The sequence below is a fragment of the Pseudonaja textilis genome, chromosome 2 (assembly GCF_049901715.1).
Source record: "Pseudonaja textilis isolate UNSWEBS1 chromosome 2, rPseTex1.2, whole genome shotgun sequence".
Taxonomy (NCBI): Eukaryota; Metazoa; Chordata; class Lepidosauria; order Squamata; family Elapidae; genus Pseudonaja; species Pseudonaja textilis.
Genome location: NC_141991.1, coordinates 156,883,430 through 156,955,518, shown reverse-complemented (window position 1 = coordinate 156,955,518; position 72,089 = coordinate 156,883,430). Strand labels below are relative to the sequence as shown.

At 40.1% G+C, this 72,089-nt stretch overlaps 1 protein-coding gene and 1 long non-coding RNA gene across 2 annotated transcripts; one reads left to right on the top strand and one right to left on the bottom strand.

Moving 5' to 3' along the window:
* Positions 1 to 38,408: 38,408 nt before the first annotated feature.
* On the bottom strand, positions 38,409 to 64,617 carry ATP1A1 (ATPase Na+/K+ transporting subunit alpha 1). The gene is made up of 23 exons (XM_026713319.2): positions 64,272 to 64,617; positions 52,504 to 52,611; positions 52,047 to 52,106; positions 51,166 to 51,369; positions 50,172 to 50,285; positions 49,912 to 50,046; positions 49,670 to 49,787; positions 48,466 to 48,734; positions 48,158 to 48,356; positions 46,644 to 46,753; positions 45,544 to 45,678; positions 45,094 to 45,286; positions 44,378 to 44,553; positions 43,920 to 44,056; positions 42,770 to 42,920; positions 42,073 to 42,241; positions 41,569 to 41,723; positions 41,247 to 41,370; positions 39,906 to 40,051; positions 39,643 to 39,773; positions 39,384 to 39,485; positions 39,052 to 39,143; positions 38,409 to 38,703 (listed from the first exon to the last, which is right to left on the bottom strand). The coding sequence occupies exons 1-23, from the start codon at positions 64,281 to 64,283 to the stop codon at positions 38,675 to 38,677; spliced, it is 3,069 nt and encodes a 1,022-aa protein (XP_026569104.1). The 5' UTR covers positions 64,284 to 64,617; the 3' UTR covers positions 38,409 to 38,674.
* LOC148127199 (uncharacterized) lies at positions 63,379 to 64,464 on the top strand. Its single transcript, XR_015742059.1, has 2 exons — positions 63,379 to 63,507; positions 63,609 to 64,464. It is a non-coding gene; the product is annotated as an uncharacterized LOC148127199 (long non-coding RNA).
* Positions 64,618 to 72,089: the final 7,472 nt, after the last annotated feature.

Below are 72,089 nucleotides of genomic sequence, written 5' to 3'. Positions count from 1 at the left end.
CATTAATAGGGAGAATATCAACAATCAAGATGAATATATTACCCAGAATTTTATATTTGTTTCAAACAATTCCAATTAGGCTTGGAAAAGACTACTTTGAAGATTTAAATAAAATTGTGTTGAAATATATATTGTTACGTCGGTTGATCGGTCCCAAGAAGAGACGCAAGGCAGTGACTGTTTAAAGCTCTTTTTATTTCAAGTTAGATCTGGCTGCTGGCTTGGAGCGGCGGCGGCTTATATTGAACTTGCACAGGGTGCTGTAGCCAATGACAGCCGTTCGAATCACCCGCAATCGGCTCGGCCAATCGTGGTTGCTTCGTAACGGCCAATCAGTGCTGCACACTCGACCAATCGAGCGCTGTACGTTTTAGCCAATCAGAACATAGGGTTACAAGAATGCAAATACAAATACAGAACACCCCTCCCCTCTTGGTTCGGTCCTACGTGACGTAGTCCTGTAAGTAGGCGGGGCTCCGTACTTGTCTACTGGACCTGCGCAGGTTAGTTGTCTCTTGGTCTCCGGCCAGTTCGGTCAGGGTCTGTGTTGCTCTCTACCTCATCGATGGAACCGCCTGGAAGGGTGAGTCAGGCCTTCCACCGCAGCTCCCTCCTGGTCTACCTGGGCTGGTCGAGCTGCTGGCTTCGCTGCTCCCGCCTGGTCTCCCCGGGCTGGTTGAGCTGGCTTGGCTGCTTCTTCCCGGAGAGGCTTTGAGTGGGTCGTCTCCTGGTCCTTCAGCTGGTGAGTATTCTTGGTTTCTTTTTTGTTGGAGTTGTCTGTTTTGTTTTTTGGGGTTTTCCCTTCCCTCTTGGTTGGTGTTTTGGTGTTCCCCCTCTCCTCCTGGTTCTTTATTTCTGTGTATTTGCGTGTCAGTTGTATTTCCCGTGGTAGTTCTCGATCTTAGTTGATCGATGTGCCGTTTCCATGCTTGCCCATCATTTGTTTGTGTTGTGATTGGAAGGACCAATCCTGTTAGGAACTTTGAATCTGATGACTGTTAGATCGTGGATTGACGTCAGAACCAGGAAACGTTAATCTGATGGGCAAGCCAGTTAATTAGCACGTTACTACAAAGAGCTCTGTCTGTTTGAATTTCAAAGGGGAGTCCTAACAGTTTTGCTTGCAGTTTTGAATGAGGACGTTACTGCAAAGAGCTCTGTCTGTTTGAATTTCAAAGGGAGTCCTAACAGTTTTGCCTGCAGTTTTGAATGAGGACGTTACTGCAAAGAGCTCTGTCTGTTTGAATTTCAAAGGGAGTCCTAACAGTTTTGCCTGCAGTTTTGAATGAGGACGTTACTGCAAAGAGCTCTGTCTGTTTGAATTTCGAAGAGGAGTCCTAACAGTTCCTGTCAGCAGTGATAATAAATATTTTGAATGAGGACACATTTGATTTGCAGGACCGGCCTGGACCTTCAACCTCCTCTGCTTCTCAATCAGGTTATCAGCCGGGAACGGCTGACAATGAGGAACTTATGGAGACTTCAGGTGAAGGTAATAATTTAGATGATTGCTGGGTGGATGTCAGAAGCAGGCGTCTCCTTACGAGAAGAAACCAACAGGAGCACAGGAGGAGGGCAGATCAGTAATTAGACTAATTATAGGCTGCTCTATAAAGGGAGAGAGATGACTTTGCACATTGTCCGGAACAAAGTGTTTGTTTGCAAGGAGAATCGAAGATTTTGGCTTGGAGGATTTAAACCTGAAATATCTTGTTGGGACTTGGATTTATTTCGTTGGAACTATTAACTTGGACTATTTTGTGGAGGCTATCTACAGCTGTTATCAGTGAAGATTCCTGTTTGCTGCCTTTATTTGCGAGGACTGCTGCTTTCAGCCTTATCTGTTTATTTTGGAAGGTGGGACATAACATGTTTGTAACCGGTACGAGCGGGGACCTGTTACCTGGGTTATCGTTGCTGGTACCCAGAGTGGATCCCCATGAAATTCTTTGTGTATACTGTGTCTCCTGGTGTGAACATTCGGTGCTTGCTGGAGGAGCCGGGGGGGGTTTCCGGGTTGTATGCGGGGTGCAGCCGGTCTAGTGGGGATCTTAATTTTCTCCCCATTAACAGTTCTTCTGGGCTCTTGTTCGTTGTTGTGTTCAGGGTTATGTGTTGTATGAATAGCATCCTGTTGATTTTGTCCTGTATTTCCCCGGTTTTGATTTTTTGAATTGTCTTCTTTGTAAATTGGACCATTCGTTCTGCCCTCCCATTTGCCGCCGGATGTACTGGCGCTGTCAGCACGTGCCGTATCCCCTGTTCCACTAGGAATCTTTTGAACGGTAGCGCAGTAAATTGGGGCCCGTTGTCCAATACAATTACATCTGGGAGGCCGTGGGTTGAGAATAGCTTGTTGAGTTCTTTGATGACGGCTTCTGTAGTAGTCATCTTCATGTTGCTTACCTCCAACCAGTTGGAGTAAGTGTCTACCATCACCAGGAACGTGTGTCCTTTTGTCAGCCCCGTGAAGTCTATGTGAATCCTGGACCATGGCCCTCTGGGGGTTTCCCATTCCAGGATTGGGGCGGCAGGAGGGCTCGGCCTGGATTCTTGGCATTGCTTGCATGATGCCACCCAGGCTTCAATTTCCTTGTCCATCCCTGGCCACCAAGAGTAACTTCTGGCCAGGGCTTTTGTTCTGACGATGCCCGGGTGCCCTTCATGAAGCATGTCCAAAACCCTTTTCTGTAATTTTTCTGGGATAACGACCCTGTCTCCCCACAGCACGCAACCCTTTTGTGTAAAGAATTCCGTTTGTCAGCTCTGGAAAGTCTTGAACTGTTCATCGTCGTCTTTTTCTGGCCACCCTTTCTCCACCCAGTTTAAAACCCACGCCAGACATTTGTCTTTATTGGTTTCCTGGGCAATGTCTGACGCGGTTAGGGGGAGATTGGGTAAGGTCTCTATGCTGAGGATGGAAATGGCGGGTGCTGGGTCAGCATCCAGGTCGGGCAGCGGAGTGTGGCTCAAGGTGTCTGCGTGTGAGATTGACTTACCGGGGCGATGGATTAGCCGGTAATTGTAGGCGGCAAGGAATTCAGACCACCTTGTCATTCTCGGGGATAGGATGTTCAGGGTGGCCCTGTCCCCTGCCAGGATCCCGAGCAATGGTTTGTGGTCAGTGATGATGGTGAAGGTTCTGCCGTAAAGGTACTTGTGGAACTTTTTACGGCAGCGACGATTGCCAGGGCCTCCTTGTCTAGCTGGCTGTAATTCCTTTCCAGTTTTGAGTGGGTTCTTGAAAAGAAGGCGATGGGTGCTTCTTTCCCGTTGGAGAGAGTGCGGCTGAGGATGGCCCCGACTCCGAATGGTGATGCGTCACATGTTACTGCTAGTGGCAGTGTCTCGCTGTACTGGATGAGGACAGCGTCCGATGTCAGTAGGTCTTTTGTTCGGTTGAATGCGTTTTCCTCTCACCTTCCCCAGTTCCAGGTGGCTGTCTTGTCCAGCAGCCTATGCAACGGTTCCACCGCAGTCGCCTTTTGGGGCAGGAAAACATTATAGAAATTAATCAGTCCCAGAAATGCCTGCAGTTCGGTTTTATTCCTTGGTCTAAGAGCTTCCTTGATGGCCCTGATTTTTTTTTTCTGTTGGGTGGATCCCATGCTGGTCTAGGAGGTACCCTAGAAATTCGACTCTTTCAGTGCGCAGCTGGCATTTCTCTTTCTTGACTTTTAACCCCGTGTCTTTGAACCTTTGAAGCACCTCCCTCAGACGGCTCTCCAATTGTTTTTGGTTGGCTGCTGACACCAGCACGTCATCAAAGTAGGGCACTACCCCCTTGATGCCTTGGAGTAGCCTCTCCATTAAACTTTGGAAGACCCCCCGGGCTATGCTGACTCTGAACTGGAGCCTCTTGCAGCAGAAAGCCCCGCAGTGGGTGACTATGGTTTGCGCCTCTGCGGTTTCTGCGTCAACCGGTAATTGCTGGTAAGCCTCTGCCAGGTCGAGTTTGGCGAAAATCTTGCCTCCCCCCAGTGAGTGCAGAAGATGCTGTACCACTGGGACGGGGTAAGCACTCTGTTGTAGCACGCGGTTGAGGGTGGCCTTATAGTCACTGACCCATCTGGTTTTACCGGGGTGACTATAGGGGTCTCCCACCTGGCATGGTCCGTTGGCTCGAGTACTCCTTGCTCGATGAGCTTGTTTAGCTGCTCATCGATCTTGGGCCTGAGTGCGAAGGGTACTCGCCAGGGTTTGAGGCAGATTGGGGCAATGTTAGGGTCTAGGTTGAAGGCTATTGGGGCCCCTCGGTACTTGCCTAGGCTGCTGTCGAAGACCTCCTGGAAGTCCTTTGCGAGCTGCTCCTCCCAGTCTGCCTTGGCGACGTGGTTGGTGCCCGTCACCTCTATTCCCAATGGCATGAACCACTGTAGTCCCAAAAGGCTAGGGCGATCCTGCTCCATGATGGTTAAGGGAAATATCTCGGCGTGCCCCTTGAATGTGATTTTAAAGTGTCCAATTCCTATCACGGGAATGCGGTTCCCCTGGTAGTCTTTGAGGATGAGTTTCTGGCTCTCTAGTTCGCGCCTGCGGATGGCAGGCACCAGATGCTTGATTTCCCACCAAATGACCATGGAGAGGTAGGATCCGGAATCCACCTCCATTTTGCATGGTCGGTCTTCAATTCCCACCTCCACGTGTACCTTCTGGCCATCCCAGTTTGAAGAATGGCCGATAACAACTGTTTGGTGGGTTTCTTCTCGATGCTGAGCCTCGTTAAAATGCCTGTTTCTTCCCTCCTGGCTCCATCGTCTCTCGGCGTGTCAGTCTCTGTTCCTCCGGGGGGTGCCGTCTCATCTCCGGGGGCTGCTGCCTCGACGCAGGGGGCTGTGGTTCCGTTTGAACTGGCATACTTTGGCGATGTGGCCCCGTTTGTCGCAGGGTCAGCAGGTTGCATCAAAGAACCGGCATTCTGACCATGGATGGTCACCCCCGCACCCGGCGCACTGGAACCCCAACTTACAACCTCACCACTCGCGCCGGTCTCGTTCCGTCTGGAGCCGGTGGATGACTTCCTCTTCATCTTTAGTGTTGGTGAGGGAGTCAAGATCGCCATGATGTGTGGAGGTGGTTGCCCAGTGGGTGGTCTTGGCCTGCTTCTCAAAGGTCGGGGTCACCTCGGTTGTTGCAGATCGGTCCGCAGTGCTCATCTGTCTCATGCGGGCCGCCGACTTCCTAGTTGCCTCTGCTGCGGTTGCCTCGGCGAGAGCATCGGTAAGGGATATGTCACCCTTCGCCATTAGCCGGCTTTGCAGGATGGGGTCTTTGAGTCCGAGGATGACACAGTCTCGCAGGGCTTCATCCATGTCAGTGAACCCGCACAGGCCCCCAAGGTCCCGTAGATCAGCCACAAAGTCGCTGATGCTCTCACCCTCCTTCTGATCCCGCCGGTAGAAGTCGTGCCGGCGGATGAGGGTTGGTACAGTGGGTGCGTAGTGGCTTCGCAACAAAGGTTCGAGGTCAGCCCAGTCCATCGCCTTTACAGCGAGGGGTTTGGCGAGGGCCTTCGCCATCTTGAACACTGCGGGCCCGCAGTGGGTCAGGAACACGGCCCTTTTCTTCTGCCCATTTGCGTCCTTCAGGTTGCTGCTTTCTAAGAACATGAGAAATCTATCGATGTAAGATTCCCAGTCCTTGGCAGCTTGGTTGAAAGGTGCGGGGGGCGCGGTGCTGCTGGCCATGTTGCCGGTTGCTTTTCCATGGTGCCATGTGCGAGGTGGATCTTGCTTCACAATCCCACCCTCATCGCCAGTGTTACGTCGGTCGATCGGTCCCAAGAAGAGACGCAAGGCAGTGACTGTTTAAAGCTCTTTTTATTTCAAGTTAGATCTGGCTGCTGGCTTGGAGCGGCGACTTATATTGAACTTGCACAGGTGCTGTAGCCAATGACAGCCATTCGAATCACCCGCGATCGGCTCGGCCAATCGCGGTTGCTTCGTAACGGCCAATCAGTGCTGCACACTCGATCAATCCGAGCGCTGTGTGTTTTAGCCAATCAGAACACAGGGTTACAAGAATGCAAATACAAATACAGAACATATATGGCAAGGTAAGAAAGCAAGAATAAAGTTAAAACTTTTGCAAGATGCTAGAATAAGAGGAGGATTTGATTTGCCAAATTGGGAGTTGTTTTACCAAGCTACAAATTTGATGTGGGTTAAGGAATGGATAACATTAAGAAATGGAATGGAATGGAAACATTAAGATTTTTGACATTAGAAGGACATGATCTGTTGTTAGGGTGGCATGCTTTTCTATGGTATAAAGGAACTCAAACACAGGGGTATTTTAGAAGACATTATATATGGGAGTCTCTGTGGTTAAACTGGGAGAAGATTAAAAAACAATGTTATTTGAAAATTCCAGTCTGGCTATCGACTATTGAAGCATTTTCTTATCCTATAATATACAAAAAGGAACAAACAGTTAGATATGGTGAAATATTGAATGAAAAGGGTGAACTTAAATCTATACAAAAATTAGAGGAACAAGCTATAAAGATGAATTGGTTTTCATATGCGCAAATACACATTCAAGGTATGATAAAGATTCTAAAACAGAAGGTTTCTATGATAAACTGACTGACTTAGATAAGATTTTGACAGGTACTGATGAAAAGGTGATTAAAAAATTGTATGGATATTTATTAGAAATTAAACTAGAAGAAGAACAAGTTAAAGAAACAATGATTGCTTGGGGGAAGAATTTTGGATATGGAATTGATTTAGAGAAATGGCAAAAATTATGGTCTCAAAATTATAAAATGACAATGTCAACAGCATATAAAGAAAATTTGTATAAGATGTTTTACAGGTGGCATTTTTCCCCAACAAGAATAGCAAGAATGTTCAAGAATAAATCTGAAAAATGTTGGAAATGTCATCAGATACCTGGCTCATATTACCATATGTGGTGGACTTGTGCGGATGCTAAAAAATACTGGACAAAAATCCACACATGGTTGGAAAAAATGACAAAAAAACATATAGATTTGAAACCAGAGATATTTCTACTGGGAATATTACCTAAAATATATAGTAAAGACTTGAAATACCTGATTGTAATGTATTAACAGCGGCTAGGATTGTATTTGCTAAAAACTGGAAAAATGAGAAAATACCATCACAGGAGGAAGTCATTAAGAAAATATTGGAATGTGCTGAAATGAGTAGATTGACATTTGAAATTAGAGAACAAGATGATAAACTATTTTATAAAATTTGGAATCTATTCTATCAATGGTTAGACAATAAAATATAGTAATGAAATATGTAGACTTTTAGAAAATAATAAATATATAAAGATGTATTCTTTCTTATTATATCTACAAAATGATTTTAGGATAGATTTGGGATGATAATATGAATTGTCATAAAACAAATTAAGTAAAATATGATCATTTTGTAAAACATGAATGAATAAAAGTATAGTCAAATGATTAATGATATTAATGTATTTAATATTTGATTGAAAATACGAGATTATATACAATGTAATTATAATTGAAGACTATGAAATGTAAGCACAAAACAATCTGTAAACCAACCAGCACACTGTATGTATATATATGGAAGATGGCTTGATGTTTTTATGTTTTGTTTGTTTATGTTTTAAAAACCAATAAAAATTAAAAATAATAAAATAAAAAACTTTATTCTTCTTATGACCTGAATAGGGATACTCACAGGTTTAATTCTTCAAGCTTTTCTTTCAAAAACCACTGCAAGCTTATACTTGCAAGAAATATATACCAGACTATTTTCAGGCAGGAATGCAGGCATGCTAAAACCCCTGTAGATCATTGCTGTTAGGTCAAGCAAACTATTCACATTTCTGCTTTTAAGGCACCACTAATAAATAGCCTTTGATTTTTTTCTTCTTCTCAAAAGGAAGGATAGTCCAATATCCCTTGCTCATTTATATTAATCATGAGGATCAGTAGAATGAGATGGGCTGTGCTAAAGTCAAGAACTGTGATGATCTTTACCCTTGAGGATTATTATCAGGTGGGTTAGGATCCATGGACATCAAAATTTCAGAGTCTGGTGAAGTAATGGCTCTCCATTACTTGTTCATTCTACCTGGTTCTCAACTCTATTTGCAACTACTACATCTAACAGTGACAGCATAGGAGATTTAGGCAATCTGCCCAGATTTAATGCCCTTTAATGTCAGACTACCCCAGGCAGGTCCATTAGGAAAGAAAGACCCTCGACTCCATTCAGTTGAAATGAAAGATTCTTTTACTAAAGGAAGTTGGTTGCAATAAAGTCAATCTAGAATTAAGCTTCCCATGTGAAAAGATACAAAATGTTTCCCCTCATTCCAGCCTTCTCCACTTCTGTGGCCAGTTTGTCTTCAATCAATAAGTATTCACCTAGGTATTTTGAGAATGCCGAGATGTTTGGGGTAATACACATTCTTTCTCAGGGTGCATGGCCTTGAGTGCTGGCACAAACTGGTTCCGAGCTTCCCTGCTCTTCATTTTCCCCTCCCCTTTTCCCATCACATACACATACAGGTTTATTGCCAGTTAAAGTATTGAGCTCAACAAACTTATTTGGGAGACAATGACTAGGGTGGGTAGGTAGGCTCAGGGCTTCTTATGGTCAGTCCACAATTCAAAAGGGCTTTTCCCACCTTCTAAGTAGTGCCTCCGGGTTAGGAGCTCACAGTGTAATTAAAAGCCATTTCCCACTCACTGCCTTCCTTGATCCTAACCCAATAATATGCCTCTCGTAAGTCGAGCTTGGTGAAAATCCTCCCTTTGGCTAAATGGGATAGCACATCCTTCATTAAGGGCAGTGGGTAGATATTGTCAACAGAAACAGCAATTAGTTCACAATAGTCAAGACATAGATGAATCCTTCTTTTCTCTGAACAGCACCAAAATAGCTACTCTCAGTCTGGCAGGCTGTATGAAGCCATGCTTCAGGTTTTTGTCTATAAAAGGCAACTTTGGGCAACTTAGCCCCCAGCAGGATCTTTATGGAGCAGTCAGTTGGCCAGTGGGGTACAAGCATGTCTGAGCCCTTTTCACTAAAAACATACTGCAGGTCCCAATATTCTTTGGGGATTCAGGGGTTGCCCTTGGGACACACTTTTGTTGTGACTCCAACCTCCCTTCTTGGCTCCCCCCTTAGTGGCTTAGGGATAGGGACTTTCATTTCTATTTTAGTCCCTCCTTTTTGCTGTTCCACCAAATCTTTAACAGCATCCTACTCCAGTTTTCCTAGGGATTCCACTTCAGTAGCCATGCCAAAATCAGCAGAAGGGGTCTCTCCATGCCAGGTGTCACAATAAAGATCAAAGTCTCTGGGTTCACCCCCATTCTCATTTCTATTGGTTTGGTGTTCCCACCCTACTACCCCACCCTACTACCGAGCCCTCCAGCTGGCAAAAAGCCATGGCACTTTAACCTGCTTGAGTCTCAAGCCCAGCTTCTCAACTAGGGCAGGGTTTACCAGGCATCTGGTGCAGCCTGAGTCCAGGAGAGCTACCAGGTTCTCCTTGCACCCCAAGGAGAAGATCACCAGCTCTATGGGGATGGTTATTGGGGTCACTGGGCAACTTACCAAGAGGTCATTGTCAGAGTTGGTATCACTCTCCATCAGCCTATCAATTGGGACAGTCAGAGTTTTGTCACCATCCTTGGGGAATAGGATGAACTCAATGACTTCCAAGGCTGTCTTTTGGGTTCTTTGAAGTGGCTTTTTGGTCTTTTTTTAAAAAACAATTTTATTTGGGTTTTCACAAAACAAAAGAACAATAAAACATCTTTTTTTAGGGAACAGCATGGTTCCGGGTTTTCGCATTACATATTCATATTTCATATTTCATATTCAATTTCATATCTTATCACTACTTTATACATTTATTATTAATTCTTCCCTCAAATACTTCCCTCAGGCTAATTTTATAGCTTTCTCGTTCATTTCTAAATCTATTACATATCCTTTTTAAAATTTTCATATCTTCATAATAATTATACTTGTACTTTTATCTGTCCTGTTTACAATTTCATTACATATCCACATTTCAAACATTACAAAACAAGGTTTCCCCTATGATTGCCAATTAGAGTGTGTCACTTTTATATTTTATAGTTAGTTCCCTTTCAAATCCCATTAAACATTCTACTTTTAAATTATCCCATTAAACAATTACAACATTCATCACCTAATAGCTATATTATAACATAAATCCCTTTTAAATCAGATTCCACATGGTACTTTCCCTTTAGATTACCTCTAAACAATTTTAAATTTCAATGAAAAAAAGAAAAGAAAATAATTAATCAATTCAAATTCATCCTAGAAACTGGTATTAATTAATTATTAATTACAATCCTTCTCATAATTCATGTCAATTGTATTATGTTTTATATATTTTCATATTTTATTTAATCTAACTGTTATCCAACATTCCATTGAATAACAATACCAGTTTCATCTTCCATTTTGATTACATATATTTTCCTGTTTTCTACATAATTTATTATTTCTAATATATTTAAAATCCCTTGTCACCATGCAGAATCCTCTATCTTAATTATATTTTCAACCATTGTCTCTGTGTCTATCAAACAATTTCCTTTAATTGTTGTTTGTTTCCCATATTTCTTTATTTCCTGATTCTGTTTCTTGTAACTTCTTTTCCCCTTTATTTTTCCCCTCTTTTTTTCACTCCAATTTTTGTCCCCCTCTCTCTTTAATGCTTCTTTCTGTAATCCTCCCTTCCACTCTTTCCTTGTATTTTGTTGATTTTTCACACTGTTCCCTTTTCTAATTACCTTCTCTAATCTCCAATTTTTAAGTCCCTTTTCCCCCTCTTTGAATTTCAAACCTCGTTGTCCCAATTTTTTGTTAAAGATGGTCTCTCCTTTATTCAAGTCTTCTTCCTCTGAAACTTTTTGCTGATCTTCATACTCCAAGACCGCCATTTCTAGAGATTGCAGAACAAAGCCAAATGATTCTCCTTTCTCTTGCAGCTATTCTTTCATGTTTCTAATTCCAGTTTCAGTTCCAGATAAAGTTCTGCCATCTTTCAACAACTTCCCAGTATTTTTAGACAACTAAATTCTATAAAATTACTTCCTAGAGTTAATTTCAATTATATCCTCTAATAATCCAATGTCCAGTTTCCAAAATCATCAAACAGTTCCAGAATAGTTTCTTCTTACTTCTTTCTTTGTTACTAAGTTCCAAGCTCCACTTTCACTTTCTGGGGGCTCTATTTTGATTTTAGCAAAGTTTCATTTACTTCATTATTCTTTAAAAATCTTTTAAAAGTTCACATTAATTTCTTTTAACATCAGGTGGCACTCTTTAATATGTCCAAGTTCCACCCCCTTTTTCCCTTCCTCCGCTTTTTCTCCTTTTCTGGCTTTTAAGTTTCAAAAGCTCCTTATTTTCCCTTTGACACTTTCAATTTCAGCTTTAAATGCCTATTGGTGTCAAGATCCTTTTCACTAATTTCTTCTTCTAACTTTTCTCTCAAAGTTCAAAGTCACTTCCAGCTGTCAAATCTTTTTCCCCCTTCTTCTTGAGTGCCACTTTAAAAATATTTTTCAAAAGTTCTTAAGTATTTTAGTTCCAGGGTACCTTGTATTCAGATGTTAATTCTGCTTAGCCCAGTCACCCAAGCTGTCCTCTTCTTCTCAGCTCCTGCACAATCTTGTCTGGTCAAATCTTCCTCTTTGGGGTGGCCATTTTGACCACTGCTGCAACCGCCTTCAGAGAGGAGCTTTATGCCTAGCCAAGGAGGGGAGAGGTGGCTCCTCTCAACCCAACTGGCAGTCTCCCCCTTCTTCGCCACCTCTACAGGGTGGCTTTGGCCCCAAAACAAGTAAATCGGGACCCTCCAGTGGCGAGTACAAACTGAAACCGTGAACAATCGTGGATTTTGGTCCGTCGCCGAGGGAGCCTAACCAGAACACTTTTCTGGTCTTTTGATGGGCTCCAGGATTGTTTTCTGAGTTGGACAAGTGGCTCAGCACTTGGCAGCTTGGTGCCACTCTTTCCTACCCTTAAAACAGTCGGTATGGGCTCTGTTCATAGGCTGGTGACTTCGGGGCTTCTTTTTTCTCTGGAGGGGATCTCCACTACATCTGCTCAGGCTGGTTCCTTGAACAAGCCATGTCAGTTTCAACCTCCTCAGCCAGAATGTAATGGAGAGTGGGAGGGCACACCTCTGGAGATGCAAGTGTTGTAAACATCATTGTTCAGCCCATCCTGGAAGCACTCTATCAGCATGTCTTGTGGCCTGTCAGCCAGTATGTCAGTGTAGGCAGCTATGGGCTGGTGGCCCTGGTTTATGGTCTTGATTTGGGTTCTGGCTTTGCATCAGTGAAGCAGTCGAAATTCCAGAGTTCTGGGGCATCATCATTGTGGAGGGTGACTATCCACTTGGCTGCAGTTCCCTCCAATGCCATGGTTATGCACCACACCTTCACCCCCTTGGTGGTTATATCTGGCACATACTCCTGCATGTAGGTCCAGACCTGGGCCTGGAAGAACTCCAGTTGCTTAGAGTTTCCATTGTACTTCACCCTGAGAGTTGGTGATTGGTGACCTCTCCTTCTCAGTGGCACAGCTCAAACTAGGGCTCCTGGGGTGGAAGCAAGTTGTGGAACTGGACTCTGCCTTTGAGCTACTGGGGTTGTGTCACTGCAACTGCAGTGCTGGGCATAGACGTGCCATCATCAGTGGGGGCTTGCACTGGTTGGGCAGTTGGCAGTGCCCTCCATGCCCGGACTTTTTACATCTTGAGGTTTCCAAAAGCTCCCTGTAGATACTCAGTGGTGTAGTCCAGCATCTTGTCTTCCCAATCTGCATTGCCCTGGGTCATCCCCTCCTCTACCTCCACATGAGGTTCACTCTGGCAGCTCCCCCAGCTACTGTGTGTGAACATTATTCTGAATGGCTTCTCTTCCCAGTCTTCTTTCTTTCTTACCCCCAGTGACCATCAGGGGCTCGGCTGGTCACTGCAGGCTTCCACCTCGCTCAGCCACTCAAGCAGGTCTATTCTACCACATAGTCCCAAAGACATTGCATCCCACCCAGACTTCAACATCCTCTTGGTCATTCTCACGAGCTGACATACTTTGTACAAGTGTCTCTCTGAGTTGGTTGCTAGTGCAGTTCTAGCCAAATGTCAGCCTGCCCCAGGTAGGTCCCTTAGGAAAGAAAAACCCTCAACTCCTTTGAGTGATAGGTTCTTTTACTAAAGGATACTTGTTGCAGCAGAGTCAGGCTAGAATTAAGTTTCCCACACAAAAAAAGTTACTAAATGTTTTCCCTCATCCCAGCCTCCCCCATGACCAGTCTTTCTTCACTGAGAAGTTTGGCATAATCCACATTCTTTCTCAGGGTGCATAGCCTTGAGTACTGTCACAAACTGGTTCCGAGCTTCCCTGCTCTTCATTTTTCCCTCCCCTTTTCCCACCACATACATATACAGGTTTATTGCCCATTTGTCTCCACCCCCATGTCCCCCCTCTCTCCGAGTCTTTGATGGCAGGATGCCAGCAAGGTGCCAAATAAATGATAGCAGACCTGACATTTAAAATCGCATCAATTTTTAAGTCATATATTGCAGGCAATTTTCATGTTTCTTTTATTGATGACCACTAAGTACAAATCAGATGTTGTCTCCCTCCCTCCCCCCATCTAATCTATTGTCACAGATTTGACATCAGGAGTCAAAACAAGGATAGAGCACTCCTCCTGACATTCTGTTGCAGATCTCAGAGTGACTACTTTGGGAAACAGGAATGACTTCAATATTGATTAACAGGTGCTGAACTCAAATGTTTCAGGCAATCCTAGATGATCTCAAAAACACAACTATTTTTTAAACTTAATGCAAATTGTAATTAATAAAGTACTTGTAATCTATCTCATATTAACCCTGCATAACCAACTTGTCTTCCCCTCCTTCTCCTTGCCCACTACCTCATTCAAAAATAATCCTGGCACAGAATTATTCTGAGTTTCTTTCTCAATTTTTGCTCTTTCACAGAACAGAGTAATCTTTTCTGAAGCTCCTCCATTAATGGTTCAGTTATTCCTTCTCTAATCCCAGTCAAGTCTCTATTCCTTCACAGTTTGTGCCCAATTTGATCAGCAGAAAGGGATATTTTAAAGAATTGGAAGGGACCCTTAACTTCTTCTAGTCCATCCGCCTACCCTGAGCAGGAATCTCAGACAAAGCGCTGTCCAATCTTTGCCTAAAAACCTCTGGTTATTGAGCACTTACATCTCCAGGAGGAAGGCTACTTAATAGCTGTCACTGTCAAGGAATTCCTCTATCTGAGTTTTAATTTCTCTCTGTAAACTTGTCAATCACTGACCCTATGACACAATATACATTCACACCTTCTTCCCTGGGATAGCTTTCAAGTATTGCTATTATATTTCACCTTAGCCTCCTCTTTTTAGGTGAAATATACTAAAACCGCTAAATAACTTTGTTGTTCTTCTCTGCATTATTTCCAGTTCTTCAGTATTGTACTTGTATTGTATCTAGTATTGTGACTGAAACTAGACACCAGATGTAGCAGAAAGTGGAATTATTATTTCCTGTGATCTCAACATTATACTTTGATGCAGCTTAAAATTTTATTGGCTATTTGGCAGTTTCAGCATATTGGCTGATTCTTAAATTGTGCTCAGATTCTTCTCACAAATTCTACTTCTGAACCAGTTATGTTATACCTGTATATTTGATTTTGCCTAATTAAAAGCTATACCATATATTTCTCAGCGGTGAACTGCATTTTGTTGGGAAAGGCCCATGCTAAAAAGCTTTTGAACCTTGAGCCTGTCTTCTGGTATATTAGCAACACACCCTGATAATACATAATTTGCAAATTTACTCCACATCCCTTATATCCCTTTTTCTAAGTCAGTGATAAAAATGGTGAAGTGCACTGGGACAAGGCAAGAAACCTGAGATACCCAATTGCGTAACTCTTTCTGTGAAGACCTAGATTAAAAACCACACACTGGGTACAATAATTCATCTTTTGCAAAGCCATCTGGCAATGAGATCATTGGTCTCAGATAGTTTCACTTTATCAAGAAGAAAACTGTGGTCATCATTATCAAATGCCTTACTGAAATCTAGATATCTAAAATTAACAAGATAGCTCTGGAATGTATTTGGAGATGCCTTGGCAGATTTGATTTTTTTGTGTCAGGATCCTCTATCTCTTACCACCTTTGCCTAATTTATTTCTACCTTCTGCGAGGCTTCCTGTTGTCCCTGCACAAGCACCTCCTCTGTCTCATCCAGAATTCCTCATCAGGCTAGATAGATTTGCCTCTAACACTTCACCTGCAGCATGTAGTTCTTGCCAACTTCAGGGAAGAAAAAGCATGGCACACTACTTTCACATTACTCTTTGTCTCCAGAATCATGGAAGATGTCCCTGTCAGAAGAATAATTTGGGGTTCCAATCCAAGAATAAATAAAAACGAGATTCAGATAGCTGTGAGGAAAGAATATTTATTCCTAAAAGCAAAACAGTTTGCATTTAGAAGCAGGCTGCAGAGAAATTTGGTTCAGCAGCAGTTTTTTATAGGGGGAGCTTGTGGCAGGGGGGTGTCAATCTACATGCTGATTCTGAGGTGACACTTGAGGGGTATGTGTGTGCATGTGTAGGTATGTATTCTTATGATCATGCAGTTCCTTTCAGAAACCTAATTTAATTAAATCTGTATTTGCAGACCTTGTCCTTTGATGTGTGGATCAGGTCTGGGTAACTTATTTGGAGGTTTGAGGAAATTTGACTAAAGGATTTTCTTCCATTTGCTATTTTTATTTGATTAACTTAATTTCAATTTCACTGTCAGTTATCTAGTGGAGACACTGATTTTCAGACCATTGTGAGTTCTGTTAATATTTTAAGGGAAGATGGAAACGATATAAAGAATAAAATATATTTGGACATAAAACTTCTCACAGCCCTATGCCTCTGATGAAACTGAGTTCTTAGAAGATGACTTTCTGAGTTGTAGATTTTATAGAGAATTCCATCCCAACTAATTCGTAACTCCAAACTAAAAAATAAACTACCTGGCCTTTTAGATCAAAGCATTTATACCTTTTCCTAAAAGTTAAACATTCTGAAATCATTTAGCCAGTAGATAAATTGTGAGCCCAAGCCATAAAATAAATAGATGACTGACAACTAATGAGATTTTATTGTATTTTAAAATTGTATTTGGTTGTTTTAACTCAATCTGTTCTAGTTTCAACTGAGACCTGGTCCTGGATTGTAATAAAATGTTCATTAACTCATTCTGTCCATAGTCAGAAAAAAAAGCACCCTTAATCCCATTCTCCAAATTCCTATTCACCTGCTCAGGGAAAGTATTTATTGCCTTCTGCTGGCCCCAGGTGAAGGTAGTGATTTTTCTGGAGGCAAAAGAAGAATCCACATTTGGTCTATTCAGTGTTATTGTACTTTGCCACATTTGGTCTACTCAGTACAACTTGTACTTTGCCACTCCTTTAGCACAATTAATCAGATTAGACTCCCATAAATGCAATGAATGGGGAAATAAAATGAATACGATTCTGGGTAGATAGCAATTTTCTTATCATAAGATACATTACTGAATGTTTGTAAGGAACAAGGGCCAAAGTTGTCTTTCCAAAGCTAACTTACAGTATCCTCCCTGCTCCTTGCATCCAAATATCCATTTGGCCCATGGATATCTTATGCCTTGTACAAATGTGCAAGAAAAACAAGGTTGGGAGGTGAGAAAATTTCTGTATAGAAAGGAATTTGGGAAGGGTAAAACGTTTAATTACACTGAATGTACTGAAAGTTTAAAATCAACTAGAGAAACATTATAACTTCAGTTTATTTCATTTCTACATCAAAATACTAAAATAGCTGAGAGTGATTGACTTTAAAGTTTAAACAGTCTTATTATTTCATTAAAACTAAACTGAATAGATTAATATTGATGAGGAACAAATGTTAAAGTCATTTATTTGTTTTTAAAGCCAGGAAAAAAAAAGATGGGACTTATATGCCAATTTCAAGGTCCGTATTTCACAATTCCCTAACCATTTAAAAGAAAATTAAGGATCTTTATTTCAATTAAAATTATATGAAACCCTAATCCTTTCATTTGTATCTAAATGGGCATGGCATGAATCAAATTGTTCCAGATGCTGTTTTGACTTTTTTGATCCTCCCTCCTTTGGTTATTATATAGCTATCACATCATCTGATCCTTAGAGCAATGCACAGGGAAGGAATAGGTGCCAACTATTCCTTCCAACGCACATTCCCTTGCCTTGCTAATTGTTACAGTTCACATGGAGGTGAAGTCATTTTTTTTATAAGACATACATAATTTTTCAAATTTTTTATTAAAAGAACTGTGTGCAGTTAGGCTGAAAGATAGTGTGGATGGCAAAGGTCAACCATTAAGCTTCATGGCTGAGTCAATTTGAACCTGAGTCTCCTTGGGCTGAGTCCAAAATTCTTAATTACTAAACTGCAGTACATTTTTAAAGTTGATCTTTAACAAAACTTTCACATAAGTGTAAGATTGATGTTAAGTAGCTAAAGCCTACTTTGTAGTTTGAATAGCAATGCTTTGCCACCCTTGCTTGCCATTCTTTATGTAATAGCAGCTGATGTAACAAATAACTTCCTAACTTTGCTGACTAAGATTGTTCAAATCTTCTGACTTATTGGACGTAACTTGTTCTTTATGAGATACTATGCAATTGTATGGCTATTAAGTAATACTGACATCATGGCCTCGCTGGATACTGCCAGTTCCTGTGTTTTTGCAGCCAACTGATAATATTTTATAGAACAAAACTACCCTCTGAATTGCTCTAGTGATCAGTAACAGAAATGTTGTTCACATAATCTTTGGAGGAGGCCCACATCTGAGGAGATCCAATTGTCAGCCATTACCTATCTCTTTTTTCTTTGGGGGGGGGGGGAGATTTATTGAGACAATGATCAGAGACAGCATGAGTTGCTCTTGACAGGAGCTGGGCCTGATCCTGGTTCCTCCTCTTTACACCATTTGATGGCCTGTGATACCACTGGTATCTGTTTATCAGGATCCTCAGACAGTTTGGGTATTGCCAGGGGGACAGTACTACCTCAAGAGAGCAGGCCAGAACTATAGCTGGATAACCAGGTAGAGGCCATGGGCAGGGAGGATTTATCATTGAATGTTTGACTGGTAGATACAAATTAAATAAACGATGAATGGATGAGGCCCAAATACCTTTTTACAGCACACATGACAGATAAAAAGAGTGAGTGTTGGGCTTGTGCTACATCTTGAACAGCTGCCGGCCTTGTTTTCTGCTGACTTTTCTTGCTGTCAGAGAAGAATTTTGCTCTTATAAGGCAGGAGGATAACACAACAGAGTTGAAAGAAGGCCCTCAAAACTGTCACTTTGATGTCAGCAACAGCAGCTTGAATCATGCAGCCTGCAAAAAAGTATCAGAAAATGTATAGTATGGTTCTTTATAATCCTACATTTCATGACAGAAACACTTTTTTAATAAAAACTTTTATTGAAGTTGTAAAGTGAAAACATAAAAAATTAACACAAAGTAAGAAAAATACAAAACAGAAAAAACTGCAGAGAGAAAAAAGGGATATGACTTCCCCCTTCAGCAAGCAAAGTACAATTTTGATATGCTTCTTATGGGCTTGATGTGCCTCGTCCCGTTACATATGACTGGCCAAGTGCATTGCAATTGTTCAATCCACTCCACTAAGGAGAGGATCAGAGACTAGTTGTGAGGCAGTTCTGATATGGAGGTGAAGCCCTGACCAGAAGCAAGAAGGAGTGGTAAAAATTGAGCAATTCCAGGAATGCTTGAAGCTCCCCCTTGGATTTTGGTGTGGGGGTTTGCTGAATTGTCTTTAGCTTTGCTTCAGATGGGTGGATTCCAGCAGTGTTGATGTGGAAACCCAGGAATTCTGTGGATTCCACGTCGATCTGGCACTTTTCCTTCTTGAGTTTTAGGCCTGCCTCGCAGAAACGTTGGAGTACTGTGCGGAGATGTTCTGTCAGGACTGCTGCTCATTCCCCCATGATCAGGATGTCATCAAAGTACAGGCAGATGCCAGGAATGTTCTTTAGTGTTCGGTCCATAATGCTTTGGAACAATCCTGGTGCTTACCCCAAACTTCAACTGGTGCACTTGAAATGCACTTCTGTGTGTGACTATTGTTTGTGCTTCTGCGGTAGCATCATCTACTGGTAGCTGCTGGTAGGCCTGGGTGAGATCTAGCTTAGCAAAGATTCTGGAGCGAGGTGAGGATGTGGCTTACCACTGGTATAGAGTAACCATGCTGCTGTATGCCTTGTTTATGGTGCATTTGTAGTCTGTACAAATGCAAACATCCCTCATTAGGCTTAACTGAGGTCACTATTGGAGTCTCCCACTGGCTACAGTCCACAGGTTGGAACACTATACCAACTTGTCTAGTTCTGCATCAATTTTAGACTTCAATGCAAAGGGGACCCTGCACAGTTTTAATTGTATTGGAGTTACTGCTGGATTGAGGTTGAGTGAAATGGGTGCCCCTTTATTGTCCCAGCTCGGTGCTGAATACGTCAGCATATTATTGGCATACCACTGCTAGATCGGCTATTTGGGTTCGATGGATGCCCGTCACCCTGATGCCCATGGCCTCGAACCAGTCCAGACCTATGAGGCTGATGTGTGGCCCTTCTATGACCACTATGCTGAGGGGACCCTCGAACTCTCTAAATTATACTCCAATGGTAGCCTTGCCCCTTACGGTGACCCTGGAAGTCCCTTAGCACTAAGCCCAATGATTTAAGTGGGACCTGCCATCAGCTACATTTGCAAATGTGGTCAAAAGTCATGGAGGAGATAATGGACAGGGGCAATCCAGAATCTAACTCCGTGGAGCATGGGACCCCTTGCAGTTTTAGTTGGAGTCTTATTTTTTTCTTTGATGGGGCATGGGGCCCCTATGTGTTGGATGTTACGCCTTCCTGAGCAGTATTCAACTCTGTTCTGTCCTGAGGGCCATTTCCCCTTGGGCTGCTGGTTAATGTCTGTACTGTTGCAGTAGGAGCTGGGCTGCACTTAGGAGTCCTGGGGACGGATCTCTCAGGTATGTCTGTGCCTCCAGTGTGTCTTACTGGCAGGCAGGGCAGGGATCATGGTCCCACCAGGGCTCGTTACCCAGCCTATCACCCAGTGCTTTCAATCTCTTAGCAGCAGCTCTCTTGTCTGCAGCATCCCATCTTTGTTGCCGCTATTGTGTAGTGGGCTTCAATAGGAAAAAAGCAGATCAGCATAACTATAACAGCATTTATTCACTCAAAACTGGAACTGAGGAATAGCAGGCAAATGCCTGTAATTTATACTCTAGGCCCACAGGGCCTTAATAAATCATAATACTTGAAAAAGCCCATCCAAATATGAATGTTCTAAGTTTCCCTCCAAAACAGTTGGAGTTAACAGTTAGAGTCATCTAAAGGTTAGTTTCACTTTAGCAGGGCTTAACACAACTATATATGTATTCAATACATAACACAAGCTATCAAAAATAACAACATATATATTTTAACCTTAAAGAAATAAACCAAGTTTATGTTATTTTCATTTACTTTAAAGAGTAACTTATTTTCTCAAAATACAAAATATCCTATTCCTGTATCTTATATCAATAAATTGTTAAAGTTTCATCATTCAGAGTTAATCAGAAAAGATTTCATTCTGAGCCACCCAAAACAATATATTGAAATTTAATTCAATCAAATAATTAATTTCTTATCTTTTAATCTTATCTTTATCTCCTCACAAGTCTAACTAATACTTTGCTTCATTTTAACATCTTAGCTTACTGGTTTCTCTAAAAATATAGAAATAAACTTATTATAAACTTATTATTCCAATATGTTATATACTATACAAACAAATTTTTAAAGCCTCACACTCAACTATGAACAAGAAAAATCCATCAAAAGCTGCTAGAAAAAACAAATTGTATACATTTTAACCTTGGTCAAAGAAGCCAACTTTATAAATCTTTTTATTTTTAGAAGTCATGATGTTTATTCCTTTTAAATAGTATCTCAGAAGCTGATTTCTTTTCATTCTCTATCTTTTCACAGGAACTTTAGTTGACTAGAATACTTTGTAAGTCCAAAATACAAAGTTTGTCCAGGTTGCTCTTCTGAGATGAAATCCAACATGCAAGTTACTCTTCTAATGTATTATTTGTGTGACCTTTTTAGTTATTAAAACATCCACCAGTTTCATTTGTAAAACATGTATAACACCTTTACTTATATTATTCTTGTATTCTGTCAACTTTAAATCTACATCCAAAACAGCCAAATTTTAGTTAAACAACCCATTTTTATAGTAATGGATAATCTGAAAAGATTTGGGTACAATGTTTTGGGTACATTGTTGCCAAATATCCTTGAATTCTTCTAGAGATATACTTCTTTTTCATCCTGTACTGGTGAATTGTCTGCTTTCATTAGATTTCTTTACTTCTTTCTGCTTGCCTTTAGTAACCAAGTTTCAAAGTCTCCTCTTTTCATGTTTTTCTCTAGTTCACAACAATTTTCCAGGAAAAGATGAATATATTACCCAGAATTTTATATTTGTTCCAAACAATTCCAACTAGGCTTGGAAAAGATTATTTTGAAGATTTAAATAAAATTGTGTTGAAATATATATGGCAAGGTAAGAAAGTGAGAATAAAGTTAAAACTTTTGCAAGATGCCAGAATAAGAGGAGGATTTGGTTTGCCTAATTGGGAGTTGTATTACCAAGCTACAAATTTGATGTGGGTTAAGGAATGGATAACAATAAGAAATACTAGATTGTTGGCATTAGAAGGACATGATCTGTTGTTGGGGTGGCATGCTTTTCTATGGTATAAAGGAACTAAAACACAGGGCTTTTTTAGAAGACATTATATATGGGAGTCTCTGTGGTTAAACTGGGAGAAGACTAAAAGACAGTGTTATTTGAAAATTCCAGTCTGGCTATCGACTATTGAAGCATTTTCTTATCCTATAATATATAAAAAGGAACAAACAGTTAGATATGATGAAATATTGAATGAAAAGGGTGAACTTAAATCTATGCAAAAATTAGAGGAACAAGCTATAAAGATGAATTGGTTTTCATATGCGCAAATACATTCAAGGTATGATAAAGGTTCTAAAACAGAAGGTTTCTATGATAAACTGACTTAGATAAGATTTTGACAGGTACTGATGAAAAGGTGATTAAAAAATTGTATGGATATTTATTAGAAATTAAGCTAGAACAACAAGTTAAAGAAACAATGATTGCTTGGGGGAAGAATTTTGGATATGGGATTGATTTAGAGAAATGGCAAAAATTGTGCTCCCAAAATTATAAAATTACAATGTCAACAGAATTTGTATAAGATGTTTTACAGGTGGCATTTTCCCCTAACAAGAATAGCAAGAATGTTCAAGAACAAATCTGAATGTTGGAAATGTCATCAGACACCTGGCTCATATTACCATATGTGGTGGACTTGTGCGGATGCTAAAAAATATTGGACTAAAATCTACACATGGTTGATAAAAATGACAAAAAAGCATATAGACTTGAAACCAGAGATATTTTTATTGGGAATTTTACCTGAAATATATAGTAAAGACTTGAAATACCTAATTGTAAATGTATTAACAGCGGCTAGGATTGTATTTGCCAAAAACTGGAAAAATGAGAAAATATCATTACAGGAGGAAATCATTAAGAAAATATTGGAATGTACTGAAATGAGTAGATTGACATTTGAAATCAGAGAACAAGATGATAAACAATTTTATAAAATTTGGGATCTATTCTATCAATGGTTAGACAATAAAACATGGTAATGAAATATGTATATTCTTAGAAAATAATAAATATCTAAAGATGTATTATTTTCTTATTATATCTACAAAATGATTTTAGGATAGATTTGAGATGATAATATGAACTGTCATAAAACAGATTAAGTAAAATATGGATTATTTCCTAAAACATGAATGAATAAAAGTATAGTCAAATGATTGATTAACAATGATATTAATGTATTTAATATTTGATTGAAAATATGAGAATATATACAATGTAATTGTAATTGAAGACTATGAAATAGAAGCACAAAACAATTTGTAAACCAACCGACACACTGTATGTATGTATATGGAAGATGGCTTGATGTTTGTTTTGTCTATGTTTGTCTTAAAAACCAATAAAAATAAAAATAAAAATATTCAAAGCAATTTACAAGCTATTTACAGGGAAAGTGATTAAGAAAGAAAGTGGGCAAACCCAGGGTCTCTTTGAAGGCTCCAAACTGTGGCTTGAGCAAAATTGATTCTACCTGTCTGTCAGAGCTCTAAAACCCACCAGAGACCAATGGCCCTTAGCAATTTTATGAGGATATGTTTCCATGTTTATACAAGAAGTTCCCTATTTTCTTGATTTGTGGGAGCATTGGTAATTTTGTGAATGTGTTTTTGGCAACTATGACTGCAACAGAAGGCTTAACCATGTGCATGGCTAGTTGCAAAGCACCCAGTGACTGAAAGACTAACTGTTCCCTGCAACCCATTAGGGTGCTTCGTCCTACTTCTAGTTTACCTGACTTTTTTTTCTAGACAAATGATATAATCATCGTTTCCTTGTGTCAGAACTCTATGAAGATTTAATATTTTAAATTTTATTCCAACAATAAGTTATTCCTTCCTCGAGAGGCACCATTTCTAAATATATCATATGCCAACACACACAAACATATACCATAAGTGGAACAAAAAGGATAATTGTAACTATATATGGATACTGTTTAGTTCTGATTCAAGGAAGCATAGCAGTTTAAGTGCAGAGTCAGAAAATCTCCTAGTATCTACAGAGATTATCAGACATCTAGGTCATGGTTGTCTCAAAGGTGCTTTTGCAAAAGGCAACTGGACTTCCTTGTTTTTCTTTGAAGATGTTTCGCTTCTCATCCAAGACGTTTCTTCAACTCTGACTGGGTGGTAGGGAATGGAAGGATTTATATTCCTGGCAGACAGCTGGTCATTTGCACTCTTTTAGAGAGTTGTTGAGGTCACTTGGAGGTCAGACCTGTGTCCTCAGGGTCACCTTAGTAGTGCAAAAAGACTGTGTTGTGGAACTGTGCTTTTTACAGGATGTTTTCTGCACTGTGTCCACTGTTGAACACAGACACAGACTGTTGGGGATGTGTTTGTGTTCTCTACATCCCAAATTGAAGTGCAACTGGTTCCTGTTGTCTGCAATGTTTTCTGGAAATCTGTTCATATTCCCGCACCATTCAAAGGGTGTTCATCCCAAACTGCATAGCTAAATGTTATGGAGATTCTCATCCATGACCTGGATGATAATTGGACAATAATGTGGTGTGGAACGTGGACAAACAGATAACGCAAGATGTGAAGAAGATTCTCAGCCCATGGTACGGCCGAAAATCTGGAAGGAACAGAAATCAGGATTGGAGTTGAGGGACAATATGACGAGGAAGGTTTCACAAGGGAAGCCTCCCACTTTTATGCCACTGCCCTCCGGGACATTTGAAAAATGGAGGTAATGATGGATTGCTGACGAGGACTGAGTGGAGTACTTCTACCGCTAATTTAAATGCCAGTACATTGGAATTGCTCCGTGTCAAGTATGGTGAATTAAGCATTCATGATTCTACTCTCCGGACAGTTTGGGACAGTCCAGGGAGGGGACTTAGAACAGAAGGCACATCTTTCTTTAGTTCAAGTGCCAGAGATAGCAGGGATATGAGTGGGTGGTCACAGGGAGCATTTTCTACGGAAGTAGATGAATCACTAGCAGATATAGTAGGGGTTTCAGGAACTCAGCGTAAAACCTCTAAACTACTTCCAGGTTCCAGGGCTAAATTTAGGGATGTGCAGATGGGAAATAGACAAAAAATTCTGTCCTGGGGTCCGTCAGGCATGTCTGGATATTGGCCCCAAAGAATGGTTTGGGGTCCACCTTCTATAAACACTTCCTTTGATGGAACCCTGATAGGTTAGCATTATTTTTAAGTCAAATTGTGAACCACCTAGAATTATATTCAAATTGCTACCCTTCTCAGTGGTCTATTATAGTCACAATAATTACAGTATTAACAGTGATGCTCCCGATTGGGCAGCAGAGTTGCACAGAGTGCATGCAAAGGAATGACTTGATGTTGGTTTGTTTTTGGATGAACTCAGAGTTCAATTTGAAGATAGGTTGAGGATACATCAATATGAAGAAGCATTAATGTCATTAAAGCAGGATGGGAGGCCTGCTGTGGAATATGTCAGAGAGTTTCGGAAGTTGGCAACTGGGTTGTGCACTTGGCTGGAAAGACTATTGATTAGGGAGTTTAGGTCTGGTTTAGACAAAGGATTGAGGCAGGCTTGTCTTTATAGATGGGTCCCCCAGAAACTGGGGGAATGGTATAAAACAGTTGTGGAGTTAGATGTGAGACTGAAGGAGTACCGTCCTATGTTTGGAGGACCCAAAAGACAATAAATAGGAGCATTAGCAGCATGGGGTAAGGCGGGAGAAGAGGCTAAAGGTAGTGGTAGAGGAATGGGGCCAATAAGGTGTTTCCTATGCCAAGGTCTGGGACATAGGGCAATGGAGTGTCCATCTTTAGAAACAGATGTTAGAAAACAGGTGGCATGTATTCCTGGTGCCACAGGTAGTAAGGTACCAAGTAGTGGGATGCCCCGTAGTATGAAACAGTTACCTCTGAAAGATCTCAGGGGCGTCACAAAAACTGAATATGGAAGTAATGACAAGTAGACGTGACAAGAAAACACCTGATGGCAAACAACTACCCAGGTAGTCTCGGGGCTATACAATAGCAGAGAGGACAGTCCAGATGAGGATGATTTGGTGAGTAATCCTGTGAGACCATTTGTTATACCAGTAGTATTGGAGAATCTAAACAGAAAATTGAGGGGTCAATATGGAGCATTGATCGACACTGGATGTACTAGATGTTTAATTAGTAAGAAAGTGGTTGATGAATTACAGTTATCAGTGGAAGATCTTCCCAAACCGGACTCAATGCTATTTGTGTAGACAATATATATCCCTTACCACTAATCAATGATTTGTTAGCAACGTTAGCAACTGGCAAGTATTTTATGAAATTGGACTTATGAGAAGCCTACTATCAAGTTCGAATTCGAGAGGGGGAATCAATGGAAAACTACTTTTAATTGCCCCCTTGGAAGTTTCCAGTTTAACTTTATGCCATTTGGGTTGCAAGGGGCACCCGCTGTCTTTATGCAACTTATAAATGAAGTATTACAGGAACATTTATATCATGGCACTTTAGTATATTTGGTGATATCTTGATTTATACCAAAACGATGGAGGAGCATGTGACCTTAGTAAGAAAAGTTCTGAAAAAATTACTTGACACCAAGTTATATGTGAAACTTTTGAAGTGCGAGTTTCACTGTACGTCGCTGGATTATTTGGAGTACAGAATATCCAATAAAGAAATGGAAATGGATCCCAATAAAGTCAGAGCCATAGTTGATTGGAAAGAACCAAAAGCACAAAAGCAATTACAAAGTTTTCTAGGATTTGTGAACTTTTATTGGCAGTTTATTCCCAAATTCGCACAAATTGCTTTACCACTAACAGAATTGTTAAAAACTAAACATCAAGTGCCAAAAACCCAGACCTAGTCAACCCATGGTGTGGTCACAGGAATGTCAGCAAGTGTTTGATAACTTAAAAGTCTTATTTGCACAAGAGCCCATTTTAAAACATCCTGATACAACTAAAAGTTTTGTAGCCCAAGCTGATGCAAGTCATGTGGCTGTGGGAGCTGTCCTATTACAGTTTAACCTAGATGGACAATTACAGCCATGTGCATATACATCACAAAAATTTACAAGCACAGAACAATGGTGGGCTATTTGGGAAAAGGAGGCTTTTGCCATAAAATGGGCACTTAGTACATGGAGACACCTATTAGAAGGGTTAAAAGAAAAATTCGAAGTTTGGACAGATCATTAAAATTTGCAAACATTACAGAAACCAAGAAAACTATCCCCTAAATAAGTAAGATGGGCTTTGTATTTTAAACGTTTTGATTTCCAATTGCAATATGTTCCAGGAGGTAAAAACTTCATGGTGGATGCACTATCTAGACTACCTCAATACAATGCACTTAGAGATGAAGTTATTCAGCCCATGATCTCTGTGGGAATGCCAATTGAACAAATTCAGGTATTAACCACAAAAGAGATAACCAAAAAGGAATTACAAGAGGCTACAAGAATGGATGTATGGATAAAAACCAATAATACTGCCTGTTTATATAAAGATGGGTTGTATTGGAAAGGGGATAAAATATATGTTCCGTCGAGATATAGGAAAAAGATATTATCCCAATGTCATGATGTAAGGCAGGCTGGACACTGGATTTTTAAAAACACTACATTTGGTAAGGCGGCAGTTTTGGTGGCCACATATGAGATCAGAAATTGAACAATACAATAAAGAATGCCACGTTTGTGCGAAACCTCGAGTTGGAAAACCTTTAGGACTATTACAAACTGTATCAGATCCAAACAGGCCTTGGCAAGACATAGCCATGGACTTTATTGTAGAGTTACCCAGCAGTAATGGATACACAGTAATATGGACTATCATAGACTTATTTTCAAAACAAGCTCACTTCATACCATGTAAAGGATTACCTTCGGCAAAAAAGTTAGCAAACTTATTTATAAAACATGTATATAGACTACATGGCACACCCAGGAGGATAATTTCGGATAGGGGTGTGCAATTCACGACACAATTCTGGAGAGCATTTGTACGTCTTTTAGAATCCTCTCAAGGTCTTAGCTCTGCATACCATCCCAGCATTAATGGTGCTTCTGAAAGAGCTAATGCGATGATTGAGAGGTATTTAAGATCATACATCTCTTATCAACAGCGAGAATGGACTGATTTAATTCCATTTGCTGAAGTAGCATATTACAATGCCATACATGAAAGCACAGGATATAGCCCATTCCAAGTAGTAAATGGGATAGAATTTGTGCCAATCCCTGATTTACAATGTGATGATCAACAACCTATGAGTGTCCAAATGTGGTCAAAAAAAGTACAGAATAGTTGGGATAAAGTAAAAAGACTCTCAATAAAACAGCACTAGAATACAAACAACAAGCAGACAAGACAGAAAAGAGTATAAAACATTCCAACCTGGAGACTATGTTTATTTATCAACTAAATATATAAAATTACACCTAAATAGTTGAAAATTAGGACCAAAATATATTGGACCTTTCCAAATCATGAAAGTGATAAACCCTGTAACTGTAAAACTTAAACTACCACCACAGTTACATCAAATACATCCTGTGTTTCATGCTAGTTTACTGAAGCCTGTAGAACACATTAATATACCTCAACTTGAGGAATCTGTACTAACTAAAGATGTGACACATGCTAAAATTGACAAAATCCTAGATTCCTGGATATGTAGAAAAGTGTTACAATACTTAGTGAGATGGAAAGGGTACCCTGAAACAGAGGCAACATGGGTGAAAGTATCAGATATGTTTGCAAATAGACTGACAAGGCAATTCCATACCAAATATCCTGATAAACCTGGGCCACAAGTAGAGAAATAAGTAGTGATATGATGTATATTGTTTTATAGACTGGTTCCTGGTAGAGGGGGACGCATGTCGTGACTACGCAACACACACGTTTGAACCGAAGCCACAACAATCTGAAGAATGGCATTCCCCTTCATCGGAATAAACTCTGTATCATAATTATACACACGGTATATTTAAAATGTTGTGAGGTTAAGATATATGCATTAACCATGATTCATGTGATTGAGTTATGATGAGTAATCTTAAATAATAATGGTAATCATGGGTAATAAAGGCAATCAGGAGTGGACTTCCAGTTTGAAGGGCTTCGGCGACAGACAGAATTCCGCGATCGTGCATGGTTTCTGTCTGGACTCGCCGCTGGAGCGCCCCGAGCCGGCTAGTTTCGGGGCTAAGCCACCCCATAGAGGTGGTGAAGAGGGGGGAGACCGCCAGCAGGGTCAAGGAGAGCCACATCTCTCCTCCTCAGCTGGCCATTACTCCCTTTCCCGAAGGCGGTTGTAGCGGTGGTCAGAAATGGCCACCACAAAGAAGAACTCAACCGGAAAAGAATGTGCAGGAGGAAGAAGTGAAACTTTTGGCTGACCGGGTTAAATTGTAAAAGCAACAACCAAGGTATCCTGGAATTTAAACTTACAAAAAATAACATCACTCCCAAAGAAGAGTTGGAAGCAGCAAAGGAAAGTGAAAAGGGAAAGGTTTGGCTTTTTTTTTTTAATTCTCTCACCTTCCCTATACTGACAACTAAGAGACTTAAATAAGAAATCGGAAAAATCCGCTTTGACATCAATAGGCAATTAAGCTGAAAATAAAACAAAATGCCAAAGGGATAATAAAGATTTCTGGACATTAAAAACTTTCTTTTTCACAAGCAGGAAGGGAGAGAAAAAGAATAAGGGCAGGATCTGGAAGAGGGAGGAGACTGCCTGGAATTAAAAAGAATCTAAAGTAAAACTTCAACAAGACTTCTAAAAGATACATTTTAACTGAAACTTTGCAACTAAATAGTAACCCGAGGAAGAGAAAGTGAAAAAAAAGAGCAAAAAAGAAACAGCTTGCGTGTATTTGGATTATTTGGTGATCTTTGGATTTTTGGTTATTATATTTGAATGACTAAAATCAATCGGGTGGTTGTTTAAAAATTTATACAATGGCACCAGGAAAAGATGCAAAAGATATTGGATAAAATTAGACAGAAAGAAATTGAATTGCAAATGACACCTATGGACTCTAAAATTTTGCATTTTGTCTATGTTAATGGTTCAAAAAATAGAAACAAAACTGAATTATGTGAAGCAAAGACACTTTTGAGTTTGCAAATAAACCAGGAAGATGGTTGGCATATAAATTAAGAAAGGAAAGGGAAAAGAGAATGATCAAAAAAATCTTTGAAGGCAATAATGTAATAATAGACAATGAACTTATTGAAGTCTTTTCATAATTTTATTCCAATTTGTATAAAAAGCAGGAGTTTTATATGTCTAAAATAGATGAATGGTTGCCTAAACTTTCACAAACTCAGAGACAACTTATGAATGCCCCAGTAACTGTCTTTGAAATATCAGAAGCCATTTAAAAAATGAAATCAGGTAAAGCCTCAGGTCCAGATGGCCTTACAAGCCAATATTATAAATGCTTCAAAGATGAACTTCTTCAGCCACTAAAGGATATAATGAATGATATATTAGAGGGGGAAAGACACCTCAATCATGGAAAGAAGCCAATATTGTGTTGCTTCTGAAGGAAGGTCAAGATGCTTCAAAAGTAAAGAATTACAATCTCATTATTAAACAAGGACTATAAACTCTTTGCTGCAGTTTTGGCAGAAAAAATTAAAAAGATTTTACAGGCATATATTCACGAAGACCAATCTGGCTTTCTGTCAAAAAGGCAGTTAAGGAATAATGTGAGGACTGTTTTGATTATTACTAAGTATTTACAATACCATAATGAGAATCAGGCAGCTCCAATATTCTTAGATGCAGAGAAGGCCTTTGACAATCTAAATTGGGTTTTTATGTTTAAAATGCTGGAAGAAATGGACTTTAGAGAGAATTTTATTCAAGGGGTCAAAGCTGTTTAAATATCACAGCAAGCAAAAATTATTATTAATGGTGATTTAACTAATTCATGTAAAATTCAAAAGGGTATGAGAAAAGGATGTCCCTTTTCTCCTTTGTTGTTTATTTTGGTGTTGGAAATTTTGAACGGAGATATCAGGCAGGAAAATAACAGGAATAAGAAGGAAATTAATAAACTGAGGGCATTTGCTGATGATTTGGTTATATTCTTGTACTTCCCTTTCAACTGGGACTTCAGTCCCTCTGCGCTCACTGCCTCCTGTCTGCGCTCTCTCTCCAGTCAATAGCAGTAACTGTCAGAGGGACCTTGAGTCTACCAATTAAATATGAGCTAAATATGAGCAGTGGCAGCCCCAAAAGCCAATGCAATCCTAAGTTGCATTAACAGAGGGATACAAGCAAGATCAAGATCAAGGACCTTGGAATTCTCATATCAAATGACCGAAGCACCAGAGCTCACTGTATGTAACAGCATTGCCAAAAAGGCATTAAGAGTTGTAAATCTAATCTTACGAAGCTTCTCCTCTGGAAATATCGAATTGCTAACTAGAGCATACAAAACTTTTGCCTGACCAATACTTGAATACAGCTCATCAGTCTGGAATCCACACTGCATATCAGACATTAATACAATCAAGCAAGTCCAGAAGTATTTCATGAGAAGAGTACTACACTCCTCTGCTTGCAACAGAATACCCTATATCACCAGGCTTGAGATTTTGGGCTTGGACAACCTTGAACTACGCCACCTACGGTTAGACTTAAACGTAGCACACAAAATTATCTGCTACAAAGACTGCTTCAGTCAATGACTACTTCAGCTTCAACCACAACAATACAAGAACACACAACAGATACAAACTCAATGTAAACCGCTTCAAACTTGATTGTAGAAAGTACAACTTCAGCAACAGAGTGGTCAATGCCTGGAATGCACTAGCTGACTCTGTTGTTACATCCTCTAATCCCCACTCCTTTAACCTCAAACTAACCACTATTGACTTCACCCCATTCCTAAGAGGTCTGTAAGGGGCATGCGTAAGTGCACCATCGTGCTTACCGTGCCTGTCCTATTGTCCCCATTTATTCATATCTATTTCCTGTATTCTTACTCATGTTTATACTTGTATCTATTATCTTGTAAGCGATTGACAAATCAAAACAATAAATAAAAAGATCAAGGAAGGTACTAATACCACTCTATAAAGCCTTAGTAAGACCACATCTAGAGTACTGCATCCAATTTTGGTCACCACACTATAAAAAGATAGTGTGAAAGAGTGCAGAGAAGAGCAATCAAAATGATTAGGGGACTGGAGGCTAAAGCATGCGATGAACGGTTGCAGGAACTGGGCATGGCTAGTCTAATGAAGAGGACCAGGGGAGACATGATAGCAGTGTTCCAATATTTGAGGAGCTGCCACAGATAGGAAGAGGTCAAGCTATTTTCCAAAGCAGCTGAAGGCCAAGGAACCATGGATGCAAACAGAACAAGGAGAGATTTAACCTGGAAATAAGAATAATTTTTCTGACAGTGAGAGCAATCAATCAGTGGAACAGCTTGCCTTCAGAAGTTGTGAGAGCTTTATCACTGGAAGCTTTCAAGAAGAGACTGGACTGGCATCTGTCAACAATGGTGTAGGGTCTGCTTGGAGAGGGGGTTGGACTAGATGACCTACATGGTCCCTTCCAACTCTGTTAATCTGTATTTGTATCTGTGTCAGGGTGGCCTTGTGGGTCAGGTCTAACTACATTGCGGGCTGGATCTGGCCCGTGGCCTTGAGTTTGACATGTCTGCTCAAGGATGTCTAAAAGTGCCATGAAATGTGAAGTTCAGAAATTATAAAAAATATTCAATGAACACACAAACTCTCTTCTTTTTCCAATGAACTTTTAATTTGTGAGGCTCTCATTTTGGACAGATCATCAACCCATGAGGGTGACTGTACTAGAATTACCAAATAGGAGTTGCAAGAATTTGATTGACAAACAGCAGATCTGGGTCCTTACTGCTATTAACTACTGTAAAAAAAAAGTTTCTGTTGCTATAGAAATAATTGGATGGCTCTAAATACTCTGCCTCATCCACTGAGTGTTATGGGGAAAACAGAGACTACTTCTTCATATTCAACTTCATATTCTGACTACTTTTTTAAAAAAATAGAACAACTCCCATAGAGGAAGAAGGAGGAAGGTCGCACAATACCTCCAATTTTGAAATGCTGGAAGTACTCTATCTGGACTCACTTCTAGCCTTTCTAGACTCAGCACTGATGAGCCATTTGAATGACACAGCATGTCATTTGGCAAGGAGGCCAGGATGAACTCTATTGCAAATGCCCTGTCCTGTGGCTGCACTGATGAAATTTCAAAAATCACTTGGAAAAGAAAGCCATCTTTATCAGAAACTGGCAGGAGGAGTTCCTCAAAAATAAGATTGTCAGATTAATAGGATCTTTTTTTATGACTGAGTGATTAGTTTGATGGGCCAAGTGAAGACGGTGGTCAAATAATCTAGCAGCATAACCTGATCTAAGTTTGACAGGGTTTTTCATGATATGCCTGTGGGCAACTTGTATAAATATGTGTGAGTTTCAGAGGTGATATTCAGCTGGTTCTGACCAGTTCTGGAGAACCGGTAGTGGAAATTTTGAGTGGTTCAGAGAACTGGCAAATACCATCTTTGAATGGAGATTTTACAGTTTCCCCTGCCACTCCCACCAAGCCACTCCCACAGAACCGGTAGAAAAAAAATTGAATCCCACCACTGGAGAGTTTTTGCAGCATAAATTCAAGTCCAGAAAACACGCAGATGACTGATTTAGCATGATTCATTAATTTCTTTATACACATAAATAATATGAGTAAAGTTTATGATATCATTAGTAGTTTCTTCCAATGTGGAAGTAAAAACACAAACAGCAACTCAGGAGAACAGATTAGAGTTTCATTTTCAGAACTGAAAGCACAGAGCTAACCCATGCCCAGACTCACAGTCCCCAATTCAGCTCCCCTTGACTCACTTTGTTAACCATGTCTCTGCCAGTTCATGAATACTCTGACAAAATAGAAGATGGCATTTCTTTGAAGAATAGAGGGGAGGGGATGTGCAAAGGAAACCAAACTATGTGCAAGCTAAGGCTGCTTGGGAAAGGTAATACTGATTCTTTTGTTCTCTGTAGCAGTACAACCACATTTGGAGTTCTGTACTATATCCAGTTCTGACCACGGACCTTTAAAACAGAGAGGGACAATCTAAAAGGATTATCTATGTAGAACAGGGGTGTCAAACTCATGTCATCATGGCGGGGTCACATGATGTATCAGGACTTCCCCCCCACTAAATCAGGTGTGAGCATGGCCAGTGCATGATGCATCTGGCCCAGAGGCCAGGAGTTTGATAGCTCAGTAGAAGAATGACAGAGAACTGCCAGAACGATATGTGACCTACAAATCCTAAAGAGAACCATTAAAATAGCAGAGCATGTAGCTTGGAAAAAAGAAAAAAAACAAGGGGACATGTGATAGCAGTTTATAGGAGTCAAAGTGGAGGGCAAGGACCTGTTCTCTCTTGGAATCAAGGGCAATACGATAGATTGAAATTTTTTAAAAGGAGATTAAAGTCTGATCTTTTGGAGGAATTCCCTATCTATAAACACCAGTAAACTGGAACTCCCTTACTGGAACTTTTCAAATGGAGCTGGATGGCAAACTATTGAGAATGAGTTAGTGGATTTCTGCAAGGGGCCGGAATAGATGAACTATCAGATTCTTTCTAATTCCTACATGTTAGATTCTCTTTCTGTTAAGGACTATGCATTCACTTTCCATAATTGTACTCTTTGTGCCTAAAGACTGGTTTTGTTTCAAGGGCCTCATTTTTGCTTTAAAAGCCTTGCTGACCCTAGGAATTCTGTAATGCCCATATAAACCCAACCTTCTGTGAGAATTAGCCTAGAAGCCTTGCAACTAACTAGTTTAAAAATTTCTCTCTCAGATGTACTGTAAGGACTTGCAAGTCTGTGGAAACCACTTGTTCACTCCACTTTATTCCAAAACTTTGCAGATCTACCTGCTGAAGTTAGGAAGAAATCCAGCACCAAAATTAAAGCATTTCCTTTGCCTGGACTACTACTGTATATGCTCAGAGACTGGCAGTGGCCTTCTCAGCTCTAATAAGAATGGAGAGACCTTGGCTTTGTGTTCCACTGAGGAGGTCATTCCTAGCATCAGGGACTGCCAGCTCCATGCACAGCCAAGTGTGTATTGGCTTTGTGAGGGAAGGTGGTGTGGAACATGAAGACAAGTCATCTGATCCCTAACTGACCTTTTCTTCTAAACGATATCCTTGAAGCATGGCAAAAGAATAGCTTGATTGAGGTACAGAAAATAACCAAGTTCTTTGTGTAGTGGGAACAAAGGCTGTCCTATGAGGAGGTGACTCCCCATCAGCCCACAGAAATCAGCTGGCCTGCAATTTTGTTGCATAGCAATTCCTCAAGGCATCATTAGCAAAAGGTAGAAGGGTTAGGAAAGCTTTGAGATGTGGAACAAGCACAGAGACAACCCCATTTTTAACATCCTGTTAATTTTAATTTCCTTTTTATTTTCCTGTTGTAGTTTGCCTACCTACTCCTCTCATTTTGAATTTGGGGAGGTATCGTAGCTATACATATTTTTAAAGTCAGGTCTAAAATTCTTAATTTTCAAGTGTAAGGAAAATACATGTTGCATACGTTAAATGCTCTAACACAAAATGCCCATCTAACTTCTCTTTAGCTTCCAATCAACCGTAATTATTTTCTAGAATTTGTAACCTCTGCTCCCTGTAGGAATCTAAATTAAAGCAATCTTGGCTTCTTCATGTAACAGCTAGTGAGAGTGAGCCCATCTTCCATCTATTCTAGATAATTGCTTTCACTTCTACTTTTCTAAACCTATAAAAAACCTATTATTCCTTGTCCTGTATTTTGGAAGAAGAGAATCTTGACCTTTTCTGTATGTTTTTCAGGTATTTGTGAAAATGCTAGTATACTCTTCTCAAGTTTAATTCCTAATTCCTTCTGTTTGAGCAGTTTATAGTTGTTCAAATCCCTGCTTTACTTATATGAATTACATCTTTCCTTGTCCAGTTTTCGAGTTTCACAAACTGGATAGAGGTTCAGCCAGACCACTGAGAAGTTACTTTAGTACTTTAGCTTGCAATTTATCCAGTTCTCTAAAGTGGAATTTGTCCATAACAAATATAAATTCTCTTATCGTCCAACATGAGCATCATCTCTTCAATTTCTTAAAACTGTTTAGTTTAACACATGCCTTTTGTAGAAGATTGTTCCAAACTAAAAGCCAAGAGTAACCTAATATTTTGCTATTTACAGTGAGTAGTTTCTTTTATTTTAAACACAACCAAAGTGTGTTTTATATTTTTGTGCTTGTTTGTGTTGTTTTTGTTTGTTTTATATTATTGTTTGCATTAATCCAGCTTCTGTCCTTAAATTTTCCTGTTGTCATCTCTATAACTTCTAACTGCTAAAACACTTAGATAACCACCCAGACTGTTTTTGAAGGCCCAGACCACTTCATAATGTAATCTATTGGTTATCAGATCTTATCAATAGGAGATGCCTACTATCGAAACTGAAGCGGCATTCCTGTATTGCTAGAAACAGAGAATAAATCCGTTCTATTACATGACAATCCTTGAAGCTTCTTGATGTTAGTTGGATGTTGTAAAACCAAACTTTTAACTGCTCTTTATATTGATTTCTAGTTCCCTATCTTGATAACTGTTCTCTCTTAACTTGCTCTAATCTGTCACTTTTTAAAAAGATTTGGTGCCCAGAACTCAACAGTGTTCAAAGTGAATCAAGAGAGAATACAATGGAGCATCTGCTTCCCAAAACAGAATTTGCCTTCTCAGTAGCTATTGTTACACTGATGGCTCATCTTCAGCTTGTGTTCTTTAAACCCATATATTTACTTGCATACTACCTTTATTATTTTTACAGACAACTCAATGTGGCAAACATATCCAACACACCTTTCTTCTATTTTCCCCACAACCCTGTGAGATGACTTGGGCTGAGAATTTCTCCCATCTTGTGCCTTTATTTTTTAGTTCCCAGATGCAGGACTTCATATTTCTCCTTAAATTCCCTACTGTTCTGTTGCCTCACTTTTCAAGACTGTTAGATAAATTAGTCTGGCATTTATTTGTGATGAACTGTTGGCTTTTATTGATTCATTGATTCATTCATGTTGATGCATTCCTATCAAAATGTTCTATTTATTCAAAAACTTGCCAATATCTATGTCAAGTTGTCAATAGGGACTTTTGCTTTTGCCACCTTACCAGTACTCCAGGCGTCCAAAATTATTGTTTGTTCATTAGCACCAATTCTACCACATTAAATGGCCACAGGCATTTGTTGCAGATACATTAGTGGCCTTTCTTCCCCTTCACTGGTGTCTGTTCAGTTTTAGCTACTTTTCCCATCAGCTTCTTTTGTCATGGAATCCTATTTATTGATGAATTGTGTTAAAATCCATATTCCACATTCATGAAAATATATCCATTTGACTAGATCATTCTAACTTCTAGTATTAACAACGATGCTTTCTCCCAAATTATAGAACTGTCACTTTCAGTATCCTGCTGTTTCAACAGTGGCAGCCACCATGGACTGTGGGATTAACACGGAAACTTGCTCTGATTTGACAAATCACATTTCTGTTGCAGAACATTATTATGATAAACTGATATCTCCAATCCCATTCTATAAATCCCACTCCAAATCCTATTTATTTTGAATTTGATCTATTCTTGGTTCACATAGGAGAGATTTGCAAAGTTTGACCAGATGATATCCTTATGCTCATGAAGTTCATACAGATGTTCTGTTAGCTCACTATGGCAGTGGACCCCAACCTTTTGGGCACCAGGGACTGGTTTCATGGAGGTATTTCTGCAGACTAGAGGGCATGTGGTTTTGCATGCTGCCTGCATCCTGCAGATGGGGCTTCACTCGTTTGCGCAGCCCAGTTTCTGGCATGCTGCTGTCCACGAACTGGGGGTTGGAGACCCCGTTTTATGGTGTTCTATAGAGTTACAGCAAGAACAAGGAAAAACAGCCACATGCTGTATAGCTCCACAGATTTAAGTGGAGCGGTATTGCTGCTTATAAAATAAGTAGCAAAGAACATCTTAAAATTCATTTCTGTGACTTGCTGATGTTTCTTTTCTGTGAAGTATACTTATGATCAGGAAGTGAGCTTATGTAACTTAAGCCAGTATAATTTATCAGCCTGGGATTTAAGGTGGGGATGACTAATACTACAGGACCAGCAGTTCAATGGTCCTGTAGTATTAGTCACTGTTTATGGATATCAATTTGTCTTGATAAACATTCACTTGTTTCAGAATATCTACTGTCAGAATCCAATGAGAACAGGGCTTCCACACTATCCATTTTGCTGCCATTATGTATCCTTTGAAGAAATCTCAAACGCCTCCTGACTCTAGGCTTTTCTTGCCTTTAAGCTGGCTAGCGCTCTGCTCTTCCATGGTGCATGTGCCCACCTTCTCCTGAATTACCATGAATAAGAGACAGATTCCTCTTCTGATCCATCTTTATTTGTAAAAGTCCAGATATAAAATCTTAACATTTCTTTAAAAAACCTGAAAAGGCACATTAAAAACTATTGTATTTTCCACCCCAAAGCCTGGACTATATTAACACTACCCAATTTTTTCCATTGCATTATTCTTCTTCACTCTCAGTTGCTGTCAATCCTCCAAAGATTCCCTCTTCCTGCATTTCAGAAGCAAAAGAATGGAAGGAGGACAACAGTGCAACTACCTCTGGTCCAGCAGTCCTTTAGTAATAGCTTTCTTTTTCCACCCAGCCTACAGAGGAGAAAAGCAAAGACATCAGGTTGTATATGTCATAGTTTAAATATCAGATTAATTAATTCTTGATATAAAAAACAAATTAGAGAACACACAATACTGAGCTCTCAAAGCACAGGTAAATAAGTTAAATATAGTGTTATAATGTAAATTCATGCCAACACTTGGGCTTCCAAGATACTAAAAGGAACCTGTCTCATTCATAAAGTAGTAGCAGCAGTAGTAGCTGTTGTCATCATCATCATCTTCATCATTAACGTTTCATATCTGAGTCTTTAGAGAGCTTTCTAGATCAGCACAATGAGTCTATGACCCTAGCATACCATTGAGTAAATAGTTGCTTACCTCCAGGGCTGCGTCTGAGGATTAATTTTCTTACTTCATCATAGACAAAGATGAGGAGAGAATAAGGGAAAGCACAAAACCACCACGAAGGTCTGCAAGGTTAGAAAAATAGTTGTAGTACATAGCTGTATGACATAATTGATGGTTAGCAAAAGCTCAGTAGCTTCAAAAACAAGAATGAACATATAATTAACAGGAAGCCCAGATCCATTCCTTTAATCACTGAATTAAAAAATGATCAAAATTATGCTAAATCCTGTAATAGCAACTGAGGATTAGATGAGCTAATTATCAACTTTAAAGACCCAACATTACTCAGGTTTATTACTTACTTCAATGGGTACATTCTCAAGGCAACATCCATTCCTGGGCAGTAAGAGAGGAAGGCAGCAAGAGCAGTTTCTTCAAAAAGACCAAATATTAGGATCTTGTTCCTGTGGAAGCATTAAGAGATCAAAGTTGATCTTGCAAGCTCTTCAGCTTGCAAACATTTTCCCAAGGCTGCTGGCCTACATTACTTCCAAGTTGAGTGATATTCAACAATGCAAGGGTTACAGGAAAAAATGCCTTTGTTAAGAGTCTGCTACTTACTTCATTCCTTGCTGGAAGACAGAATTCCTTCTGGTCTTACAGATAACCAAGTCTGCCCATTGTACCACCACAATGCTGACAAAGAATGCTGTGTGGCAAGTGAATTCTACAATCTTCCTTTGCTCGTAAGTCTAAAGAAGATTAAGAGAAAAGATCAAGAGGTTATTGGGCTTCCTCCTTACAGTCAATGAAACAAAGATCCAATGGGCATGGGGATTTAGTAATGACTGGTAGTCATTCCTTTAAGCTAAATACAAACTCACCCACTGCTGTCCATAGCTGTCCTCCACATCATTTATCCATCGGTCATCCCACATCACTCTAATCCCTAGTAAAGAGGATGGCAAGAAGCCATTCTCTGCGAGGATTACAAAGTATGTGAAGAAGCCACCCAAGGCTTGGATCATCCCTAAACGGGTAAGACAGAGGTGAGAAAATATTAGCAGTACTTTTGGAACACAAATTCCAAAAATATGGGCATCTCTTTTGTGTATTATTTTAAAACCGCTCATGAGATTGAAAATATCTCATCATCTTCCAATTAACATAAACGGGAATCATTTTTGTGATATACATTTATTCAAATGATCTATTTGCATAAAATTTAAGGATGAAATATCAGCTGCTGCTGTACTGATCTTTGTGAAAAAATATACAAGACTGAAACTTTCCAAATTCCAGAGGAGTCTATCTTCATCATGTCAAAGGACTACAGTTTTTCTTAAGATCTCTTGCACAATGTAACTGTACTATGTATGCTATGCAAGATGGCCATTCCAGCAACCAGCACTGCCCTCTTAAAGATATCTCCGACACAGTTGTTAACCCCTAGTCCCAACATCCAGTTGGTTCCCATTTATCCCCCTAGGTCTCTTACTTATACTCACTTTCCCACTAAAGAATTCACCTGCCCTTTTCCTATTTGTACAATATAATGCACCATCTTTTGCAGTTTCCTTTAATGATGTTAGCTTTCAATATTATTAGCACACTAAATTTCAACAGTATACAGACTATGATTAATGAGCCTCCATATCAGCCACAATCCTGCATATGCTAATTAGATTTCTATTAGCAATTGCATTTTTTCTTGTGAGAAGTGAAAGAGTATACACCTCCCCTAGAGCATACGAGGAAATACAGAGTTGTAAGCCTTATCAATAGAAACTAATCTCTGAAAACTAGTGTAGACTGCTCTGGATACTTCCAAAATGTGGCATCAAATTTCAAGGTGATGTAAGCCACATTCTGTATGTGAGGTTAGAAAATTTGTCACAGTGGAGAATGAGGGAGGGGAGTTCACTGTCCCCCCCAAGTTAAATTCTAACATGCAAAATATAACTTGGTGGAGGGGAAGAGAAAAATATATATAGGAGAGATGCAGAATAGCATGAATGACATGTCCTGCACCTATTTTAGATTTTATGTTAACTCTTCCAATTTCCCTGCTTACCTTCCATTAAAGGAATGCAGTACTTTAAAAAGTCTGCCATCTCTTTCCCCATGTAAAACATTTGCTAGACTTTTGAGCATTCGCCCTTTCACAAAAAACTGCCACCTCTATTCACCCCCAAAGAGATACAGGTGGGTGCCTCTTCACTTACCAATCTGACCATAAGCCATGCTAATCAGCCTTTCGTTTACCAGTTTGTCTGTCTTGGGGTTTCGGGGCTGTCTCTTCATGATGTCACTTTCTGCTTGCTCATATGCCAGAGATATTGCAGGAACCTTTGGAGCAGGAAAGAGAAGTTGCAGAATTAAATTAAGCTTCATAGACTGTAAGCTGATTCATATATGATGAATCAGTATCATCCGCACCGAAAAAACATTTGGCCTCATTGCAAACATTATGTAACAGAAATATACTGTATGTCTCATTCTATGGGGTTGAGGGGATTAGTTGCAATATTAATAAAATTTACTAACCATATCAGTGCCTAAGTCAATGCATAAGATGGTGACTGTCCCCAGTGGTAAGGGGATGTTGGCAATTATGAAGATAAGAAAAGGCGTAATCTCAGGAATGTTACTGGTCAAAGTATAGGCAATTGATTTCTTCAGATTATCAAAAATCAGGCGACCTAAAAATAAAGAGCACTTTAAAATGAAAGCAAATAGAAGATAGTCATACACTTGAGGCCAACCTTCCTTCTTGCACAAACTCCTTAGGATACAAAATTTAATTCACTCTAATGAAAGAGGATGAGGAAAAATCCTCTGTAGCAGAGCACACACTAACAAAAGGCAGATGGAAATTTAGCCAACTGACAAGTGGAGAACATGCCTACTTTTTCAAGTACCAAACAGGGAGTTTTATATTCTTGTATAAGCACGCACAGTTCCACACAGAATTTGGGGACTTAGACTATAACATGGAAGAAGTAGAGGGAGACAAGTTCTTCAATTTAGAAAATGGAGCTAGATATTTACCTTCTTCAACTCCAGTAACAATAGAAGCAAAGTTGTCATCCAGTAGAATCATGTCAGCTGCCTGTTTAGAGACATCTGATCCAGCAATGCCCATAGCAACACCAATGTCTGCCTTTTTCAAAGCAGGGGAATCATTCACACCATCTCCAGTGACAGCTACAATAGCACCCTGAAAGATTAAAACAAATTCTTTTTTCTAGACACTTTATTTCAAGGACAGCCTAACTTTTTTCCCTTTATGAGCTTGGGGAGGGCCCACAGTTTAGTGTTAAAGCACATGACTGACACTGAGAGACCATACTGAATCTCCAACTAAAAGTATTTAAGATATTCTCATCTGAAGAAACCTACTGCCAGACAGTAATGAACCATTGGAATAAAGCAGTGAGGCATCAGGAAGTTATGCAGAGCAGATCAATGAAGGGAAAAACCCTACAGATCTGTAATGGATGGAAATGCAAGAGAGAGATATTTTGTCTATATATATATATATATATATTAGGGCAAGCTTATTAATTAATAATAGAATAGACTCCTTACTGGAAATATCTAAAGATATACTGGACACCAACTGTCATGGTTTTTATTTTACACTGACAATCAGAAGCTGGAGAACGTAGATCACTTTCAAAGTCTTTACCACTCAGATTTTATGTAGAATGGACAGGCTAACATTGCAGGTTTCCCCTCTACTTACCTGCCGTTGGCAGCCTTCTACAATAATAAGCTTCTGTTGTGGGGATGTTCTAGCAAAGACTATTTCAGTATGGTGTTTCAGAATATCATCTAGTTGTTCACTGGTCATATCCTTCAAGTCAGACCCATGAATCACACAGGCTTTGGCATCTCTGTAATTTAAAAGATGGTATATTGAAACATTGCAGATTATTCCTTCAAAACCTTGCTTTCCAATGAAAATGAAAAGATATCCTTGAAATTAACTCAGGTCCCAGTGACCGTGCCCTTGCACTTTTCTTGGCAATACACCGATAGTACTAATTTCCTCTTCCAGTATTTCAATTTCCTAATCTAGCCAACAATCTTGAAACTACCAGCTCATGCCCCAACCAAGTATTTACCAGGGTTCAACACTGCTTAGCCTCACACTGCTTTGTGCTGCCATCTAATGAAGCAGTGCTCTGCCCCATGCAGTGCTGAGTTTGCTTTGTTTTAGCGCTCTGCAAATCATTCTGTGCATGCACAGCCTATGCCCAAACCCATTTCACACATTTTTGTCATAGCATGGAAGGAAACAGAGGCTGTTTTTATAGGTAGAAGTTGCTTAGTGGCAGGGAGTTGCTAAGTACCTGGAAAGCTAAAGGGCAGGCTGAAGGCAACTCTGGGCCAGTGGGACATTCTGCACTGAGATAGCAGCAATGATGGCAACTGAGAGGAGGGTGGGAGCCAGTGGAAGCTCCTGAGGGAAGGAGTACAGAGGAAGAAACCTGCCCTAGTTGCTCATCCAGATTTTATTTCATCTAAAACCTAGGACAGTCAAAACAGTCCAGGTTTGGGTTTCTGCCAAACAGGCTAAACTGAAGAAGGTGGCAGAATCACCACAAAGATTTGTTTGTTCTGGGTTTGAAGCAAACATTGTCACTTTGTGTGTACACACCCTACTTTGCTTCCAAACCTTCAAAAGGACTCAGCTGCCTAAAACAATGAAATACTGTCAACAGCTCTTTATCTGAAAAAATGAAACAAAATAAGATTGAAACCTTTTACTACTTTACTACTCCTATCAACAGATATTGTTTAATGCCAGAATAAAGAAATTAATTAGCAGGATTGCTCCAATTTCTCCCAGAAATGTTCCACATTTTTTACTCTAGCAGCTGGTCCAATACCTGGGGTTGACCTGGTTGACAGGGATGTTGAGGCGAAGAGCAATATCTTCCACAGTTTCATTTCCCTCAGAGATGATGCCTACACCTTTGGCAATAGCTTTTGCTGTGATGGGATGGTCTCCTGTCACCATAATGACCTACAGGATGAAACAAATCTATCTCAGCAAGTACAATGAAGACAAGGCCTAGAAGTCTTTTCAAATGTCCCTTGCCTGACCCGAGGAGCAACAAATAAGCTGGTGCTGATGTCACTTGTTCAAAAAAAAAGAAGAAGAATCGGCAATAACCCTAACCTTTTGAGATGGAAAAGGAGGCTACAAACAGGCTTAGTTTATCTCTCCCTCCCCACCAGCCTCATCTTTTATCTGTAAAGCTACCAAACATCGCCCCTTTTCAGTTATTTGGTGTCATACTTAGCCTTAAATATTTGAGGGGATAGGTTAGTGGTGCAGTTTTACCTTTATTCCAGCACTTCTGCATTTCCCAACAGCATCAGGCACAGCAGCACGAGGAGGATCAATCATAGAAATTAAACCAACAAAACACAGCTTCTCTACAGGGAAGTTCACATCATCTGTATCAAACTGGAAGCCCTCAGGAAACTGTTCATCAGGCAGAGCCAGGTGACAGAAGCCTGGAAGAAATCCCATTTCCGTTATTTGTAGACAGACAGACTAGGGCAGGCATTCAGCAATGATTATTAATGATTAAAGTTACCCAGATCTGTTTGGGAAGGCTTTGTGTATTTGACATGGGCACTTGTCAGGAGGAAAATGTTGAGATGGGGACCTTCTCTGCTACAATACCACAGCAAGTGCTTGACCATGACATCCAAGCCATACCATCATCTAAAATGATAGTAGTTCAAGCACTTCTCACCCACTGGCTAAATATTTTCATCGTAGTTTACAAGCACTTCATGCAATCTCTTGGCTATAAGGTAAGACAGCTGTCAATGGAGTCCATAGGGATGAGGTGGGAGGTCAGGAAGGCTTTCAAAGAGGTAAGATGGGAGGTAAAGCAATGTAATTAAAGCCCCACCTCAGGCTTACAGCTTTAACTACACTGCCACAACTACCCTCTTACCTTTTGGGGCTCCTATAGAGATTGTGGCTCTCTGGCAGATTTTCTGAGAGAAGAGGGAACGAACAAGAATTCAGCCATCCAATCTTACCCAGAACTCTCTCCCCCAAGCCTCCCAATTCAAGGTAGGCATTTTGAAATGCATCTTTGGCCTCCTCATCCAAGGGAACTTCTTTTCCATGCATCAGGATGGAACTGCAACGGTCAAGAATTCTCTCTGGTGCACCTTTCATCACCAACAGATATCGTGATTCCGACGTGTTTGAATTCTTGTGAATTGATAGCTGCATGTTTTTAATAAGAGTGTTAGTTAACTGCTTTTTGGATGGTATTTCATACACTGGTTTGGAATATGTCTTGCAGATGACAAGCACACAGAGCAAAAGAACAGAACCCTCCCCCTCCCCAGCCAGAGCTATAATCTGACTGATACATAATTTAGCCTAACTGGGTTTGGGGAAAACAGCAACACAGCCCCACATAAAAGATACTAAATTTGTTCCCGGGGAATGCGTCTGTGCAAAAATCAGGAATTTCTTACTTGGTATTTATTGGTAGAGTTGAATGGGATCTCCACTACTTTGGGGTTCTTCTCTCTCAGTTCCCTGACAGATCCACAACAAAGCTCGATGCATTTTAGGAGTGCAGATTCGGAAGCATCTCCTGCCACTGCTCTCTATCAAATAACACAGCAGTTCACAATGAGGATTGGAAATCTTTTGAAGGCAATTTCCACCCCACCCCTTTCCAAATAAGCTTAACTTTGTCAACAAGACATATTTCAGCATTCTGCGATAAACCCAAACCAGTTAGGTTTCTTATGTTAAAAAAGAGGCTAGTGTTAAACAGAAACTAACAAAAGTAAATATTTTTGCAGCAATACTGTAAAGAGCAAATAAGCAGGCTTGATAATAATTATAGAGTGGAACAGAATGTGCTCAGCACTAAGAGAGGGCATAAGCCATCTGTAAATAACTATTAAAAAACACAGGATACTTCAAGTCAAGTTTTTACAAGTTACTTTCAAATAGTTAAAATCCAAGTTCTCTTATTGCTACTTGCCTATAAGTAGTTTGTTTTGCTGATGATACACCAGACCAGTATCATCTCAATTTCACTGAAATTTAAGGCAATCCAGAAGCCATAGATGACAGAGCATTATAGGACTGATAAATTTCATGTGCTTGTTGCCTGCCAAGATGAAGCAGTTTGTCCAGCACTTTGCAAATCACAATGCCTAATTACCTATCCAACATGGGTTTTTCTCAGTTTAGGGGGCATAATTGTACTCTCCTTATTATATCACAGTTAAACAAAACTATTGGTGGAAGAAAGTTTCTTCTGTCATGGATAGAATTTTCAATAAATTCTTGATCTATGCACAAATCTGTGAATTAAATTTCCATTCAAGTCTTTAGTAACCCTAATTAACAATACTCCATGCCACGAGCTTATAAATGAGGAAATGGTGTTATTAAAGATGTTGCAATGTTGCCTTTTCTGTTAGCAGAAACATTCTATTTCCTAAGATTTTCTATTTTCTATTTTCCTTTTCTTGATGCTGCTTCACATTAACTGCAAGGCCACAGAAGGTAGGCAAATGTGTGCAGCTATGGCAACTGAACCAAGGGATTAACTCACCTTCAAAATGGGAACATTTTCTTGGTTAGCCTGAAATACAGCCCGGTTACATAGTCCTGCAATCTTGGCTAAAGCAGTCCAGGTCGGAGATGTTTTGTCAAAAGAAGCACCTAAAGGGAAGTAACACATATGTTCTACACAATTCTATGCTCAAATCAGCACACAATTCATTTCCTCTGCCATACTTTCTCCTTGTTTGATTTAAAGCTATCATGCCAAGCACAGTGGAGCAAAGTCCTTCTCACAACTTCTTGATTACAAGCTTAGATGCAAAAGAAAGATCCCTTCCTGGTCCAGAACAGCCCTTAACAATAGCTTTAAGACTTCAGTCTTGATTAACTACCATCTTCTATATTTTCAGGCAAACTGTGACCATTACTTCTGAATCTGGAAGGAACAATTTAAGGTCCATTCTTCTAGACATAAACAGTTAGGCTTGTGAAGCACTCCTGGGTAATCATACATATATTTTCACCATATATACTTTACTGATATTTTAACAATAGTCTGTCGATTTATTTATTTAGCATTATGGTATTGCAATCCATGTTGCTATTTTAGTTGGTTAAGAGTAAAAACAAATGCTAGGCTGCTTATATGAAAATACTTATTACAATAGAAGGAAAATAATTATATGGCTTCCCAAATATATGGGAAAAAACACAATTTTCTCCCAGTTTTCATTTTCAATTAAAAATGTTGGCCAAGCAAAGGATAAATATTCATAACTATGGTTGTTTTCCATTCATTTTGTGGGAAAGGAAGGGGGAATTTTTAAAAAAGTATTTCCTATTCCACTGGATAACAAACAATACACTACTCTCTATTATATAGGGATGAGAATGGTTGGGAAAAACCTTGATATTATAAGCCTTCAGAAAACAGGATGAAAAGGATTGCAAATTCTGGGGGAGACTTATTTCCAGCTCTTTATTCCTTCATTATAATGACTTGGTCCTCTCCCTTGTCCATGTGAGTAGAGAGAAATATGGCTTTTCAAATGACAAGATTTCAGAATTAATGGAATTTAGAATTTATTTTTTTCTCTGCTATTAAACAATCAACAAAATAATATTCTTCAAATGATGATCAACTTTTTTTTCAAATATATTTTATGCCTAATTTGTGCTTTAACATGGGGTTTTCTGTTCTGAAAAAATCTATTCTTAAAATGGTTGTTTCAGATGAGTCTAGATCAGTGTTTCTCAACCTTGGCAACTTTAACATGGGCTTCAACTCCCAGAATTATCTAGCCAGCATGGCAGGGCTCGCTGGATAATTCTGGGAGTTGAAGTCTACCCATCTTAAAGTTGCCAAAATTGAGAAAAACTGATCAAGACTGATTTAAAGCCATATGCGAAGCACTGCAAATGTATTCTTTTTGGCTACTGTGGAGACTAAGCAAATTTTTTACATATGGCTAGAAAGCTAGGCTGCAGGTCTGAACAAGTATTATCTTGACCATTAGCAGAAAGCAGTACCAAATTATCTCTTACAGAGATCAGGAGGCTTACCACTCTGGTTTTCTGTTGTGTCAGCTTCATGGATCTGGTTATCGAACCACATGTGGGCAACAGTCATGCGGTTCTGGGTCAGAGTGCCTGTTTTGTCAGAACAGATTGTAGAAGTAGAGCCCAGAGTCTCCACAGCTTCTAAGTTCTTCACAAGACAATTCTTACGAGCCATGCGCTTGGCTGTGAGTGTCAGACATACCTACAAAGTGAAGAAAGGGGAGATGAAGGCAGTCTTCCATCATGATTTATATTTCTTCAGATCTTTTATTAAAAAAGAGTATGCTGACCTACTCTTTATGGAAACTTACTGTCACTGTAGCAAGCAGACCCTCAGGGACATTGGCAACAATGATGCCGATAAGAAATATTACAGCTTCTAGCCAAGTGTACTCAAGGATCAATGAGAGGATAAAAAAGGAGACACCCAGGAACACGGCTACACCAGTAATTATGTGGATAAAATGTTCAATCTCCGCAGCAATGGGAGTCTGTCCCCCTTCCAACCCAGAAGCCAACGTAGCAATGCGGCCCATCACAGTTCGGTCACCAGTGTTGATGACTACACCACGGGCAGTACCTGAAAATCACAAGAAGGATTGTAATTAAACTCTCACTTCTCTCTTCGCTTTGTGCAATGCAAGCATAATAACACAATTTTGACTTTCAGAACAAACAAGGACATCTCTTCAGATGTTTCTCAGTCAAGTAGTTCAAATATATTGCAAATGGTGGTACACATTTTCATCTCTCATGTATTATGTTTTATAATCTTTGATTTATTCTTCTTCTTTGTCCTCCTCAAAAAACTTGTCCACTAATTCATATGGGAATGACAAAAGATTCTTTGAGAAAGCTTTCAAGTATAGCTACAGAAATGATGTTCCAGCAATAATACCATGTTTCCCCGAAAATACCTATCCCCAAAACAAGCCCTAGCCCAATTTTCACACCTGCACCTAATATAAGCCCTACCCCCCAAATAAGCCCCAGTTAAGCTCCACCCACCATCTGGTTGTACAAGTGTGGCGAGGCACAGGCATAAAAATCACGCTAGGGTGCACCGTTCTGCTGCCGCTGCTCGCACACACAATGTCATAACACAACACATAGCCTCCTGCCATGAGCAGATGCTCAAGCACGATGAGCCACACAGCATCTGGCCACAGGCAGCCGCCAAACTTCGGCAGAAGCACAACTTGTCAGGGCATGGGAGGCATGGCTGCGGTGGTCCTAAGGTAAGTGAAGAAGACTTACTTATAAGACTATCTTATAAGACATTCCCCCCATCTTACTTTTGGGGAAACAGGATACATTCATGCTTTAGTTCAAAAAGACTTATAAAAAAACAATTGCAAACACTCTTTACAAATTAGCATCCATCAGTTCTAAAATGAGCTAACAGAAGACGTGCTTTGCTAAGACATTTCCCTAATTTCTCCTTGAATAATCTATCATTTCTAGATCTGAGAACGGCATATGCCTTATTGGTCAAATATCAGAAATTATATTTACCTTCAACACAATTAGTGGAGAAAAATGCAATATTTCTGGTCTCTAGGGGGTTATCATTTGTACAGTCTGGAGACCTCGTCTGAGGCTCTGATTCACCTGTGAGAGATGAATTGTCTACCTGCCGGAGAAAAAGGAAAAATGCATATATGGTTTTATGGAGGCATTGGGTAATACCATGTCTGGATCTTCTGCAGGTCGTCCAGTACAGTCTCTTCATTTTTACTCCTTGAAAATATACATACCTTACACCCATTAGCTGAAATTATTCTCAAATCAGCCGGGATTCTGTCTCCTCCCTTCACCTCCACTAGGTCTCCAACAACTACACCTTCAGCATTGATGCTCAGTTTCTCCCCATTTCGAATTACTAAAGCTTGCTGCAAGAAGAAGCAATGTTCAGTGACTATATAGGACAGCTTCACTACCAATATGTGATCAAAGATACATTAAAAAATTTTAACATGTATTTTAAAAAAAATCTGAAACCATAGCACTTTCATACCTGAGGTACCATGTTTTTGAAGGACTCCATGATCTTTGAACTCTTTGCTTCTTGGTAGTAAGAGAAGCACCCAGTTATGATGACAACAGCAGCCAGCACAACACCTAGATATAACTACAAGTATATACAAATGAGCCTGTCTTTTAAGTGATATTACTTACTCACACAAATCTCAGTAAATTCTGCTCTGAGTTTGCAACGTAAATTGTAGGCAATTATTTTTACAACAATATTCCCAATGATTATGCTGATGAAAATAATATGTGAAGAGAAGAATTTAAAGAAGAAGAAAAAGTGGGACAGCAAACTATTTTCAGGTCAGAAGGAGAAGGGGCCATAACTTAATCTAATTCTTAAATTAAACAATATGAGAGAAATCTGTTGTGAAATTTTAAGATTTTGATGTTGAAATAGGCCTACCCTTAGCTGGCAAGGGCACTAGAAATACATAAACCAAGCTTTTACAGGCAAATCACAGATGTGTCATGCAGAAACCTTAAGTTCAAAGACCAAAATGTAATTTGAGCATGTGTAGTGGACATGTAGCACTTATAGGGACCATCTTAAAATAACTGGCTTGGATCGCTGAATTTGGCAATTGCTATATAATATTGGGAAAAGATGCATCTGGTTTAAGGTAAACTTATGGGCGATACACACTCTAAATCACATTTTCATCTCCTGTATGGATTGCTGCATAACTTTAGATCATAACCACCATGTTTATACTTACTAAAGTCATAGCCAATAAGGAAAAATCAAAATTTTCATTATTTTATGTTTTCACAAGAATATATCCTTCCCCCAATTCTGGGCAACTGTGAGTAGCTTTGAAGTAAACTCTTTCAGCAACCTCTTCTGACAGACATATAATCTTGAGGCCCACAGCCAATATGTCGATGTATCGGGGCATCATGATTTCCCACGATATCTAAACTGGGCTATTCAGTTATACCTCCCATTTTCTCTCCCCTCTCTTCCCCACCCCACGTACATTGTCATTATTAGGTTCTTCTCCTGTTGCAGCTTGAATACCAAATGCCAGAAAACAAAGAAGAGCTCCAATCCAAAGCAGAAGGGAGAAGCCTCCAAAGAGTTGCCGGCAGAATTTAACCCATTCCGGGGTTGTGGGAGGGGGAGTGAGAGCATTAGGGCCATCTCGAGACAGGATTTCTGCAGCCCGTGCAACGGACAGTCCCTAAGACACAGAAAGGGAATGAAGAATTCAGTTACAGAAATCCAACATGGAGGTTACTAGAGAGTGCTATAGTTGTCAAATTGTTGCTTTCTTAAGTAACAGAGAAACAAGTCAGTTTTTCATTCATTCATATTTTCAAAACAACTTTTTCCAAATAACTTCTTAGTCATTGAAAAAAATACGCTCCTTTTATATCTATTACAATTATTTGAATGTTGCCTGCTTGAGCTGTTTCAGCTTATAACAATGGATTAAACTGCATGAAATCCAAAACATTAAAAACATTAAATCTGAAAAAAAAAACCTGTTGTCTTCCAATACTTTCACTGACAAAAGACCACAGTCCTTAATATCATAATTATCATAATGCTATCTATTTCAAGTATGTGACGGTCATAACCTATGAATGATAGTTATAACATTAACGGAGTTGAAAGGGATCTTGGAAGTCTTCTACTCCAACCCCCTGCCCAAGCAGGAGACCCTATACCATTTCAGACAAATGGCTGTCCAATATCTTCTTAAAAGCTTCCAATGCTCAAGTCAAGTTGGGAAAGAGAATACAACTTCCAAATTATGACAAGAACATGAAGTGACATTGTATTCCTCCCAGAAACTGCTGCCAGGTATTTTGTACTTTCAAAGCAGAAAACTCCATCCAAAATTGACCAACTTACCCGGCTGAGATCAGTTCCATATTTGCGATGAAGTTCATCAAGGCTGAGTTTGTGATCATCCTGCAAAGTCAAAAAGACTAGTGAAGCCACATTTAGGTATCCAAGAATATTATCAATATATTGATGGAGTTTAACCATAACAGTTACTAGAAAGAATTGCAACTCAATAAACAAATTAAGTTTATCTGAAGTTTAAGCCTGGGTGTGTCAAGGGGAAAGAAGGCACTATATGCTGCCAATTATCAAATTACCATTTTACTACCCTACATCCAGAGTTTTGATGACAGTGAGATGGCAAATTCTCTTAGCCAATTTGGAAAACTATTAAAACCCATCATAGATCCAAATGGTCCAATCCAAGATAATCAACTTAAAAGTCAGAAAATTTGACAATTTATGCCAATCCAAGCATTATATTAATTTTGTCATCCTTACTATAGATCAATTTTTTTCTTACCAGTGAAACTTCTTTTTTTAGTTCCTCCATATCCTTTTCTTTCTTTCCTTTCTTCTTCTTTGCTCCATTCTCAGATGTAGCTGCAGGTTCATACTTGTCACGTCCAGTCTATATGAAAGTCAGAGACCTAATGAAATAACTGCCTTACACTGAACCAGGTCATTATTTTTATTTTACTTTAGTTATTTATTTGAATTTATTTACCATCCAATTCTAACCTAACAGAATCCATGCAGTTCTGTATTTTCAACTTCTGTTCAGCCTTTCCAGGGCTTTGGACAGAGGTTCTACTGCTACACCTCCGTTTCAGAGATCTTTGCTCTTTTATGTAAAAATCCTAAAAACAATCATTATAGGATATTCAAAATCCTTCTCAAATTTCACAACGTATTAAAAACAATGGTCTATAACAAGAAGCCTACTGCACATATCACAAAAGACAATCACAGGACTTCATTTGTAAAGCCAATTTTCATCACTCTTGGGCATAATACTAAGATCTGGAGCCTGAGTATGGTTCAGGATGAGCAGCTATGCTTTGAAATAGTGTCTGTACTGATAAAGCATTATTTTTGGCCAGTTAGCAAAATAAAAACACAGAGCTAGCTGCTTTTTAAACTATTTATTCTACTAGCTTGTTTCATACACGACACTACCGATAGTATAGTCTGTTTGATTACAATATAGCCTACCCAGCTAATCATATTTAAAACAAATAATAACTTCATACAATTACAGTCACGGTATTAGGCTACTCACTTCTGAATAAGGAAATAATTCAATAAAAAAAAATACAGCATACAAGAAGCCTTAGAAAACATTGCTTGCTATGCATTTGAAGTTAGAGAGGTGGTCCTTTAATCTTACTGTACCATTTGGAATGTTGCAAGATTGAATCTGGGTCTCTTACTGGGACCAGAGGCTTAGTTTTTCGAGCTTTTGGACTCACGTCGGAGCAGAGGAACTTCTCAGAGATGGGCTCCAGCATGAGTACGAAAGCTCAGAAGACAAAATCTCTGGTCCCAGTGAGAGACCCAGATTCAATCCTGCAACTTTATCCTTGGACACATACATTCACCTTCATTCATTTAGAATGTATTTCATGTAATGAGTAAATGTAATGTATGGTTACACATAAATATTTCAGCCCTAAAAATTTCCCCTTTCCAGAAACATTCTATTTTGAAAGGCAGGATGAACTCTTTTAACTTAAATCAAATGCACATATTAATAACAAATAATTAGTTCTGCATCTTATTATTTGAACTGCAACTACCTTACAATGCCTTTGTTTCAAAGAGATTAAATTGTTTTTAATCCATCTTTTTCTTAAGAATGGTAGTTTCTAAGATCAGTATGTACAAATATTTACAAATCCTATAATGAAGGAACAAACTTTAAACAGAACAATGATCTAGACAGGACATTCAAATCAATATTTTTATTAAATCAAATAGGCCATTTGAGGAAGAAAGAAAAAAGATCGCAGATCATTTTGAACTTAGCCACTGTTTTCACTCATATTCGTTTAATTAATATTTTAAAATTTTATTTCTTAGCATATTCCTGAAAGGGGAAGCCTTAAGAATAGAAGCGCTGAGATTTAACATGGTGGAAAACTAAGTTTCCTGTTGCTTGAGTAGGTAAACAGAGCCAATCATACTTTTGAATAAGTTGTGGAAAATCTGGGTCTGGTTGCCAATGGTATCTTTCAAAATGCTTTGCAGAAGTTAGGGTATTATCAAGAGAAAATGGAGCTCAGATACTTGGGTAAAGCATTGTAGGGCATTCAAGGAATAATACTTTGTTCATGTTTTTCACACGCTCAGGGCTATGGAACATTTGGAAAAGCACTGAGCTGGAATGGAGCTCTTGTTCTCTGCCTCTTATCTGTTAGAAGGTAAAGCAGAGCTGAACATTCCTGACATTCCCTTCACTGTATTGTTTCCCTTTCTAAAAAGAGGGGAAGGGGAAAACATTTCAAAAAGGAAAACTACATTCTTTGGAAGAATGGCACTTCAGCTATCCCAGCTGCTTATTTTAAATACAAGCAAAAAATCTTAGATTATCATTAAGTAAGGGCACAGGAAACTGTTTCAGAATCACTTTATCCCCCCCCCCTTCCGCACATTTCAATTTAAAAGGGAGCACAATCCACATTATTTTGATGCCAATTCTCTTCCTCTTCCTTACCACCACTTCAGAACACAGAAATAGTGGCCTGAATCTAAATCCTTTGTGTAATATCATGGCTGAACAATTGCTTCCAACAGCTCTCTAGCAAAGAGGCTTTAGAGCTGTACAATTTTTTCTTTATCAATATATGCTGATATTTAATTTAGATGCAGCACTGAAGTAGCACTTACCTACTTCCTTACTATGCAATTCAATCTGCAACAGGGCAGTGTACTAGACACAATTAATCAAGAGGATAAGGTCTTATTTAACCCACCAGTTTCTGGTAAATATGCAAGAAATTCCTCTAATTAAGATCAAGCCTGGGCAGAATAGGGATTAGGATGCCTGCAACCAGGATTTTGTCCTTAAACAAATGATTGTATATGAGGAAGGAAAACTGATCCAAGTGTTCAAGAAAATACAGAAAAGTTGCTTAATTAGCAGGCCCACAGTAGATTTGTTAAATAAGATCTTCAATATTAAAAGTATGTGCTTAATCATGGGATATTCACCTAAACAGCAAAATCTGCCCATACATGTAATTTTAGAAGTACAGTCAAAACATTTATTTATGCAAAAAATATGGTAGTGCTGTAACTCAGCCTATGCAAAACAGGATTACACACCCAGCCAAGTTATATTTTAATAAGACAGAATCTATGAACGTTTTACAGATGTCAAGAATTCTTCCACATTTAATGATTTGCAAAGTTAACAATGTGCCCAAACCAAAACCTGAAGGGGGAGGTGTAGGAGGGCTACTCTTTCAATCTGGACAAGATAACAGAGAGGACACCAGAACAAAGTCCCTGGGAATCTGTTCTGTTATTATAATGACATCACAAAAACAGGATCTCAAGGAGAGTTAAAAAACGCTACTGTTCTCTAGTCTCAGCAACACTTGCAGAACAATTACTTTCATATGGTGATTTATGGACAATGAACCTTTCCCCTAAAGACTGGAAGAAAAAAAGTTACAAATACTTTTTTTGAAATACTTTTTTGAAGTAATGGCATATACAGGGCATAGAGGAGGGATGTGCAGCATTCCAGACCCAAAGCAAAAAAGATGCTTTGGAGGGGGATGGCTACGTTAACAATGTCTCCCTACTTCAAGCATGCATTCTCTAGGATCACATGGCAACTATGGGGGAAAGCTTTTTTTAAGGTGGTGCCAGCCTCCCCTGCAAAGCACTTTTTCTTTTTCATATCCCAAGTGTAATATGTCCCTAGAAGATGCTGCTGTTTGAGAAGCACAAACCAAAAATTAGCATTGTCACAAGGCCAATGTACAATGAGAAAACAACCGGATACTGCAAACCTGAGAAAAAGAGGTCTTCATCCAACCCAAGCCAATATTAATCTCTTTTAATTGGATCATTTAGGCATACCACAAATTATTTCAGAGAGGGGAACTTTCTTTCATTGTGGGGGCTGAACCTTTTTTCCTACAAACACCCCCCCCAATATTAGGGTTTACAAAGACAACAAATATTTTATGGACATGACTTCACAGGAAAGTAAGCTAGTATTTTCCCAAGATTGTACAGCAGCTGCAGTGCATAGGCAATCAGGAGAACCCAGAAAAAAAGGGTTCCTCTTTAAAGAGTTGCAACTAAAAGCTCTATGCTTCGAAGCTTCTTTTTATACTTGGATCTGAACTATCATAGACACCACCACCCCTTTAGACTAGAGACCAGAGAATCAATCCCAAGGCTGAAATGTAGACTTGGAAGTTTGAAAAAAACATCCTGGAAGAAGGCAGAGGCAAATTATCTTTCTACCATAGCTTTGAAAAATACATTAAAGTGTCTATGAAGTCACCAGGAGTCAAGCTTGATGTGAATAGAAAACTTTATTTTTCTATCCCTACTTTTGGTTGCCACTAGGCACAATTTTTTAATGGTTTCAAAACCAAAAATTTCCTTAGAACAGAAAGGCATGACTCCTGACACAAGATTGAAAGCCACCTACATGTACAAACTGGAAAATAAGGGAGTGCAAAATTCTGCCTGAAATAACTTGTTTGAGGGAACTGTGCCTGAACCAAAACATGCATAACTGAGGTGCTTTGGTTCATGTGTAAAACAAGGGAAGAGCTGTTTTGCTTCAGGCATGGACTGAAATATAATTATTCTAGGAAGAACTGGTTTGAGGAGGAAGAGCCCAACCCATTGGTGATGGCAGCTGAGGGGAGGGAAAGAAGTGCTGGGAAGATGAGGCCAATGGGAGGGGGTGTCAATGGAATATGCGCACTGGGACACAGTGGATGTTGGCAGTGGCAACAACCAAGAGGAAGGAAAGGAAGGAGCTGGGAAGGGCAGAGAACAGTGCAGGCAGGCCTGACGAATATGCTACTCTGGCAGCTACTGAAAGAATCAGGGGTGGTACATGCCAGCCTAATCCACTTGCACCATCCAGATACTGCCTCACCTGAATCTCTGTACAACCAAAGCATTCTGAGTTTTTTATTCTGCCAAACCAAGGTTCACCTAAAATGATTTTGCAGGATTTCTGGGGCACAATAGTTGATTCCAGTTCAAAAGAAAATTTAATGTTCCATTACATGCATACCCCTACTGAGGAAAAGGGACCTCATTTCCACAACAGGCTCCACTACACCTGCTACAATCTTCAGTTTCAACGACAATTGAAAACACCAGGTTTTATATTACAAAGTCCTTTATAACCTGAGAAGGCATTATTCTGAGCACTTCAGCAGCCACCTCATAAATGCTATCTCTATACAGTATTTACAATTTTCTATTTCAGGTACTGTAATTTCGCTCAAAAGAAGCATTTGTATTTGTATTTACTTATTTTCTATTTCCACCTACTTTTTAGAATGAATATTAGCAGTCTACATGCAGCCTTTTTTTAGCTCTTGAAGTTCTCAAGACCAGTATGGAAGAAACTGAAGTAAAATTGTATTAAGGTTCTGACACATTTCACAGAATTGCAATACCAGAAAATTAATCCCTTTAAGCAGCAAAAAAAAACCTACTCCAATGTGGCTTTGTGCAATTACATCACCCCCAGGGCACTCCAATGTCCGTTCCCCATTCCCAGAGTATGCCAAGTTCTTTTTGAGGATGGACAAACTGCTGTTCAAAGCTCACCCTACTTCCCCTTCTTGTGTTGCCTGAAGTGGCATTTTTCAGGTACAAATTATATTCTCAGCAAAGGATCAGTAGCCATAATGAAAGGCCATTCCTGTGCTCCAGTGAACTAGAAGTTTGCAATATTTCTAGGCTAGGGCGTCACACCTAGATTGGCTAGGGTAACTACTACTTACATGACCAATTCTTCTTTGAGAGCTTCAGGTAAAGTGTGCCTTCCTTCATTTGTTTCTTTCCTTTCATTCCTTCAAGCCACCACTCCTTTCCTCATGCTACTGCTACACTTGTATACTCTCCATTTGTAACACCAAACATAAGCACAAAATGTATCCTTCCACAGCAGTCAGTATTTTGATTTGCCTAGTACATCAACATTGCCAGACAACAGCTTAAGTGAACAAGATCAACAATTTCTACTACTTGATTATTTCTTGGGAGGTGGGGGGGAGGCCAAGGGACACAATGAGAGCTCCCCACATGTCAAATATATTTTCCTCATTTCAAACATTCAATTTCTATTTGGAGAGTTTATGAACAAAAAAATAGGGGTTTAAGGCAGCCATTTTTCACTTATATGCCCATAAGGCATGTATATTCAAAATACCTTTCACTGTGTGCCATTCAGATTTGTATACATTGTGCACTGTGTTTTAACAAATGTAGCTTATATGAGATAATAGCTACAGTCAATGTGAGGAGATCACAGCTGTGGAAGTTTATTCCCCTGGCAAAAATGATCCCTTGGTACAAAGCATTATCTTTAAACTTCTACGGAGAGCAAGCGAGATGTAGGAACAATTTACAGCACAAGCACCTTGACTACGGTATTGTTATTTCATGCTCAAATACAGCAATTAAATTTCTGTACTGTGTCACAACAGAATGTCAAGTATACTCTCTCCCCCCTGCACTCTCTTATTTTGTTTTCTTTTGACAAAATTAACTCTCATAAACATGTTGATTTGATTGAAGACAAATTGCATAGTTTTTAAAATATGTTTTAAACTCAGTTTGAATCCTGCAAAAAAAGAAGATAATATGAACCAAGGATTATCTCAAGATATGGATTGGAACACTCTGAAATCAGGTGTTGCAAAAAGTGTGTTTTAACTGGAAAAACTAGAAGGGCAAAGATGATTCTGTACATTTGTACTATGCTTCTCCTACCTATTTTGGTTCAGATAGCAGCACTTGTATAGCACTTGTATATGCTATTTCAGGCTTCAAGATGTTTTGGATACATCTCTCATCCCAACCATGCTTGGCTGGGCCTGATCAGACTTGTAAAAAAGTCTCCCTCACAGCTTCAATCTCAAACTGTCTATCGTGGACCCCATTCTTAAGAGGTCCTTAAAGGGGGCATGCATAAGCACACCAGTCTGTCTACCATCCCTGTCTTACTGTCCCCATTTATCTGTATTTCCTTCCTTTCATTTATGTTCATACCTATACTTGTTATCTTGTACATGTTGGACAAATAAATAAAATAAATAAAAATCAAAGCCCCTTTGACTTGGAATGTACAAAATTTGTTGAATACAGAATTAGGTATGTTAGGAAGATGTCTAGAACAAACTATTTCCCTCTGAAGTAAATCCTATGTTCTAGAAGTGCTTGATGGTATTCTGGGAACAGTGTTTTGTGTAAAATATACCCATTCCTGGATTTCATTTCCAGGTTAATTATTTTTTGATTATGTAAAAGCTCCCAAGATCATTCTGATTTTTTAATATGGAAGTGAACAACTCTGATGTTAAGAGAGTTTTTCTGGGTACTTCAGTATGTTACAGGATCATCACTGGCATTAAATATTTTTCTCTGTACTTGTGGGAGATGAAAGGGAAAAGAAGATATTTGAAATTCTAAAAAGAAGGGTACTATAGGTTGATGCTAGAAAATTGTTTATTATTTTTTTAGCTACCAAGATATACATTTGAATGAATACTTAAAATGTTTGATTTTACAACCACTTCTTTTATTTTTATGTTCCATTAACACAACTATTTTGTTTTCTTCCCAATACTATAAAATACTTTGCTACAAAGAGATTTTAGTTACAGAAGGGGAGGCAGTTCATGCATGGGTCAAACAAAGGACATGCAAAAGTTGTTCTCTAACACAGCTCAACTACATATGGTTAAAACTGAAAATAGTGCACCTAAGAAAGAAAAAAAGTTCCTGGCTAACATCCATAACCCTAATTAGACGGGAAGGTTCCCATTTACATTTACAGTAATCAACTCTGCGGGAAAGTTATGCCTTGCAACTGTACTTGAATCGCTGCTTACGTAAGAGCCAAACTCAAGGATCTAACTCGCTCAAAGAGCAATAAGATAGGTTCAAGTACTTTTCCATTTCTCTAGTGTTGAAATATATTCATCTGAGTCTTTAGTATAACATGGTTGCTACTCTTTATTTGAAATCCAAATCTGATTCTTCTGAATCAAAGATCCCTCTGTGATTTGCTTAATGAAATCAGTGCTAACAAGGAAAATTCCCAAACTACAGAATATCAACTTTGTTTATTTTACCAAGGAAGTAACAGAGCATTCAAACAAAGCTCTTACATTTCTTGCAATAAAGATACAACTTCATAGCTGCACATTGCAATGAATTAAGCAATCTAGTTGTTGCAGAAGCGAAACCAGTTTAAAACCTATGTTCCCAAACCTTAACTAATTCAACGCCCCCCTCAAAGCTACAAATTGCTAATATAAAGCTAGAATCATACATCTAGAAATAGTTTATAAATATATTAAGAATTTTACAGGCAGACATCTATACAGAGATCTTTCCAGCATCTGCCATTCTGAACTATGGTAAAAAAAAATATTGTGGCAGAATTTTAATCAATCCAGCAAATGCATACCTCCTTGACCATTAACATTGTTTCCTCAACACAGCATAACTGCATGAAACTATCTATAATCCTCAACATTATTTTGAGGCAGTCAGTCCTAATAAATTTGGTATATCTTCAGAACTATACTGAAAATGAACTTTTAGGAAACAATTGGCAAATTGAAAATGGTTCTGCTGAGACGGAACTAATAACTGTGGTGGAATGAAGAACCATTAGCTCTTTAGAATCATCCTCGTAACAAGAAGCAGTCTTGGGATCATGCACAAGTTACTTCTCATGATGTGACTGGAAGACAGTGGTCTCTGTTGAGTGACTAGATGATGATGGAATGCCCTAACCATGTTTGGTGCCTTTATGGTATTGGGTTTGTATACTTCTTTTTCTAATCACTTTTGGAAATTGCTTATTAATTGCTATTCAATTATTTGGAATCTTTAGAATGACAAGTTTTGTACCAGTGAGTCTTCTTCAAACTTTCATGAAAGAAATTTTAAATGCAGTTTTAAGGTTTGAATGGTTTTTTTTAAAATAAGAAGTGAAACATAGAACATTGATTCTGAGAAGTTATAAACAAACTAAGCATCCAGATACACCTGAAATAAGATTTTGCAATTAATTAATCCTTCCTGTGGGAAAATGTTGTTTTTTAAATTTTAATTTTTTAAAAAATTGATAGGATGGGACTTTGAAGATTAGGGGGAACCAGAATGAACTAAAGAACACTTAAATTTCACTTATTAATACAGAATGGAGCAAAATACTTTAACACTGCATTTATTGAAGGATATTGGTGAACAATTTAGCCAGAAGTTAATTTTAAGATTGCCTGCCATTGTAGACAGTGTTTAAAAGATGCTGTGAAAGTGGAACGAGTTTTACTGGATAAGATGGAGACCGATATGAAACGTGGATTTAAAAATGATAGACTAAAAAATGATACAGATAAAGATGAATAAATGAAACTGGCTGATGATATAAAAATAAACCAAAAGAGCAATCTGGGCAACTTTCCTATATTGTATTTATACAAGACAAACTGGTTAAAGTTTTCAAGAATTTTGTGAGAAATGGCAAAGAAAAATGACAAGAACATTCTAGGATATTATTTGAAGGGATTAAATTGCAATATTGTTAAAAGTAAAAACAAGGAATACAAAATTGGTTTATTTGATCAAGCCTAGAACATATATGTTGTTATCTCTAGTAATGGACTTTTGCTGACTAGGACTTGAAAAATGAGGTTTTAAGGATTTGTTTATAGATAAAAAAATGAGATACTAGAAGAAAAAAATAATTTGCTTAAATAGTTTAAGAGAAGTTACTAAAATTGTTTATACTTGTGTAAACACTTTGTATTTCTTTTCTTTTTCTTATTTTTCTTTTTCGGATTTTTCTACACATTCTGTTTTTTTAATTCTCTTATTCTTTTAGTTTATATCAACTTTTATCTTTTAAATTGTAATGTTTCATAAAATTACTATTAAAAAGCTGGGAAAGCAGAGACTAAAAGCTAAGAAAACACTAGGTGATTCTTCTGCTTCTGAAACTGCAGTTCTGTGAAAAACCAACAAACATTCCTAACAGTCAAGCAGCTTAGTTTATTCAGTTACAGGATCAGGCATATTTATGCTGTGATTCTTTAAAGCTCTGAACTTTCACCCAAAAGGCATTAAAAATAACAGTATCCATTCTGTCTGAAACAATCATATACGCATTTGAAAATGAAGCAAGCTGTTGCATCAAACCACAGTATTTTATAGAAGTTTCCACAATGTGGCAACAGCCTCTCTTGTTTCCACCTGCCCTACTCAATGAACCATTATAAACAGCAATCATTCTGCAGATCTAGGCCCTCAAGGCCTCTGAAGAAATAGTGAAAGAAAGCTGCTCTAACAAGATTCAGATATACAAACATGATTTCAACATCAACACAAGGAAGAACTTTTCTGTCTGTGCTATCTGAAACAGCCTATGGAGTGTCTTATTGGAATAAAGTGATTAGACTACTGTGAGCAGTCACCAATCATCCAATGACCTTGGACCAATCTTTAGACCAGGAAAGAATCCTAAGAGGCCAGGGCAAGGACATTTAGAGGCAGGGCTGAAAAACACTAAGCCCCAAAACACATAGACACGGCCCACATTCAGGTCATCATGCTACAGACAAAAACTAGAGGCATAACTAAGCCAGCATGTTTTTCATTTCCTTGGGTTTCTGGTAGCATGGACTGATTAAAAAGAATCCAGATTTCCACAAGTGAATGAACAGACAAAATGGCAGCACGCACAGCTAGTAAGTTTTCACCTAATCTCCTCTCCAGGAGACTACTGAAGTACAAGAAACGAGTTTAAGAAATCAAGTTACCATTTTTAAAAATCAAGCCAGGCATCGGTTTTCATCGTTTTAAAAATCATACTGATGATTCAGTCCCCTTTTCACATTGGAAGGTTGCTTAGAAATAGTTACGTCCAATACAGAAAAACTCGAAATATGATGTCTGAACCGGCCTGCTTATCTTTTTCACTTTTCTGAAGTCATGGCTAACTCTTCTAACTTCATGGTCAGAAAATTATGCCTTTTAAAAGCTAGTATTAGAAAGAAAGTATTTCTCTCTAGAGGCTTTTCTGACTAAACAAAAGACTAATGTGATATGTGTGCCCGCATATTTTCAGTTACCTCATGTCACAACATTAAACTGCTAAATTAACAAACAGGTAACCGTCAATTAACACCTTTAACCGAAGAAGGAACCGGAGCAGAACGGATTAACCGGACAAGACGGTGAGGCGGAGGGCCGAATGACATGCGTTTCAAAGCCCAAACGAAACTCTCCTACATGGATGGTAATTTCTTAATGTCTCCGGGACATAACTTTATCTAAGTCCCTATATATAACTCAGTGAACAGTTTGCCACCTGTGGGATTTCTATTTTTTTTTTAACAGGTCTTCCCAAAAACTAACACGAACTCTCCGCTCGGGAATTCGAAGAATACTTCGATTCTCGCCGCCTTAGGCGCGCCATTCTGACTGGCATATTCGCAAGGCGCTCCACCCGTTAAAATCAAGAAAAGGGAGGATATCACTACGGAATTTCCCGAACGCCTTTCCGGAGGTCTTCGGCCGGCCGGCCCGCCCGCCCCTTCCCACCAGCGATTCGTTGCTTCAAGTTCCGGCAGCCTGTTTGCAGACCGCGAGCCGCCGAGGGTGGAATTATCTACCCTACGCCAAGATCCTGTTCTGCTTCTACAAGAACCTCGTGTTTGGGGCACATTCTCAATTCTAATTTGCAGCGCGGCGCTTTTAAGCCTTCTTATCTTTTCAGTTTGGATGGCAGCGCCTCTCCCCGGCGCAAACTGTGCCGGCCAGCAAGGATCGCGGCAGCGCGCCATCCAATCCTCAGAAAAAAAGGCGCCCGTTCAGCGGCCGAGCAGGCGGGGGCTGTGCTGGCTGTCGGTACCATTAAAGGAAAGAAACTTCCTTTACAAGCAACAGGCGGTGCTACGGCGCTTCGTGCCGCTGAGGTCTAGGCGATTACAGCCTTCTGGCTAAAGAGACGCGACCGAATTCCCGCGGTGTTCCCCGACCCCGACATTTTATTCTCCTCACCCCTTTGCTCATGGTGGCGATTGTCCGCGGTCCTTTCTGGGGCTACTGTCGATTTCCGGGAAACGGGGGGCGGCAGATAGAGAAGGAGATACTGCCACGTGTGTGCCGCAAGCAAGTGGAAAGCCCGGCTGGGGAACGCTTGTTAGGCCGCCCCCCTCTTCTGCGACCGCTTGCCGGAGCACCCGCGGAATGCAGCCGGAGTGACCGCCTAAGAGCGCCTGTGCCTCGTACACCCAGCTGGCCAGCCTCATCAGCCCCGCCCTTGAACGGGGCTGGCTCCGCCCTGATGGAAAAGAATGGGTAGGTGGAAGGGCCTCTAGGTCGGTTTCCGTCGATGGAATGGCCTGGCGGGGATTGCTGAAGCGATTTTTCCCGAGCCGCCGCCTCTTTCGGGTGCTAAGAAGGACTTTTGCTTCCCGCTCATTGTTCCCCACTTTCTCCATTTAAATGAGATTGAACCGTGTAGCCAGCTTAAAGGGGAGATCTGTAAGTCTCGAGAGTACAAAGTTTAAAGGATTGTGGGTGAGCGATTAAAGTCGAGGATGGTTTCTAACAAGTATGAAGTAGAATGTGAACATTAGGCAGTAAATCAGCAAAACATTTGAGATATACTTTTAACTTTATACGAATACACCAGCCTTTTAAACGAGGCAAAAGTTTTCAGGAAATGTATTTCTTAGAATTTCCAGGGATTGTGGCACTGAGCATAGCAAACAGTATGTTCTCTCAAGGTGTTCTCCAAGTGAGTGTTGTTAATGTGAGCATGAATGGGGTGGCTCCCAAGTTTACGAAACAAATTATATATGGAGCCATTTTTCTCTTGCAATATTTATTGATGAGCAATTTGTTTTTCTCAATCCATTCCTACTTTGGAACATTTGACTTCTTATAAAAAAAATCAACATATTCTGTCTTGTCTGTATAAATCTGTCAGCGGGGAGTGAAGAATCACAGAATTGCATATTTTGCTAAAAACTGGCCTTCGTCAAATTGGGGGACATTTAAGGATGGTGAGACTTTTATTTTCCTTTTTTAGAAGATATAGATGTTTTACATTCACTGTCCTTTGTCCCTGTGGGAAGCCCACGCTCCTAGAAGAATGAAAATTTTGCGGAAATATTAAAAAGGAAGAATATTATATTTCCCCAAAAGGAGAAATGAAAAAATCTTAAGGGAGGCAGAAACCACCCCCAGTTTCCCTGCCCCAAGCAGAAACTGAGGAGGCCAGCTTTTAGAAATGCAGATTTGGTAGTTCATTCAGAAAGACTGGGTCAAGCAGAAACTCAGATAAGTAACAAACAAAAGGTTGACAAAATTAGCTCAGTCAAATACCCAGGATTTGCATTTCTCCTTTTGTCTATGGAGCCAACCATGACCCCTACATGACTCCATATGAATCTGGAAGGTATAAAACCCACCCACTCTAAACTCCGTTTTGTCACCTGCCTAGAATCACATGTGGTTGGTGGTTCTGCTTCAATAAAAGGAACCTTTCTTTCCAATCAATCTCCAGCCTCCGTTTTATCTCCAGTGCCTTTCTCCCAGCTCGGAACTACACCTGGATATTTTTTCTAACATCCCAATCTGGAATTATATAAATAAAAAATACACAATATTTTAAAGGAAACTATTTAAGGGGAAAGTTATTGTGTAATGTAAAAAATAAATGTCAGCCTCAAGATCTCTTCGGGTATCCCAACTATTATCCTTTATTTCTCCCTTAGTATCTCTACTACTAGGCTTACTTCTTTCGGCTGTCATTAGCAACGGGGAGGGGTAATTGTGGGGGAAGAGGCTGGAGGTGTTTCTGCATTCTTTTACTGTGGGCAGAAGAAGGGGGGATTTCTTCTTTCCAACTTTCCATTTCTTTCCTAGCCTCTATCCTTTTTGCGCAGCTGCGAGGTCTTATCAAAATATGTCAAGGTCAACGGACAGAGGCCTCATCACTACCTGAAGATGCTCACATGATCATATTCGGAACTTTTAATTGGCAGAGACTTCTGGACTTTGGGGGTGGGAACAATTCCATTTCTTTGTATGTGTGATCTGGCAAATTCTCACTTTCGAATTCCATTTGTAGCTTCCTTTTCATCTTCCAGTAAAGAAGAACTTTGCTCTGAACCATGGAGTCTGAGTATTTCTTTCTTGGATTTTGAAAGGAGCACATACCGACATTATTCCGAAAGTCCCCATCAGCCCACCGGAGAAAACACCAATTTTTCTTCCGAGGGGTTTTCACATCATGTCATCTCCAGCCAGCGAGGAGGATGAGCAGGGAGCTGTGGGGGCAGCAAATGCTGTTACCAGAGATGCCAGCCACCGATTTGTTAGCTGACCTTACACTGGAAGAAACTCCAACCGAGATGCCCAGATGGTCGTTAGGAGTTGGATGGAAAAATCCGGAAGACCCCCTCCTGGAATCACTGTAAGTCGAAGAGGTGCGAGGAACGGCTGTGGCAGGGGGAGGAGATGGAATGCAGGCTGGATCAAGCCGGGAAAAGCTTTAAGGATGCTTCTGAGAAACCCGGCAGGGCTCCAGCGATGAGGGGAAGAGAGAGCGAGTTCAGCCTGGGGAAGTCGGGCTGCCACCACCCCCTGGCCCATCCCACGCCGGTGCAACCACCAGCTCCCGTCTGGGAGCCCCAGCAGCGGGGTAATGCCTAGAAGACGCCACCTGCCCCCTTAGATGTGAAGTTTGGAGGAAATCCCAAGGACTTGGGGTTTTTCCTGGTGCAGGTTGGAAGCTATATGGCAGAATATGAAAGGGAGTTCACCTCTGAAGCAGCCAAAGTAAGATGTGTTACCAGAACCCTGGAGGATGGCAGCTGACTGGGTGGTGACTCTGTATAATGATAACTCCCCCAACTGCGAAGCCTTGATGTTTTTATGACTGCCTTGAGAAGGAGGTTTGAAGACCCTCTGGCAGAGAGAAGGGCCAGGATCAGGATGAAAACCATAACTCAAGGGGAAGATCAGTTGCTGACTACACCCAAGAGTTCAGACAGCTGGCATATCGCATTCGAGGCTGGTCCCAGGAAGCTCTAATAGAAGCCTACAAAGATGGCCTAAATGAAGAGGTATACCACATGTGCATCTCCAGAAGGGATCCCCATGACTTGCAGTTGTGGTACCTGTTAGCGGAAGAGGTGAAATAGATCTAGCCGAAGTAGACGCAGAGGAGGCTCCGCATGGAGCACCATGCTCCCTCCTCGGCTCCGAGAGATCCCTAAGCCCCGGAAGGGAGGGGTGATGACAAGGGCCAAATCCACTGCCTGTTTCCGTTGTGGGAAGGAAGGCCACCGTGCGGATTGTCGAGTCAAACCAGATCCAAAAAAGGACGGGGCCCTGGAAGGAAGCCCGAATCCTCCCCAACCGGGCCTCGCGAAACCGGGCTAACAATAGGGGAGGTTATAGAAGTCACTCCCCAGCGGAAAAGAGCTGGGACCCCCGACTCCTCCCGGCGAGAGTGAGACCGACTCGAGAAGATGACGTCTCGGTAAGTCCCAACCGGGCCCCTTACCATTCCAATTAAATTAAAGGTGCCCACCTCGGATACTGAGGGGGAAATGCTGGCCTTATTGGACTCGGGTGCACGAGGTGCCTAATTAGCATGAAAGTAGTTAAAGGCATGGGCATTGGACTGAGAAATTTGAAAACGCCCATATCCTTTTACCAATTAGATGGGTCTGAAGCGGGGGTTGCCCTGCAGTTTATAACGGAGCCCTTAGAGATGACCATGGGAACCCACAGCGAGACCTTGTGTTTTATTGTGGCTCCCGGGATGGAACACTCCCTAATCTTGGGATTGCCCTGGCTTCGAAATGGAATCCCCAAGTAAACTGGAGAAAGGGGTGGATACGGATTCGTACTGACCAACCTCCAGGGAGGGAGGAGCAAACCCCCTTAAACCGGGGAGAATCCCCATCCCAAGCCCCAAACCCCTGCTGAGACAGCTTCCACAGGGCCGAGCATAGAAGGGGAGGAGAAAATCCCGAAGAGTACTGGGACCTAAGAGAAGTTTTTTAGCGAAGAGGCCTCCGATGAGCTCCTCCCATCGGTCAACCGATTGCAGCATTGAATTTCTACCGGGGTGACGCTACCGAAACCAAAGATGTATTCGATGACCCCAAAGGAGTTAGAGGAATTAAGATCGTTTATCGACAAGAATTTGAAACGAGGGTTCATCCAACCTGCCAGACCTCGAGTGGCGGCCCCTGTGATGTTCCGCGAGAAGAAAGATGGCTCCAAGCGCTTGGTGGTGGACTACCGAAATTTGAGCGCGGTATCCGTGGAAAATGTGTACCCCTCCCTCTAATGAAGGACATGTTGGCTCACCTGGCCAAGGGGAAGATCTTCACGAAACTGGACTTGAGGGAGGCCTATTACCGAATCCGAATTAAAGAGGGAGACGAGTGGAAAACTGCATTCAATTGCCCAATAGGTTGCTTCCAATTCAATGTTCTCCCGTTTGGACTACAGGGGCACCAGCTGTCTTCATGCAATTGATCAACCAAGTGCTCCACGAACATTTATACAAGGGGTTTTGGTCTACCTTGACGATATCCTTATCTACTCGGAGACCAGAGACCAACATGTGAACCTGGTGCGTCCGTGCTGCACAAATTGCGCGCTGCCAAATTGTACGCCAAATTGTCCAAATGTGAGTTCCATCAAGAAAGATTGACTACCTGGGATATCGTATCTCACCCGAGGGTCTTGAGATGGACCCGGAGAAGGTGCGAGCCGTATTGGAGTGGGCCCCACCAAGAACCCGAAAACAACTTCAAAGTTTCCTTGGATTTGCTAACTTTTACCGCAATTCATCCCATGTTTTGCTAAAATAGCCATGCCTATCACCAACCTCCTAAAAACAAAGGGAGAAGCGAAGCCAAAGCCTAGCCAGCCGTTGAATTGGTCTATGGAGTGCCAAGCCGCTTTTGAGAAGCTAAAAAGACTATTTGCTGCCGAGCCAGTGCTAAAGCATCCGGACATGGATGTCCCCTTCGTGATCCAAGCTGATGCAAGTGATGTAGCGGTAGGAGCGGTCTTACTTCAATTAACGAGAAGGGGACACTACAACCGTGTGCCTACACATCCCGGAAATTAACTGACACTGAACGTAGATGGGCTGTCTGGGAGAAAGAAGCTTTTGCAGTCTGCTGGGCTCTAATGACCTGGAGGCATTTTCTGGAAGGCGCGAGGTACCCATTTGAGGTTTGGACTGATCATAAAAACCTGGAGGCCTTAAAAACGCCTCGGAAACTATCTCCTAAGCAAGTTAGGTGGGCCCAGTACTTCAAACGATTCAATTTCTTTCTGAAGTACATCCCAGGAGGAAAAAATTTTATGGCGGATGCTTTATCTAGGATGCCACAATACAACAGTGTTCGAAAAGAAGTGATAAGTCCGATTGTGCCCACCACACAGCTGGCAGCACCAGTGGTCACCAGGGCGCAAAGAAGAAACAAGAGGCAGATCTGTCCAATGATTTGATCGAACAATTTAAAGAAGCTTTGAAAACAGATGAATGGTTCCAGGCAAATACAAATAACTGCACTGTTAGAGATGGGTTAGCCTGGATGGGAGCAAGCTGTATGTACCTAAAACATTGAGGAGCCAAGTATTACAACAAACTCATGATTCCAAGGCAGCGGGTCACTTTGGTTTCGTGAAGACCTTACACCTGGTGAAACGACAGTTCTGGTGGCCCTCTTTGAAAAAGACATTGAAACTTATGTAGCAAGCTGCCCAGTTTGCGCCTCAGCTAAGAGACCTCCCGGTAAGCCGCCAGGTCTGTTGCAGAATGTGGCCAGGCCAACTGCTCCTTGGAAGGAAATCTCTATGGACTTTATAGTAGATTTACCTGAGAGTGCTGGGCACACGGTGATCTGGGTGGTGACCGACTTGTTTTCCAAACAGGCACATTTCATACCTTGCACCAAGATTCCCTCGGCGAAGTCGTTAGCCAAACTGTTCATTATACACGTCTACAGACTGCATGGTGTTCCTGAGCGTATAATATCAGATCGAGGAGTTCAATTTACCTCGAACTTCTGGAGGAATTTTGAAGTTGATAGGCTCCACCCAAGGGTTAAGCTCCGCCCACCACCCCCAAACTAATGGGGCCTGCGAGAGGACTAACGGGGTGCTAGAGCAATATCTCCGATGTTACATAAATTATCAGCAAGACAACTGGGTGGACCTGCTACCTTTTGCTGAAGTAGCGTATAACAACTCCGTTCACAGCAGCACTGGTTTTACCCCGTTCAAAGTGGCCACGGGACAAGATTTTGTACCCATACCTGAACTTCCTCGCGAGAAACCCAATATCCAGTCATTGGATGACTGGATATCTCAACTTCAACTCAATTGGCCAGTCGCTCGCAAAGCTCTGGACGAAGCGCATCAATCCCATAAGAAGTTTGCAGACAAGAAAAGAGCCCCACAACAGTCGTATCAAGTAGGCGACAAAGTATTCCTCTCAACCAAGTATCTGCAAACCACTCAGAGATCAAAGAAGTTAGGCCCTAAGTATGTGGGGCCTTTCCCTATTGAGCGAATGTGAATCCCGTGACAGTTCAATTGACGCTACCAAAGACTCTTCGTCGCATTCATCCTGTTTTCCATGTCAGCCTGCTAAAACCCGAACACACCTGCACATTGAGACCAACCCAGACTGATCCCCCGTCCCATTGTTGATTGAGGGTGAACAACATTTTGAAGTTAAAGAGATTTTAGACTCTCGAAAAAGGAGGGGTCGCCTACAATATCTTGTAGCCTGGAAACATTTTCCCCCTCTCATGCTGAGTGGGTGAACGAAAAACGTTAGGGCTCCTGACCTGCTAAAGAAATTTTATACTAAGTATCCTGATAAACCATAAGAATGTATGCAATGCTTAACATATCTTTTTATTCTCTCTTACAGGGACTAATGTCCTTTTTCTAGGGGGTCCGAATGTCAGCCTCAAGATCTCTTGGTATCCCAACTATTATCCTTTATTTCTCCTTAGTATCTCTACTACTAGGCTTACTTCTTTCGGCTGTCATTAGCAACGGGGGAGGGGTAATTGTGGGGGAAGAGAGCTGGAGGTGTTTTTGCATTCTTTTACTGTGGGCAGAAGAAGGGGGGATTTCTTCTTTCCAACTTTCCATTTCTTTCCTAGCCTCTATCCTTTTTGCGCAGCTGCGAGGTCTTATCAAAATATGTCAAGGTCAACGGACAGAGGCCTCATCACTACCTGAAGATGCTCACATGATCATATTCGGAACTTTTAATTGGCAGAGACTTCTGGACTTTGGGGGTGGGAACAATTCCATTTCTTTGTATGTGTGATCTGCGCCAAATTCTCACTTCGAATTCCATTTGTAGCTTCCTTTTCATCTTCCAGTAAAAGAAGAACTTTGCTCTGAACCATGGAGTCTGAGTATTTCTTTCTTGGATTTTGAAAGGAGCACATACCGACAATAAACATGAGAACAGAAATGAGAAGTATAAACTTTAATTCTCCAGAATGGCATCTAATGTCCCTATTTGCAATGTATACTCCCAGCATAATTGCCAGCAGAAACAGCAATGTTGTGCTTCTGTGGGGGAAAACAAGAATACTGTTTCCATGACTTACAGTTCACTTACGGAGAGTTCCTCTTTGTGAATGGTGTGTAGGTTGGAAGAATGCAACGGGAGTGTATTTGAGAGAGAAATAGAAAAAACAGGAATGACTATTGTTTTCTATATTATATTTTCAAGAAAAGAAAAAACACAATTATAAGTACCTTCTATGCCAGGAGAAAGGTTCATAGATCTAACAGGGCAACTTT

Excerpts from the sequence above, each read along its gene's own strand:
- ATP1A1 (XM_026713319.2), bottom strand. Across the intron at positions 45,679-46,643 it reads AAAATGTTCCCATTTTGAAG|AGAGCAGTGGCAGGAGATGC; the intron begins GTGAGTTAATCC and ends GTTATTTGATAG. Across the intron at positions 41,371-41,568 it reads TTGACTTAGGCACTGATATG|GTTCCTGCAATATCTCTGGC; the intron begins GTTAGTAAATTT and ends CCTGCTCCAAAG.